The sequence below is a fragment of the Schistocerca nitens genome, chromosome 2 (genome assembly GCF_023898315.1).
Source record: "Schistocerca nitens isolate TAMUIC-IGC-003100 chromosome 2, iqSchNite1.1, whole genome shotgun sequence".
Lineage (NCBI taxonomy): Eukaryota > Metazoa > Arthropoda > Insecta > Orthoptera > Acrididae > Schistocerca > Schistocerca nitens.
Genome location: NC_064615.1, coordinates 540,240,812 through 540,312,900, shown reverse-complemented (window position 1 = coordinate 540,312,900; position 72,089 = coordinate 540,240,812). Strand labels below are relative to the sequence as shown.

The window sequence follows — 72,089 nt, the reverse complement described above, 5'->3', positions numbered from 1 at the left end:
AGTGAATGCATTATTGTGGCCAAGATAGACACGAAGCACACGCCTACTACAGTAGTACAAGTTTATATGCCAACTAGCTCTGCAGATGATGAAGAAATTTATGAAATGTGTGATGAGATAAAAGAAATTATTCAGGTAGTGAAGGGAGACGGAAATTTAACAGTCATGGGTGACTGGAATTCGTCAGTAGGAAAAGGGAGAGAAGGAATCATAGTAGGTGAATATGGATTGGGGGCAAGAAATGAAAGAGGAAGCCGCCTTGTAAAATTTTGCACAGAGCATAATCATAGCTAACACTTGGTTCAAGAATCATAAAAGAAGGTTGTATACCTGGAAGAATCCTGGAGATACTAAAAGGTATCAGATAGATTATATAATGGTAAGACAGAGATTTAGGAACCAGGTTTTAAATTGTAAGACATTACCAGGGGCAGATGTGGATTCTGACCACAATCTATTAGCTATGATCTGCAGATTGAAACTGAAGAAACTGCAAAGAGGTGGGAATTTAAGGAGATGGGACCTGGATACACTGAAAGAACGAGAGGTTGTAGAAAGTTTCAGGGAGAGCATAAGGGAACAATTGACAGGAATGGGGGAAAGAAATACAGTAGAAGAAGAATGGGTAGCTCTAAGGGATGAAGTAGTGAAGGCAGCAGAGGATCAAGTAGGTAAAAAGACGAGGGCTAATAGAAATCCTTGGGTAACAGAAGAAATATTGAATTTAATTGATGAAAGGAGAAAAAGTAAAAATGCAGTAAATGAAGCATGCAAAAAGGAATACAAACGTCTCAAAAATGAAATCGACAGGAAGTGCAAAATGGCTAAGCACGGATGGCTAGAGGACAAATGTAAGGATGTATAGGCTTGTCTCACTAGGGGTAAGATATATACTGCATACAGGAAAATTAAAGAGACCTTTGGAGAAAAGAGAGTCACTTGCATGAATATCAAGAGCTTGGATGGAAACCCAATTCTAAGCAAAGAAGGGAAAGCTGGAAGGAGTATATAGAGGGTCTAAACAGGAACGATGTACTTGAGGACAATATTATGAAAATGGAAGAGGATGTAGATGAACCTGAAATGGGACAAATGATACTGTGTGAAAAGTTTGACAGAGCACTGAAAGACCTGAGTCGAAACAAGGCCCAGGGAGTAGACAAAATTCCATTAGAACTAGTGACGGCCTTGGGAGAGCTAGTCCTGACAAAACTCTACCGTCTGTTGAGGAAGATGTATGAGACAGGCGAAATAACCTCAGACTTCAAGAAGAATATAATAATTCCAATCCCAAAGAAAGCAGGTGTTGACAGATGTGAAAATTACCGAACTATCAGTTTAATAAGTCACGGCTGCAAAATACTAAGACGAATTCTTTGCAGACGAATCGAAAAACTGGTAGAAGCGGACCTCGGGGAAGATCAGTTTGGATTCCGTAGAAATATTGGAACACGTGAGGCAATATTGACCTTACGACGTATCTTAGAAGAAAGATTAAGAAAAGGCAAAGCTACGTTTCTAGCATTTGTAGACTTAGAGAAAGCTTTTGACAATGTTGACTGGAATACTCTCATCCAAATTCTAAAGATGGCAGGGGTAAAATACAGGGAGCGAAAGGCTATTTACAATTTGTACAGAAACCAGATGGCAGTTATAAGAGTCGAGGGACATGAAAGGGAAGCAGTGGTCGGGAAGGGAGTGAGATAGGGTTATAGCCTCTCCCCGATGTTATTCAATCTGTATATTGTGCAAACAGTAAAGGAAACAAAAGAAAAATTCGGAGTAGGTATTAAAATCCATGGAGAAGAAATAAAAACTTTGAGGTTCGCCGATGACATTGTAATTCTGTCAGAGACAGCAAATGACTTGGACAATCAGTTGAACGAGAAGGGATAGTGTCTTGAAAGGAGGTTATAAGATGAACATCAACAAAAGCAAAACGAGGATAATGGAATGTAGTCGAATGAAATCTTGTGATACTGAGGGAATTAGATTAGGAAATGAGACACTTAAAGTAGTAAAGGATATTTGCTATTTGGGGAGCAAAATAACTGATGATGGTCGAAGTAGAGAGGATATAAAATGTAGACTGGCAATGGCAAGGAAAGCATTTCTGAAGAAGAGAAATTTGTTAACATCGAGTATAGATTTAAGTGTCAGGAAGTCGTATCTGAAAGTATTTGTATGGAGTGTAGCCATGTATGGAAGTGAATCATGGACGATAAATAGTTTGGACAAGAAGAGAATGGAAGCTTTTGAAACGTGGTGCTACAGAAGAATGCTGAAGATTAGATTAGTAGATCACATAACTAATGATGAAGTAATGAATAGAATGGGGGAGGAGTTTGTGACACAACTTGAGAAAAAGAAGGGACCGGTTAGTAGGACATGTTCTGAGGCATCAGAGGATCACAAATTTAGCATTGGAGGGCAGCGTGGAGGGCAAAAATCATAGAGGGAGACCAAGAGATGAATACACTAAGCAGATTCAGCAGAATGTAGGTTGCAGTAAGTACTGGGAGATGAAGAAGCTTGCACAGAATAGGGTAACATGGAGAGCTGCATCAAACCAGTCTCAGGACTGAAGACCATAACAACAACATGTTGTTGTTGTTGTGGTCTTCAGCCCTGAGACTGGTTTGATGCAGCTCTCCATGCTACTATATCTATTTTATATTCTCTCTACTTCTGCCATCATGAGTTATTTTACTCCCTAAATAGCAAAACTCCTTTACTACTTTAAGTGTCTCATTTCCTAATCTAATTCCCTCAGCATCACCCGATTTAATTTGACTACATTCCATTATCCTCGTTTTGCTTTTGTTGATGTTCATCTTATATCCTCCTTTCGAAACACTGTCCATTCCGTTCAACTGCTCTTCCAAGTCTTTTTCTTCATCTCCCAGTACCTACTGCAACCTACATCCTTCTGAATCTGCTTAGTGTATTCATCTCTGGGTCTCCCTCTACGATTTTTACCCTCCACGCTGCCCTCCAATGCTAAATTTGTGATCCCTTGATGCCTTAAAACATGTCCTACCAACCGATCCCTTCTTCTAGTCAAATTGTGCCACAAACTTCTCTTCTCCCCAATCCTATTCAATACCTACTCATTAGTTACGTGATCTACCCACTTTATCTTCAGCATTCTTCTGCAGCACCACATTTCGAAAGCTTCTATTCTCGTCTTGTCCACACTAGTTATCGTCCATGTTTCACTTCCATACATGACTACACTCCATACAAATACTTTCAGAAACGACTTCTTGACACTTAAATCTATACTCGATGTTAGGAAATTTCTCTTCTTCAGAAACGATTTCCTTGCCATTGCCAGTCTATATTTTATATTCTCTCTACTTCTGCCATCATGAGTTATTTTACTCCCTAAATAGCAAAACTCCTTTACTACTTTAAGTGTCTCATTTCCTAATCTAATTCCCTCAGCATCACCCGATTTAATTTGACTACATTCCATTATCCTCGTTTTGCTTTTGTTGATGTTCATCTTATATCCTCCTTTCGAAACACTGTCCATTCCGTTCAACTGCTCTTCCAAGTCTTTTTCTTCATCTCCCAGTACCTACTGCAACCTACATCCTTCTGAATCTGCTTAGTGTATTCATCTCTGGGTCTCCCTCTACGATTTTTACCCTCCACGCTGCCCTCCAATGCTAAATTTGTGATCCCTTGATGCCTTAAAACATGTCCTACCAACCGATCCCTTCTTCTAGTCAAATTGTGCCACAAACTTCTCTTCTCCCCAATCCTATTCAATACCTACTCATTAGTTACGTGATCTACCCACTTTATCTTCAGCATTCTTCTGCAGCACCACATTTCGAAAGCTTCTATTCTCGTCTTGTCCACACTAGTTATCGTCCATGTTTCACTTCCATACATGACTACACTCCATACAAATACTTTCAGAAACGACTTCTTGACACTTAAATCTATACTCGATGTTAGGAAATTTCTCTTCTTCAGAAACGATTTCCTTGCCATTGCCAGTCTATATTTTATATTCTCTCTACTTCTGCCATCATGAGTTATTTTACTCCCTAAATAGCAAAACTCCTTTACTACTTTAAGTGTCTCATTTCCTAATCTAATTCCCTCAGCATCACCCGATTTAATTTGACTACATTCCATTATCCTCGTTTTGCTTTTGTTGATGTTCATCTTATATCCTCCTTTCGAAACACTGTCCATTCCGTTCAACTGCTCTTCCAAGTCTTTTGCTGTCTCTGACAGAATTACAATGTCATCGGCGAACCTCAAAGTTTTTACTTCTTCTCCATGAATTTTAATACCTATTCCGAATTTTTCTTTTGTTTCCTTTACTGCTTGCTCAATATACAGATTGAATAACATCGGGGAGAGGCTACAACCCTGTCTCACTCCTTTCCCAACCACTGCTTCCCTTTCATGTCCCTCGACTCTTATAACTGCCATCTTGTTTCTGTACAAATTGTAAATAGCCTTTCGCTCCCTGTATTTTACCCCTGCCACCTTCAGAATTTGAAAGAGAGTATTCCAGTTAACGTTGTCAAAAGCTTTCTCTAAGTCTACAAATGCTAGAAACGTAGGTTTGCCTTTTCTTAATCTTTCTTCTAAGATAAGTCGTAAGGTTAGTATTGCCTCACGTGTTCCAACATTTCTACGGAATCCAAACTGATCTTCCCCGAGGTCCGCTTCTACCAGTCTTTCCATTCGTCTGTAAAGAATTCGTGTTAGTATTTTGCAGCTGTGACTTATTAAACTGATAGTTCGGTAATTTTCACATATGTCAACACCTGCTTTCTTTGGTATTGGAATTATTATATTCTTCTTGAAGTCTGTGGGTATTTCGCCTGTCTCATACATCTTGCTCACCAGATGGTAGAGTTTTGTCATGACTGGCTCTCCCAAGGCCATCAGTAGTTCTAATGGAATCTTGTCTACTCCCGGGGCCTTGTATCGACTCAGGTCTTTCAGTGCTCTGTTAAACTCTTCACGCAGTATCTTATCTCCCATTTCATATTCATCTACATCCTCTTCCATTTCCATAATATTGTCCTCAAGTACATCGCCCTTGTATAAACCCTCTATATACTCCTTCCACCTTTCTGCTTTCCCTTCTTTGCTTGGAACTGGGTTGCCATCTGAGCTCTTGATATTCATACAAGTGGTTCTCTTCTCTCCAAAGGTCTCTTAATTTTCCTGTAGGCAGTATCTATCTTACCCCTAGTGAGACAAGTCTCTACATCCTTACATTTGTCCTCTAGCCATCCCTGCTTAGCCATTTTGCACTTTCTGTCGATCCCTTTTTTGAGACGTTTGTATTCCCTTTTGCCTGCTTCATTTACTGCATTTTTAAATTTTCTCCTTTCATCAATTAAATTCAATATTTCTTCTGTTACCCAAGGATTTCTATTAGCCCTCGTCTTTTTACCTACTTGATCCTCTGCTGCCTTCACTACTTCATCCCTCAGAGCTACCCATTCTTCTTCTACTGTATTTCTTTCCCCCATTCCTGTCAATTGTTCCCTTATGCTCTCCCTGAAACTTTCTACAACCTCTCGTTCTTTCAGTGTATCCAGGTCCCATCTCCTTAAATTCCCACCTCTTTGCAGTTTCTTCAGTTTCAATCTGCAGATCATAGCTAATAGATTGTGGTCAGAATCCACATCTGCCCCTGGTAATGTCTTACAATTTAAAACCTGGTTCCTAAATCTCTGTCTTACCATTATATAATCTATCTGATACCTTTTAGTATCTCCAGGATTCTTCCAGGTATACAACCTTCTTTTATGATTCTTGAACCAAGTGTTAGCTATGATTATGCTCTGTGCAAAATTTTACAAGGCGGCTTCCTCTTTCATTTCTTGCCCCCAATCCATATTCACCTACTATGATTCCTTCTCTCCCTTTTCCTACTGACGAATTCCAGTCACCCATGACTATTAAATTTTCGTCTCCCTGCACTATCTGAATAATTTCTTTTATCTCGTCATACATTTCTTCAATTTCTTCATCATCTGCAGAGCTAGTTGGCATATAAACTTGTACTACTGTAGTAGGCGTGTGCTTCGTGTCTATCTTGGCCACAATAATGCATTCACTATGCTGTTTGTAGTAGCTTACCTGCACCCCTATTTTTTTATTCATTATTAAACCTACTCGTGCATTACCCCTACTTGATTTTGTATTTATAACCCTGTAATCACCTGACCAAAAGTCTTGTTCCTCCTGCCACCGAACTTCACTAATACCCACTATATCTAACTTTAACCTATCCATTTCCCTTTTAAAATTTTCTAACCTACCTGCCCGATTAAGGGATCTGACATTCCACGCTCCTAACCGTAGAACGCCAGTTTTCTTTCTCCTTATACAGCAACATATGTAATTGTAAACAAAACTTGTATACACAACAAAGCGATGTTTTGTTTTCTTTCTTCCCGTAGCTATTGCAGGAAACAGGAAAGCATTTTTATGGCTTACTGACATGTTATTAAAATATTACTACAGAATCTGAATCGTCTGAATCTTTGTAATCCAACCAATACAGAGATAAAAACTATGCAAAATTCTGTTATTGAAACTACTATCCTCACAGATCCAGCTCGGGTCTGTCTCAGATCTGTTATGCAGTGATTCTAACCGATTACCCACTCATTTTATGCGTCTTCACTTTCGTTTCCTGTAAGAATAAATACAGTTCAAAGTGAGAGTGAGGGGAGAAGAGTAGATGGGCAGGGGGGCGGGGGCATTGGGCGTAGAGGAAGGAGGAGATAGACAGAGAGATTGGGAGGAGATGGAGACAGGGGAAGGGGGATGGGAGGAGACGGACAGTTATGGGTGAGGACGTGATGCATAGAGAGGAAAGGGGCAGAAGGAAATGGACCAAGGGAGGCAGGGAAGATATGAGGTGAGGAAAGGGGGAAGGAGGTTATAGGATGTATATCTAATTCCCATACGTATTTAGCGATTGCGAGGCATAGCTGGGCTCACTAGTAGTTTTACGTAATGTGGCATATTCTTTCCTATTCTTTTTATCCTTTTCCTAAAATTCCTCTCATCTCTTTAAAATATACTTTGTTTCACTTTAGATTTTTTTAATACTTTCTTCGTACCTGCTACGCCTCCTACGTTTGGCATCAGTACTTTTGTCAATTGCTGTCTTCTTTCTTTCATGACTGTATGACCTTCATCATCTAACATGCTGAAGTTGGTGCAGTTTATTCCTAGTGAGTTAGACCTTCATTCAACATATTTTCCTCACCTTTGGTCGTTCATGAGTGTCATTAGAAATAGGTACTACTTTGAACGTCCCCTCATCTTTGAATGAGTCACACTGACTGCCTACTCCATGTTTCACGTGAATACCATCGCACATTTTACCAAAACCACTCCAATTTCACTCTTTCCCACCTACATATCCGTATTTACTCCCGCTCCCAACGTACCATCGTAACGTGCATAGCATATGTTTGTCCCAGCCGAGCTCCTATTATTTTACCCCAACTCTAGAAATTCTCAGCTGACAAATTCCCTCCTTAGAGCAACAACATCAAGTCGTCTTTTATATCCACTTTCTTTTTTCTCATATGCTCATAAGCTCATTCCACTCCAACCAACTTACGGAAACACCACACCATCATCAACCATAACATCGATGTCGCACAGTTTTTTCTTACACTGGTTTTAAAGAAACTTTGCGCTTGATGAGTAGTTACACTACGCTGAATCCTCTCCTAACCCGTCGGTTATCAATAATAAAACAGATGTACTGTACTAAAGCTTCTAGTCTTGACAATACACAAACATCCATTATAGCTTTATATAGCGTATAGTATCACAGTATGAAAATATTTGCTCAGATTTAAATACTACATCGGCCACTAAGTTTCGTTAGTGGGTTTCAGTGGGGGTATCATTGAGCACATTAACACTGCACACTCCGACCACGAACCCTGCACACTATTTTTACTCTTTAAGTACCATAAAAAGCGAAGACTGATTGAGAGAAGTTCTATTTTCACGGCCCTCACCGCTGCATCCAGAATCGCTGCTAACTCATACCACTTCTACAGTACCAAATCTTCAGCTACTTCGACTGATAACGATACTGGACATGGCTAAGAAAAGAAGCGCTGTTTCAAAATGTTGTCGCTGTGTTAATCAGCCTAACGTAAATTGTCACAAGTGGTTGAAACGTAATTATTCAATTCCAGTTCACCAATAATAAATAATGTGAGGCCGACGGCGCTGCGTCCAGTCGTGATTATAAAATTATTTTAGATTCTAATACCAGAAGTTTGCTATAACAGAGGGATTTAAAAATGCCTGCTATCTTCATTTAAATATTTCAAGAAGCTTGTGGCTGTTCAAAAGATCACACTTACAGTACTTGGCGACATTTGGTACTGCTCACCATCCAGCCAGCGAGATGGTAAATTCCTTATTCTCGATTAAAGTAAAGGGGAACTTCAAAACATGATCTTCAAAACTTTCATCTCCTTATGTACCGGGGGTTATGACGCAGCGGTAGAGCCGCCGAAAATGTTTTGGAAATTTGTGGTAAGTTCCTATGGGACCAAACTGCAGAGGTCATCGGTCCCTAGGCTTACACACTACTTAATCAAATTCAAACTAACTTACGCTAAGGACAACACACACACCCTTGCCCCTAGGGGGACTCCAACCTATGACGTGGGGAGCCGCGCGAACCGTGGCAAGGCGCCTCACAGCGCGTGGCAAAGCCGTCGACACGGGACGAGTTAGCTAATGACGTGGCGATCTGCGAGTCTTATGACGTTACTTCCTGCTGTTTCGCGTTGAGGATCCATTCATTCACGTGAGGCACAAAATAAGTTCTGCGATGGTTCGATACTGTACCACGTAAAGCAGAACTAGTAGGAAGCAAGAAGGATCCCTCCATCATCAGCACGAAGCAAGACGCTATTTGTCGTTTTCAGTAGAAGCCCATATTCGATAGGATTTTTTTTAGAAATTACACCCTATGAATGTATGCTGTTTCCAAGCACCAGCACATTGAATGTCTCGAGAACGTATCGTTAATAGTATGAGCTGTTGTAATCAGAATGGCGCGAAACATCATATTGGTGTTCAAACAATTTTCATATTTGCTATATCTGCGTTATAACTCATGTGCTATGGAAGTAAGCTGTTTTAAGGCAACGATTCACTGACTATTTCTGAAAAGATATCATTCTCGTAGGGATCTTTTGTAATTAAATGACAAACAATAACTTTTCGTCGAAGAGAGTAACATGAAACACAGTTTCAGCTGAGCATAGTTGATTGAGGCGCCACGTCACGGAACCAGGAGTAGTTCGGTACGAGTTTCGCATACTGCTGTATACAAATGTATTTTTTCACCTTCGCGTTGTCTAAAACGTTGTGGGACTTTTCTGTCACATAAATAGAAATAATTTGTACGATACTTGATATTAAGTAAATATAGGTGCACTCCCTGTAAGGAGTGAGTTTGTTCGATTTGGTAAAATTGTATAAGCTGAAGTCCTTACTGAGTGGACATATATCGGTGATTTTTGTGTACTACACTTACATGGATACCCAAGTTTTTATTTATGTGTACCACAGACAGAACTATATGACTGGCGTATGGTCAAGAGAGAACATATGTGTTTTCGTAGAGGTAATGTAGGAAGTCTGGGAGCGCGCTCGCGAGCACACACACACACACACACACACACACACACACACACACACACACACACACACTCATTTTCGTGAACTAACTACGTGGTTTGCCAAATAAAGCCGACATCTGCTACTGGAGAGCACTGAGAGAGCAAAATTACGTTAACCAGCTCGTGCTCGGGATAGTTTCTTTAAAAGGACGTGACTGCATTCGTCCCCCATTCTACTGGAGTCCCAACAAACGGTCAGTCTGTAACGACCCTATTGTCAATGAGAAATTAAAACCTAAAGTTACTTCGTGGGTAGTCAGATGGCGTACATCAACGCTGATTATGTTTCGTTGATGTCCCTTGCCAATTTATGTCTGAGGTAATTTTCCTAAATAACGAACTTCACTTGGTTGGTTGCTGCAGATCTTCCTAATGGTTCAGTGATTTGATATGGCGTACCATGCCTGTCCTTCTTGTGCTAATCTTTACAACTTGTATAATTATTTTCTCAGTGAAATGGATTAGGTTTGATTATCTGTACAGTACTCTCCTTAGCTACTTGTGTTATGTGTTTTTACTTTTTATAGATACCTCTGCACATATCGTATTAGTCTGCCCCGTCTTTTGGTTAGGATTTTCCATAGGACTCCTACTAGGCTAATGTTTCTCGTAAATGTTTATTTCTGTTAATCGAAACATGTTGCAGGTTTTAACAATGAGGCATTTACTTAATAATGGTACCTGTCTTAACTCTTAGACCAAACTTTTTTTATATATTACATAGGTAGCTTTAGCTTTCCTCTATCGGTGATTATTCATTCAAAAAATTTGTGCTACAATTTAATATTGAATGTAATATTTTATATATACCTGAAACTATTTAAGCTATCGACAGGCATCCACACTAAGACTCATCAGCATCACAAGGCTTTTCGACATACTGCGTCATATATAAGTACATTTCAAATAGGATTTTGTTTCCATATTTCATCTGTGCTGAGAAAACAAATTAGTTAATTATTCATTCATCCATAGTCAAATTACAAACTGGTGTCAGACGCACATAGTTAATTAAGAAAGGAAACCATTAGTAAGACAATCATCTAATTCATATATAAAATGACATATATGATCCCATATAGATTAACATGATTAGTTGTTAACTTGCCAGTGAACGGCTCGAAAAGCACAAAGAATTATCATAAAGTTTATGATGGTCTAAGTACATAACGTGAACTCTGAATATAAAGAAATTTTAGAGCAATGAAAGTGTTTTAAGGATGAAGATTTTGGTATAAGAATAATCAAAATAGCTTTGATATAAACTTTGTTACATAAACATTTATGTCGGTCAGTAATTTAAAATTTATCCTGCCAGTCTAAGTTTGAAGTCTATAGACTCATTAACTTCTTCGCTTGGATGCTTAAAACGTTCTGCACACGTTTATGACGTTGCTATCTAAAACTTAGACTACAAATATATGATTTTACTCAATAGTTTTATACTAGAAACACATAAATCAGACAATCAAAATGAAGGTAATTTTTATAATTAAAATGGTATTTTTTCCTCCTGGTGAGAGTAAGCTGGTGTCTTTAGTCTACTTTTCTCGAAATGGTAGCCTGAAGTATGACAAAAAATTTGAGACCTCTAGCTCAAATAGTTTTTTTGCATAAAATAAACATGTCAGAAAATTTGATTCTTGGGAAATTCAGTTTAAAGGTACACTTCATCTGATACTCACCTCTGTTGTTCTAAAACCCTCCAGATTCATAATGTTCTTGGTTTGTGTGGTCCTCATCTTCTCTCTTCCTTTTCTTGCTTCTATTTGCTATTCTGGCTTCTTCAGTTGCCTCAAGAACGCATTTTTCGCCTTCGGCCACTCTCAAGGAATCAATTGCCATCAGTGCTTGTCTCATATTGAAACCAGGAGTTGGCCCCATCAACTCTAAAACATCACATCTGATAACTGCCCCATCATTAAAACAAATAACTGCATCTAATACACCTAATCTCATGGTATCGAAACCAACAAACACAGTTTTAGGCAGACGTTCCCATATCACATGGCTGAAACTTTGATTAACATTTTGTGTCTTTCCATGTAAGCACCGTAACAATAGTTTAGTGCCACTTAGATCCCTGTATATGGGCTCTGTAACAATAGTTTAGTGCCACTTAGATCCCTGTATATGGGCTTTATTGTTTCTAACACCTCAAATGGCAGGGAGTGATGGTGTGCATAAGTCTCACCGTTTTCTATTGCTTTTTTGTAACTACGCCCTGTGTCTACACCACTGTCGTAGAGAGCATGCTGCGGATAGTCATCCGTAGAAGCTTTACGGAAAAAGGTAGCCCATATGGCTTTCTTCATGGCCTCAATATTGTCTCGATTCCTTCTTATGGCCAAACCATAATAGAGCTGCAGTTTGTCCACCTCTTCCTTAGTAAGACGACCCCGACCACCAATTGGTTTGCCATCACTGAGCTTTTCCTTCTTCATATTTTTTATTAGTTTTCGTAAACGTGTGCCCATCCTCTTTTAGACATGATCAACACACTCTAACTTTTCAATTTTTACAGTTCTTCCGTAAGGCATATTTTCCAACACATTTGCAAACCATTTGGAGGCATTTGACATCCGACTGTAGTGGAAAGACGATCGTTGCCTCATACCGACATATGTTTAAATTTGTTTTTAAATATGTTCGCGACATCCGAATCGATTCATTTAACCCCCATTTTGATCACAAAACTATAAATATTGATTTAAGACGGAAAAAATTCGAAGTTTTGAAGCAGATTCACTAGCAGGTGATCTTATCTGTGATTGGTAATATAGAGTGCTTTTCATACATATTTGTGTCACATCACTGGTCACTGTCTACACTAGACTGCATTACACGCACATACTACACTACACTACACACACACACTCTCACACACATATGTGTGCACATGCACACACTTCCGGCTGGCGTCAGGACCTTGACGATACTTCTGCCGTTACATTTAATCTTTGTGTTGTCACCTTGACCTATGTGAAATAACCGGTGCAGCACCTCAACGCAATGCATGAAACGTTGAGCTCAAAAAATGCACAGAAGTTCGAACTATCCATCACAGATCCTGGTCATACGATTTTACGGCAAAAGTAACTGAACCATGACTATTCATTGTACACTGACAGCTAGCCTGGGTTATCTACGTAATACTTCACATTCAAGTGTGAATTATTTAATATAACTTTTAAAATATTCAGATTCTAGTTGTCTCTTTAATATCCTTGATCAGTTTATCTCAGTTGTAGATCTACATTAATATATAAAGAGAAGTCATGGTTTAACGTTATTATGAAAAATCTCAAAAAGTGCTTCACCGATTTAATTCCAATTTTTACATGATACTCTAATAAACATTCTGACTGACATAGAGGAGGCACTTTTTAAATGTATATAGTGTATAAATACATATAGGCCCTAGATGCTGTATAAAGGAAAAACATTGTTAGAAAAATCTCCATGAGTTTTTCACTTTTAGACAACACTCTAATAAACAACTGGCTGGACATAGGCAACATGTTTTAAAACGTGTAGGTATGTCTATACCACTATATAAGACGACGCGTTGTGTAACACTGTTACCAAAAATTTAGAAAAGTTCCTTAACGATTAGCTTCAAATTTTTGCATGATACTTTACAACGTTTTGGATGGAAAGAGGCTACATATTGTGAAGTGTATATTGTGTATAAATATGTATATAATATATATAAGGAGGAAACTTCAGATTTTCACAAGATGCTGTAATAAAATTTGGAAGCCATAGACTACATACTGTTTAAGTACATGTAGAGTATAGATGTTTGTGTGATAAAACAGGCAAACATAGTTACAAAAATACCGAAAAAGTTTTGCACGGTAATTACATAAACACTCAGACGCACAAAGGCTCTACATTTTTTTCCACAACACTCTACAGGTTTTCTGTTAAAACCGACTGCGAGGAAACAAATTTCTGTGCAATGCTGAGACTTGAAAATGTGTGCTTTAGTTTTCTTTCTCGCAGTGAATTTTAACTACGATATCACGACTTTGTCATTTGACAAACTGTATCTCCTATATTCTTTCTCCATGCAGATAATCTTAAACAGCATTTGAAGACATAACAATGTGCTGTTTCATTTTATTCGTCACAGCCGTTTAACAGTAAACAGAAAAGTTGTATTTATGGCTAATCAGCTTATGATTAGAATACTACTACAGACTCTGAATCTCCAAAATCTTGTAATCCTACACGTTCGCAGAGTAAACCTATGCGAAATAATGTCGTTGTTGTTACTATCTTCACAGATGCAGCAGGTGGAGACATGTCTCTCATACCCTGCAGACCAATGATTCCAATCAATGTAACCATTTATTTTAAAATGTAATTCCAATCAAGGTTTCCTCTGGAGGGGGATAACGACAAACAGGGGGAGGAGGTGGCTATGGATGTAGAAATAGGAGAGGAGAAGAAAATTGAGAAAGAGTGGACATAGGAGGAGATGGATAGAGAGACGAGGGAGATGATTGGGACGTACGTGTAATTCCCATACTTAGCGAAGCGTTTTATTGTACACAAAATCGTGGGTTGTAAGAACTGTGTAAGTACTTCCAAATTATAGACTCCAACTGAGAAGAAGGAATAAATGAATGAAATAAACAAATTAGTCATTGGTGCGACAGGTAAATATTTTTTTTTTTTTGTGCAACTATTTCAGACGTGACGGAGACCTACCAATGGTCACAAGAATGCAGCGAAATGCAGGAAAATCTGTAGCGGATAGGCACTTGGTGCAGGGAGTGGCAACTGACCCTTAACATAGACAAATGTAATGTATTGCGAAAACATAGAAAGAAGGATCCTTTATTGTATGGTTATAAGATAGCGGAACAAACACTGGTAGCAGTTACTTCTGTAAAATATCTGGGAGTATGCGTGCGGAACGATTGGAAGTGGAATGATCATATAAAATTAATTGTTGGTAAGGCGGGTACCAGGTTGAGATGCTTTGGGAGAGTGCTTAGAAAATGTAGTCCATCAACAAAGGAGGTGGCTTACAAAACACTCGTTCGACCTATACTTGAGTATTGCTCATCAGTGTGGGATCCGTACCAGATCGGATTGACGGTGGAGATAGAGAAGATCCAAAGAAGAGCGGTGCGTTTCGTCACAGGGTTATTTGGTAAGCGTGATAGCGTTACGGAGATGTTTAGCAAACTCAAGTGGCAGACTCTGCAAGAGAGGCGCTCTGCATCGCGGTGTAGCTTGCTCGCCAGGTTTCGAGAGGGTGAGTTTCTGGATGAGGTATCGAATATATTGCTTCCCCCTACTTATACCTCCCGAGGAGATCACGAATGTAAAATTAGAGAGATTCGAGCGCGCACGGAGGCTTTCCGGCAGTCGTTCTTCCCTCGAACCATACACGACTGGAACAGAAAAGGGATAATGACTGTGGCACGTAAAGTGCCGTCCGCCACACACCGTTGGGTGGCTTGCGGAGTATAAATGTAGATGTAGATGTGGAAGCGGTGGAATCATTTCCATTCAGAATGCAACCGTCTTTAATTGGCGGTACTCCAAGAGGAGGTCTTGCTACTGGAACTTATTGTTGTGGAACACGGAAAAGGAAGGTGTATCCGGCTTGCTTCGTTCCGTGTCTCCAGCGGCCGTGGCCATACTCTCGGACAATGGTGACCGCGTTGCGGCTGTGGGCGAGTAACGGCTGGCTCAGCGCGTGCGGCGACCTTGCGGCTGCTCGTCAGCCAGCAGCGTCCACTGTGCGCCCCGCCGCCCACAGCTGCGGCGACCGACCGCCGCCGGCGACGCTCCGGCCTTGGGTCCCGTTACGTTGCCGGGACACGCCCAGGGCTGGGCTGGGCCGGGCCGGGCCGCTCACTGGACGGCTCTTCCCAGCCAAGGCCCTGTCACCTGCGCACACGCCCGCTCTCCGCTCCTTGCTGGTGGCGTGCGCTGGCACCCGGTGCTCGCGGGAGAGTGTCTCGTCCATACAGAGGCTGCAGCGGTGCAGCGTACCTTTGCTAACATGTAAATGACCTACAGACCAAAACCTCAGAGAAATAGCGTGTTGTACACAACATCTGATCTCGAAAACATAACCACCACTGCCCACGACGAAGTAGAATGCCGTCTGGTAGCGTTTTGGGTACGTGACGTTATAAGGAAAGCGTATAATCGAAGCACAGACGAATGAGAAATCATGCTGGTGACGACACGCACCACAGATGCACTGACTTAAATATTTCGATAATGGGCAGTTGTTGGGGTCCAGCGACTGAGAACGAGTATCTCGGAAGCAGCGAAGCTTGTCGGCGGTTCAAGTGCTACTGTCGTGAGCATGTATGGAAAGTGGCTGAAGGACGGTGATGTCACCAGCAGCTGACAAGTGTAGGACGTCCGCGCCACGTCACAGAAAGTCGAGGTCAAAGGCTTGCCCACTCTGTAAAGCAGTATAGGTGGTGATCGGTGGCAGATCTCACGACAGAGTACAATGCACGTGCAAGAACAAGTCTTACAAGAATATGGGACTCCGCTGAAGACGACCCCTACATGTTCCCCTCTACAGACCTAAGGATGTCGTAAATGATGATTGCAGTGGGCATGCTATTAACGAGATTGCACCGTGCATCAATGAAAATGTGACACATTGTTGGATAAATCATTTTTTTATAGCAGGTCGGTGGGTATGTCTGGTTCCTATTTGAAGTAGGCCAACAGCTGCTTGATACAAGCATTGTGCCACGGAAGCAGATCAGCGAAGGAGGCCCAGTAATATGCAGTGGGAGACATTCACCAGGGGACCATTGATAATGACCAAAAGCACCGTGACAGCTATGAATTATGAGAACGTCATTGCTGCCCACCCACATTCCTACACGCTAGTTGTTTTCCCCAAACGCGATGGCATCATCTAGCACGATAACAGTCGGTAACGCAGGGACAGAATAGTTCTCCAGTGGTCTGAGGCACGTGACAGGTGAGCGACATTGAGGTCTTGCTCACCAAATTCACCTGATCAGAACCCAGTGGAAGAATTCTGCGACGCTGTAGTGCCCTAGTTCTGCATCTGCAAAACACGCGCCCTTTATTTAGGGTCATTGCGAGACCTGTGCGTAGACACCTGGTGCCACATACCTCCGGAAGCTTATGAAGAACTCGTCCGAAACATGTCACTTGGAATCGCTATTGTACTGAATTCGAAAGGGACACTAACAAGCTAGTAAGGAGGTTATTATAATGTTTCGAAATGGCTCTGAGCACTGTGGGACGTAACATCTGAGGTCATCAGTCCCCTAGAACTTTGAACTACTTAAACCGAACTAACCTAAGGACATCATACACATCCATGCCCGAGGCAGGATTCGAACCTGCGACCATAGCAGCAGCGTGGTTCGGGTGCCTAGGACCGCTCGGCCACACCGGCCGGCTATAATGTTTCGGCTCATGTTGTTTTCTGAACCTGTGACGGCGTCGTAGCGTGAACTATTTCATCGTTCCGGTCACTATAGCAGATGGTCTTCGTGCAGGAACAGATCTGATATCTTGATGAAGGACACAACAGTTCCCGAGATGGTTGAGAATTTCATCCCATGATCCTGCGATCAGGCCCAAACCACTGTCAACCTTATAATACTCCGCCATGTGGCGTCATCTGGCTGTTCTCCTGGCCACTGTCAGCTTTCTGGAGCCTGAAGCCGGTATTTCTCATTCAAATAGCTCCTAAACTGACCTCACGAGGCCTTTAAAAAACAAAAATTAAAAGAGCAGTTAAATCAACGTCTACACACACAAGTAAAACAAGCTGATTGCCTCGTTATGAAGGCGCGCGTGCACACACACACACACACACACACACACACACACACACACACACACACACACACAGACGCTCACATACCGCAAATGATTACATAAAAACCGTCATTTGGCTGGTTAAAATAAATATTATTTACAATAACACCTCAACTTTCGTCATACTGTAAAAGGATGGTCAAATAGTGTTACTCGTCAGAGGTGGATGTACTGTACTGCGAGTGAAGTTTTTGGTTCGAGTGTGCATAACAAATGTATAAGACGAAGAACGGAGTATTTCTAGTTACCTTTGGCGCCTCGTCGACATGGAGTTCTTGCCAAACTCGTCTCTCACTGAATTTTCTGCCAATGCTTATAAACTCATGCTGTGGCTCAGTGCAAGCTACTAACAATTCTGTTACTACTTTTATGGCTAGTTAGAAGAAGCGAGGAGGAGTGATAGCCCAACATCTCGGCAACGTTGACGTTATTACACATGTAACACTAGCTCAGCTAACAAGAAAGATACGTACGCGTCGTTGCCTTGTTGGAGGAACATCCTGGCATTTATACGGAAATTGCGAAAGAAAAACAAAAAGCTGGCAAACGTAAATATACAATAAGGTGACATAAGTCATGGGATGCCTCCTAACATCGTGTCGGACCTCTTCTTGCCCGATGTACTGCAGCAACTCGACATGGCATTGAATCAAGTCATTGGAAGCCCCTGCAGAAATACTGGGTCATGCTGCCTCTACAACTGTCCATAACTGTGAAAAAGTGTCGATAATGCAAATTGTTGTGCACGAACTGATCTCTCGATAACGTCCCATAAATTTCGACGGCATATATTTCGGGCGATCTGGGTGACCAAGTCATTCGCTCGAATTTTCCACTCCTTCAGACCAGTTCCGTACCATTGTGACGCAGTCACAAGACATTGTTGTCGGTGAATGGCTGTAAATGGTCTAGAAGTAGCCGTACGTAACCATATCCAGTCAATGGTTGGTTCAGTTGGACTAGAGCACCCAACCCATTCCATGTAAACACAGTCTACACCACTAAGGAGGCACCACCAGCTTACACAGTGCCTTGTTGACAACTTGGGTCCATGGTTTTGTGGAATCTGCGTCGACTTAAGCCTACCACCTACATCTACACCTACATCTACACTGAAACTCTCAAAATCACGTTCAAGTGCCTGACAGAGGGTTCATCGAACCACCTTCACAATAATTCTCTGCCACTCCACTCTCGAACAGAGCGCTGGAAAAGCTAACACCTATATCGTTCTGTGTGAGCTCTGATTTCTTATATTTTATTATGACCTGTTTCAGTCGGCGTCAAGAAAATATTTTCGGATTCGGAGAAGAAAGTTGGTAACTGAAGTTTCGTGAGAAGATCCCACCGCAACGAATTGTTTTAATGTTGTCCATTCCAAATACTGTGTCATGTCCATGATACTCTCTCGCCTATTTCTCGATAATACAAACCGTGCTACCCTTCTTTGAAATTTCTCGATGTAATCCGTTAATTATATTTGGTAAGAATCCCTTACCACGCTGCAGTACTCCAAACGAAGACGGACAAGTGTAGTATAGTATCTTCTAAGTGTTCTGCCAATAAAACACAGTTTTCGATTCGCCTTACCTACAACATTTTCTATGTGTTCCTTCCAATTTAAGCTGTTCGTAATTGTAATTCCTAGGTATTTATTTGAATTTACGGCCATTAGATTTGACTGATTAATCGTGTAACCGAAGTTTAACGAATTTCTTTTATCACTCATGTGGACGACCTCACACTTTTCATTATTTAGGGTCAATTGCCAATTTTCGCATCATACAGACATCTTATCCAAGTCGTTTCGCAATGACTTTACTAGACGATAAACGACAGAATCATCTGCAAACAACCAAAGATCGCTGCTTAGAATGTCCCCTAAATCGTTTATACAGATTAGGAACAACATAAGGCCTGCAACACTATCTTGGTGAACGCCAGAAATCACTTCTGTTTTACTCTATGAGTCTCCGTTGGTTACTAAGAACTGTGATCTCTCTGACAGGAAATGACGAATCCATTCACAGAACTGAGACGATATTCCATAAGCACGCATTGTGGTTACTAGCCACTTGTGAGGTAAGGTGTCAAAAGTCGTCTGGAAATCTGAAATACGGAATCTAATGGAAATCCTTTGTCAACAGCACTGGACACTTCGTGTGAGTAAAGAGCTAGTAGTGTTTGACAATAGCGATGTTTTCTAAATACATGTTGACTGTGTGTCAGTAGACCGTTCTCTCATTATGTTCAAGGTCAGTATATGTTCCGAAATCCTGCTGCATATCGACGTTAATGGTACGGGCCTGTAATTTAGTGGATTACTCTTGTTGCCCTTCTTGAATATTGGTGTGACCTCTGCAACTTTCCAGTCGTATTTTCTGGCTCTTTTGTCAAGCGAGCTCTTGTAATGATTGTTAAGTATGGAGTTATTGCATCAGCATATATTGAGAGGACCGGAAGAAGTGCTTTCAGTAAGTGATTTAAGTTGCTTTACTACTCCGAGATCTTGTATGTCTATGTTACTCATGTTGGCACCTGTCCTTGATCCGATTCTGAAATATTTACTTCATCTTCTTTTGTGAAGGGGTGAGCAACACTGTCATAGATGGCATTTTCAATTTCTATTGCACAGATAACTCATTGATTGTGGCTTTCCACTAACATACTTTAAATACGACAAGAATCTCTTTGGATTTTCTGCCAGGTTTCGAGACATAGTTTCGTTGTGGAAACGTTTATAAGCTTCTTGCATTGAAATCCACGCTAAATTTCGGGTTTCTGTAAAGGAGCGTAAATCTTGACGGTTTTGCACTGGTTTAAATTTGGCATGCTCTTTTTCATTGTTTCTGTGACAGTGTTCTGCGTCTTTTGTGTGCTATGGGGGATCAGCCCCGTCGTTCTTTAATTTATTTGGTATAAATCTCTCAAATGCTGTCGATCCTATTTATTTGAATTCAAGCCACCTCTGGTCTAGACTTACACTAGTTATTTTGATGGATTGGAGACTGTCTCTCAGGAAGGCCTCGAGTGAATTTTTATCTGTTTTTTCTTTCAATAGGTATCTTTTCCTTTTATTTTCGGCGGATTTGTGATGACGGTATTCAGTCTCGCTACGATACCCTTTCTTCATTAATCCCGTTTTCGTTTTGATGCTCGTTATTAGCTCAGAATTTTTTGTTGCTATGAGATCAAGTGTGTATTCACAACCTTTTACTATTCCAGTGGGCTCATGAATTACCTGCTAGATACAATTTTCGGGGAATGCTTTTAGGACAACTTTAGATTAAGTTTTAAGTGTTCCACGAATCTGAGCATGTATTATCGTAAACATATCGAACATAAGTTACCACCAGCCAGAATTGTATGTGTCAGTTATGTGTGTGAAATTAGACTCAAGTTTTATTTTAACCGTTCAAGAACTGCATCATCTGACTTTGGAGATCTGTGAAAGGATCCTCTTATTATTTTATTCCGGCTGCCAAGACTGCCCGCTATCCATACTACCTCAAGGAACTATCCATGGAAATTTCGCAACAAGATAAAGGACTTCTAACAAACACGCCAACGCCAGCTGTATTTAGCCTATACTTTCATAACACCGTTAGATCTCCCACAGAAATTTCTGCTGCACTTATATCTACCTTTGGCCAGCTTTCAGCAGATATAACGATTTGATCATCATTACTTTCTATAAGCTCCTGAAGCTCTGGTACTCCCTCAACATAAACACACCAATTTACAACTGTTACACCTATGGTTCCTAGATCGACGTTGTTTCTGTGTTCGACCTGCATCCTTTGAGACTGAAGCCCTTTCTATGTTTCCTCGAGGCTGCCTAACCTAAAAAAACCGCCTGGTCTACGCCACACAGCCCCAAGGCCACCTATGCAACTACAGCAGTGATAAATTAATTTCCCCCTCCCCCTGATGGTTTTTTCCCCATTCGGCACATGGGTTTCTCCCCACTCCCTATACCTCCACTCCCATCCCCTCCTCTCTCTCTCTACCCCCACCTCTGAAAATAAAGGAAAATTCAAAAAATGGTGGGAAATTCGATTTTATTGGTATGAAATTGAAATTTATTGGCAGGAAAATCTAAACTTGTGTGTGCACCTCGAGGTCTGGAGACCAACTGAGCTATTTCACACCACCACTGCCAGAGGGCACTATTTTCCAATCTCATCCTCCATCTACCATCACCATCCCTTCTACACTACCCCACCTGCCCTCCTCTCCGCCACTTCTGAGGGAGCTTCACTCTGTTACGAGCCGCCAGACAGGATGATGTTAGTTTTTATTATTTTGTATACAATGCAGAACATTTTTATTTGAACAACTTGAGTTGTCATTGCTCGATCACTAGACAGTAGCTCCATCCAGTTTCGTTAATAACTGCTACACGAGAAGTGGATATTTTCGCTATGAGTCTGGCACTGGAGAGTTGCTCTAGCCAGCCTAGCCAAACACCCTATATGGGAAGGATGGGTTATAATGATAGAACAGCAAACTATTACTGAAGTATTGGGGAGTAGCCTCCAGTTGATCAACAAGTTAATAGCTGCTGCTGACAGTAGCATCAGAATGGGTAATAATATTATTAGAACAGCGACCCACTTTCCAACAGCGCCTGTGTTTTTTCCTTGTTGTTACTTCATACCCCTGTCCCATGTGGGCTGGAGTGGGGTGGCAGCGGCACAGTTCTCTGCTCTTCAGCCAAGAGACTACATAAAACAAAGCAGGATAATGGTATATACATAAAATATGGTGATAAAAGCCGAAGTTTACACATGAGAAGGGGAAACAATGGGAGTTAAAATAGACAAAAAAGATACAGTTTCACGAGGCATGTTTACATAAAATCCACATATAATTAAAATGACACTCAGTGAAGATGCAGCATATAAACAGTGGTGGCATAAAGAGCACAATTAAATATAGTGTTCACAGTAAAGATAGCCACACAGGATGACGACACTGAACACACAGCACTGATGTCACGAAGATGGCGAGCACCAAAACACGACAACATAAGCGGATTAAAATCGGAAGGACCTGCCAAGAGAGGAGGGAAAGAGGAAAAAGAGAAGGAGAGTCAGCAGAGGACACAGTGCAGGAAGGGGCCAAATGGGGGGAGCCGGTAGCATGCCAAGGAGCAGGAGACAGGGAGGGTGGGGAGGGATCAGCCTAGGGGGGAGTGAAAGGAATCAGAAAGGAGAAGTAAGAAGGACACGGAGTTATGAGGGAGGAAAAAGCAGTAGGAAGAGGGAAAGGAGAGAGAGCCCTAGTGAGGAGGGGAGGGAAGAGGAGGTTCAGGGTTGGAAGAAAGGATAAATCTTGGGGTGAAGCATATTATACATGATGGGGAGAGGGGGTGACAAGTTTGGAGATGAAACGAGGGTGGGAAACATCGGTAAAGGATTGGCATCAGGTGTGGAGAGAAAAGTAAAGGAGGGACCAGGGGGTGACGGGTATCGAGGTGGTGGTTAGTGTAGAGGATTCGGATGTGTTCTAGGAGATGTGGGAAGGGGATGAGGTCATAGAGGATCTTCATGGGGGACAGGAGATGGATACGGAAAGTGAGGTGGAGCACACAGCGTTCAAGGATCTGGAGGGTTCAAATGGCTCTGAGCACTATGGGACTTAACTTCTGAGGTCATCAGTCCCCTAGAACGTTGAACTACTTAACCTAAGGACATCACACACATCCATGCCCGAGGCAGGATTCGAACCTGTGACCATAGAGGTCGCGCGGTCCCAGACTGTAGCACCTAGAACTGCTCGGTCACTGTGGCCAGCTGATTTGGAGGGCTTTATAAAATTTGTGAGGCAGTACTGGCGTAGCAAAGAATGGGATATCCTGCCAGAGAGGAGTTTCAGGAGATAGATTCTATTGTGGGCTTTGCATTGACTGGTAAGAAGATGGGGAGTCCAGGTGAAGTGACGCTCACGGGTGAGGCCAAAATATTTCAAGGTGGGGATAAGTTGGAAAGGTTGGTCATAGACGGTGAGGTAGAAATCATGGAGCCAGAAGGAGATGGTATGTCCTGCAATGATTGTCTGGGTTTTGGAAGGACTGATTCGATGGAGTCACAGCTTGCACCAAGTGGTAAACTGGTTTAGGTTGGTGTGGTGGCAGTGGTGGTGGTGGGTATATCAGCAGTGTACAGGAGATAAACGAGAGGAGAATGGATGGAGCCCTGGGCAACACCTGTGGCAGGGTGGAAGGTGCGGGAATTGGTATTATGAATGGTGACATAGGAAGGAAAAAGGAGCCCTGAATGCCATATTCTGTCTTAGGCATTCTAAGAGATGAAGGGAAACAAAAATAGCATAGTGATGGGAGTTAACTTGGAGGGAGAGGTGATGGGTAAAGTTAAGGAGCTGATAATCAACACAGAAGGAGGGCTGTAAATCACACTGGGTATGAGGGAGGAAGTGATGTTGAGTTATGTGGTGATGGATATGTTGGGAGAGGATGGACTGGAAGACCTTACTGAACGTGAGGGTGAGGCATATGGGGCAATAGGAAGAGGTGTCAGAAGGAGGTTTGTTAGGTTTAAGGAAAAGCAGATGCAGAAGTCTTCCACATCTTCCACAGGTCTGCGTAAAAGTCACTGCATAGGACAATGTTTTACAGGGTGGTAAAGGCAGTGAGGAACGAGAGTGGGCATTCTTTGAGGTGGGAGTTCTTTGAGGTGGCAGTAAATGATGCAATTCTGACCAGGGGCAGAGTTGAGTTTTAAATGGAGGATGTGTCTTGTGCAGTGATAGGAGTGTTCAGTTCTGAGGGTAGTGAGTGATCCAAGTACCAGAAGCTGGGAGCAAGTGGCAGGACAGTGCTGTCAGTGCAGTCATGGACATTGGGGAAGAGGGAGTAAACTACGTGAGAGTTGTCAGGTATGGAGAAGACTTCAGAGAGGTGGGAAGCAAAGTGGTTAGCTTTAGCGAGGTTGTCAGTTAAAGGGCAGTTGACATGGAGAAGTGGGTAATGTGTGGAGGGATGGCTACTGGTAAGGTGGTGGAAGGGAGGTGAAGTACATAGGGAGAGGTGCAGCCAATGTGATAAGATTGGGTGAAGGTTGCATTGAGTATGGAGGTGTCAACATGGTGCAGGGACAAGGTATGCATGAAAAGGGACTTGTGGGCAGGGAATGAGTTGAGGAGTTGACAGGGTCGGTGACATTGAGTTGTGTGCATATATGGCACCAGTCCTGGCTTTCGTTTGCTGTCAGAAGGTTTCGAACATGGTGGATTAGTGGAGGTATGTGTCCTGATCAGGAGTGTGGAGGAACGAATGGTAGGCCAGTGGGATTCACAGAGAAGGAGCATGGCCTGTGGAGAAAGGGTCGTATGGTGGGGGTTGATAAGTTTGGTGGGAAGGTGGGCCGCCACAGCATCAGAGCTGGTCTTGTTGAGGAAGGGCAAAGAGTGAGTGATGTCATCAGGATGGTGGAATGGGGAGGGTGTCTTCGAACCTGTGTGTCGATGAATTCCAGTTAGGTATTTCAGTCATTATGGAAGTAGTCATGAACAACCTTAGGAGAGGTGGCAGGGTGAGGAGCTGAGGGGAGGGTGAGGGGCAAAGGAGATGGTGAGAAGGACTGGGAGATGGTCACTGCCAATGGGATCAAGTACTTCCACAGTGATACACCCAAGGAGGTTAGGGCAAGTGAGGGCAACATTGAGGCCTGTGTTACTTTCAGGACAGGTGTCAAAAGGGAAGTGGACAAGATCACCTTGGAGGGCAGAAAGGAACTGAAGCCACTGCCAAAGGGTGACAGGGTCACAGGTATGAATGTTAAGGTCTGCAGCAATCATGTAGGTGGAGATGGTGCAATCAGTATGGGAGAGGCAGTCATAGGGGAAGGGAACAATAGGACAGACACATATGGTAGCACATGTAATGGTGAGGGTGGAGAAAAAGACTGAGTATCAGGTGTTTGCTAGCAGTGGTTGTGGCAGTGTGGGGATATGCTTAAGGTGGCCAAAGTTACCCCATCTTGTGCTAAGGGGAAGGGATTATCAGTACAGTGAATGACATAGGGAAAGGGGCAGACAATGTGATAAGATTGAAGGAAGGTTTCATTGAGGATGAAGGCATCAGCCTGGTGCTAGGACAGGGTATGCATAAATAGGGACATGTTAACAGGGAACGAGCAAATGTTTTGATAAAACAGGTGATACTGTCGTCATGCCAGGACAGAGACAGGGGAATGGGAAGGAGCAAGCATGAGAAAGGCTTATACAAGGGTGCTGAGGTGGGTAAAAACGAAGGGGGCTTAGTTATGAGAGTAGGTGGTGAAGGTGTTCAGATGGAAAATGGAACAGGCATCGAGTCAGATCTGATGGAGAATGTGGACATTGGAATGGGTGGCTATTTTGAACAATGATGCTAATGAACCAGATGATGTCTTTTGCTGTAGGGGTGGATGAAGGGAATTGTTGGAATGGAGGGGTTGATCAATGGGATGTACTGGGATGGTGAGCTCTCATTTGGTTAGGTGGGGGGGGGGGGTTTGTCTTGCATTTAGAGGAATAGGTGGGGGTGGGCTTCATTGCATGTATTGCAGGAAGGAGGGGAGGCAAGGTTGTGACACTGTTTGAGTAAATGAGAGGCTTTGCAGTGGGGCAGGTGGGAAAATTTTTAGAGGTAGATGTAATGTGATTGTTATAGACCAGGAACTTTTGTCACCAGTATGACTGGGGAGAGGACAGAGAAAGGTCAGGAGGGTGGTGGTGCTTATAAATAAGAGCTCTCTGGGTGAGTAGGTGGTCGATGGAGGAGAGGGGATTCTGTGGAGACACTCATAAAGGAAGGTGGGTCCTACGTCATTGTAGATGTGGCAGTTGGAACATACTTTGAGGGCAGGATGGGCGTTCAGTTTCACCAACATCTCGATCTCTGTGACTGTGAGGCTGAGTTTTGTGATCACAATTGTGAAGTTTGGAGGATGGACGGGGGTTCAGGCTGGTGGGGAGAGGATGGGGAAAGGTTGGGTGTAGGGATGGCATGGGAGTGAAAAGTGATACTGGTGATCTTTTTAAGGAGGTCATTGTAGAAGGAGGGATTGGGGGATTTGGTAAGGATTCTTTGTGGGGAATGAGTTGGGAAATGGGGGCACAGGGGAAGTATTTGCAGATTTCCAAGGTGAGAGCACGAGTGTCAAGGAACTTGGAGTCAGGAAGGGAGACGATGAGTGTGTGATTGATGTGGGGTTAGGAAGCAGGAATAAGGGTGTTACCCATAGGGGAATCTGAAGGTTTTTTGGTGGAGGGCAGGATTTAGGTTGACACTATGTCGTTTAGTGTTTTTTGGTGAGGGCGGCCTGGGAACAAGGCTGAGGGATAGGCTGGAGTGGGTGGTGATGGGAGGCGGGCCCTGCTTTGGGTGTAGAGATGACAAAAGGATGAGGTGTCAGCGAATCGTCTGCCGTGGGGACTGTGGTCCAGCAGGCTACCATCTGTACAGGTGAAGGAGGTGCTGGTGATGCAGGGCGACTGGGCAAAGAGGAAACTCATGAGGACCAGTGAAAGGAGTGGGAAAAGGAGCAGGAGCAGGAACAGGAGCAGGAACAGGAGCAGGAGCCAGAATGGACTAATAAACATGGGGATACAAGATGCGGGAGGAGATGGAGGGGGAGGAAACACCAATAAGAGGAGGCTGGGCATAAGGAAGGGGACCAGAGGAGGGACTCCATGAAGTGACAGTCGGGGCTGGGGAGGGGTACGTGTAGTAGATGATGATGGTTGGAGTGTCCATGTTGAAATGGGGATGAGTTTACCAGTGATGGGCGTCGCCGAGGTAGGGAAACGGTGAGCGGGGAATCGACAAGAACAGGTGAAGGAGATAATGAGGACGAAGACGAAGATACAGCACGGCGACGGCAACGGCGGGCAGGCACCTGCAGACCCTGAAGTGGCGGGTGGGAGGCGGTGGACGGTGGACGGCGGTCGGCGGATGGCGGACAGCAGATCCCAAAGTGGCGAGCGGTGGCGGCGGCTGCCGTAGGCGGCGGAAGGCGGCTAGGGCGTGAGAGGGGCAGGCGGCAGGCTGGAGGCTGGCAGCAGGCAGCGACACAGTGCAGAGTTGGGCCACTGAGCTTCCAACCGGAGAACAGGTACTGAAAGTAGCCCAGTCAACAAATTCTTCCATGTGGGGAGAGGGATTCCAACCCTCTGGGTGCTCCCGCCTGTACAGGACTCCTGTGGCAACATCATGTGGGAAGAAACCCACTTATACCTATTTAAGAGTCGCCAGTTGCATCCTATCCAACAGAAACATGGGAAATATATCGTACAATGTTCATTAACTTACCTAAACATGCTGACTCAAGATGAAAAAGAAAACTGACCAGTGTCCTCCAGTCACCTACAGTCTAGTCCAGCGCCATCTACAAAGTGTATTGTGTACCCCAAGAGCCAGCTGGGAAACTGTGGCTCATGACAACCTTTTCAAGCCATTACATCCACCTGCCCATGCCGCTAACCGTGCCACAATGCCGTACAACTCAAACTGAAGCTCCCTACTGACACAGATCATTCAGTTTAAAAATCTGAAACGGCGATTTATTTTGTGAATGCACCTCGAATTTCTCATGTCAAATGTAGATTGCTCCCGTTTTTTCGAAGGTAGGATAAAACAGACCATAACGCGTTTTCACATTGCTGAAGTATCGTTACTTGTGAAAAACCTGTATAACACTGTGGCATAGACTATATTTCCGCTATACATTTTCTCATCAGGTAGAAAAAAATCTTTTCTTATTCGCCATGTCCTGCAATAGAATACTACATTATTTAATTCATTATTTGGCTCATGACAGAGTGTGCTAAATGCATGCTCTACTTCTGTCACAGGATGTCTCCTCACTTTCGATCTCTCTTAAAGTAAATAAATGTCTCATCAAGATAACATCACAGAGAAGTGGGAAATACCAGGTTTATACTATGTATCGCTTTATAAATTCGATAATATAACTGCTTTATTACGATGATCACCTTTCCCTATGTAGGTGGAAGACAGATAATTCGGTAAAATGTCTCACCTTAACGAAAAAACGAATTATTGCCGACCTAACTCTTGAATCATATCTGGGGCACTCTCACACTCGTTTCCACACGTCATTGATATAAAATTGATACGCTAATTAATTAAATTGATCATGAGGGTCAGTTTGCATGGTGAATAACTTTTCTCCTTTGGCCGGACTATACTCGCCAGGTAATCGTTTCAGACGCTCCATTTACGTCTCTGTAGGCTTTTCACAGGCTAGAAAGTCACCTCCTACTACACCACAGCGGATGATAACTGTCGTCAGAGAGCTGAAGACATCCAATGCTAATTGTGTTCTTTCTCTCGGTTGTCATGTCACGCTGGTGGAAGGAAGCCACTTAAAAATCTGGTATACTGCTCCCAAACTAATCCTGCTTAGATCTGTCGGTCTATGGGCGCAGCAGGATGTTTCACTCTCTTCTCCATTCCCACGACCCCTCCGCCACAGGATTGTATGTGAACAGCTGCCACTGCAGCCGCTGCATCACGAACCTCTGCCTATGCATCCAAGCTGTACTGCCCTCTGCCGACAACCCACTGTTCGCCATGCCGGACAGATGTTAACGATTTCAGGCTCACAAAAGTTCTCTTATCCTTCTCCTAAGAGTGAGATGCTGAAATGTCCTGAGTGTTGAACAAAATTCCTTGCTTCATCACTCCTGAAAACCGAAACATTCTCAGATGTGCTTTCGAAATATCTCAGGAAGGCTGACACAATGAGCAATAACAAAATAGCTGTCTTCTGTGCGCCACCTTCCAAACGTGGAGAAATCTGCAGGCCTAGGTTTCCATCAGAATACAGCCCTAACGGAACCTTCCTATTGGCTCCCACCAAATTAGTGGGCGGATGTTTCGAAAACTTGAGGGAAGACGTTCTTTTCCGGGAACAGTACTGAGACTCTCCTGCGCCAACCTCTTCATATCAGAGTAGCACTTGCAACCTATGTCCTCAATTATTTGTTAGATGTATTACAATCTCTGACTTCCTCTACAGTTTTTGCCTTCTACAGCTCCCTCTGGTACTATGGAACTCATTCCCTCATTCCTTAACAGTTGTGCTATCATTGTTACTTCCCCTTATTAGTCTTTTCCACATATTCCTTTCCTTTCCGAATCTCCGAAAAACCTCCCCATACCTTACCTTATCAGTCCACAAAATTTTTAACATTCGTCTGTGGCAACACATTTCAAATGCTTCGATTCTCTTCAGTTCTGGTTTCCCCACAGTCCATGTTTCACTACCATACAATGCTGTACTCCAGAAGTACATTCTTAGATTAAGGCCAATGTTTGATACTAGTACATTTCCCCTAGACAGGAATGCCCCTTTTTCCATTGCTAGTCTGCTTTTGACGTCCTCCTTGCTCCATCTGTCATTGATTGTTTTACTGCCTAGGTAGCTGATTCGTTAACTTCATCTACTTCGTGATCATCGTTCCTGATATTAGCCGGCCGCTGTGGCCGAGCGGTTCTAGGCGCTTCAGTCCGGAACCGCACTGCTGATACGTTCGCAGGTTCGAATCGTGCCTCGGGCATGGCTGTGTGTGATGTCCTTAGGTTAGTTATGTTTAAATAGTTCTAAGTCTAGGGTACTCACGTCCTCAGATATTAAGGCCCATAGTACTTAGAGCCATTTGAACCAATCCCGATTTTAAGTTTCTCGCTGTTCTCGTTTCAGCTACTTCTCATTACTTTCGTCTTCCTTCGATTTACTCTTAGTCCGTATTCTGTACTCATTAGATTGTTCATTCCATTCAGCAGATCATGTAATTCTTCTTGACTTTCACTCAGGATAACAAAGTCATCAGCGAATCGTACCATTGACATCGTTTCACCTTGAATTTTAATTCCACTTCTGAATCCTCCATTAATTCCCATCATTGCTTCTTCAATGTACGGTTCGTTCTTGGTCGACCGCTCTTATTATTCCCTCTTGATTCTTGTAAATATTCTATATTATCCGTCTCCCCCTATAGCTTACTCCTTTTTTTCATAATTTCGAACATCTTGCATCATATTTCGTTGTGGACCGCTTTTCCAGATCGACAAATCCTATGAACGTATCTTGATTTTTCTTTATTCTTGCTACCATTATCAACCGCAGCGTAAGAAATACCTCTCTGGTGCCTTTACCTTTTCTAAAGCCAAACTGATCGTCATCTAGCAAATCCTCAATTTTCTGTTCCTTTCTTCACAGCCAACATACATTTCACACACTGGTCACGAAGATAGGATTCGAGGAATTAGCGCTCATAAGGAGACATATAGGTAACATTTTTCCCTCGGTGTATTTGCTAGGGGAATAGGAAAGGGAATGACGACTAGGTCTTATACGATGCCCTCCATCACACAACGTACGACGGAAGTAAACATATAGATGAAAGTTTAGTTTACGTATTAAAATGTCAGTACATTCATTTATAGGCACTCAAAACTCACCGAAGAACGTTGTCTCTTATGTATCGAGAATACAGAAGATGGAACTCCTGCTCCTTAAATTCTCTTTGTAGAAAAATTTCGTATAAGTCTCTAATTTTCTCATTGCAGTCACTTCATAAGATGTATGTAAGAGGATGTAATATGTCTGCCCCGAATACTTAGAAGAAAGATACAGTGATCATCTCTCAACTCCCCTTTCGTATTCTCAGGAATCTCCCAGTCTTCGATATACGACATTTCTAACCATCTGCTTTCGACGAGTAAGAGACGTCCCCCGCCAAGTTACAAAACCTGATAATTCTATGGAAATTTCATCAAGTTCGGACAGTATTGTGTCATTAGTTAGAAGGCTGACATCTAGAGAGCTATCACAACAAGAAGAATACACACTAACATACATAAGGAAATTCAGAAACTTGAGGAATATAAATGGACTGCACACAGAAATTCAGAAGCATAAGATCTACAGTCCATCGATTTCAAATTACGGGCTATAAATATTACTCGTACATGTCAAAAAATCCTTAATCATGTTCCTATTGATTACATGCTAGGAATACAACAGTGTAATGCTGTGTCTTCATTGACACCACAGTGCCTCTCAGTAGGGGAACACCCTTTATACCACACCACATTGAACTGTTGCTAAATTTATTCAAGATGGCAGATCCAAGGTGGTGGTGATAGGAGTGGCAACGTTGCAATGACGTCATGGCGGGAATTTCAAATTTTGGCGGGAAGATATGTCAGTTGGGCTACCTCCACTAACCTAAAACCCTCCCCTCACCCCTCCCATTCCGCAGAAAATGGTGGGAAGTTCGCATTATATCAGGACAATGCAGCACACCATGGCTACTTCCAATAATCTAAGATAATGGCGGGAAAGAAGGGCACTTGGGTTACCTCCACTAAGCTAACTCATCCGACCGCCACCTCTTCCAAGGAATTGGTGGTAAAAGGACTTACTTTGTGCTGGATAGGATGGAGGTAAGTCTTTATTTTGCATGCAGTGTTTATTTAAACAATTAGAGGCGGTACCTCCATCCAGTGTGTTCACCACGTGGTCCAGAGTTCAACTGACACTGTACACGTTACTGCTACCAGAGGGTGCTGCCACCTGTTCCGTGATGTAACCCAAGATGGGGGTATGGGAAGGAAAAATGGCGGGAAAATGATGCAGCCTATTCTGGGCTGCTGGAGAGAGGAAGGGGTGTACTTTTGTTTATTTTGTAATAATGTACACTCCTGGAAATGGAAAAAAGAACACATTGACACCGGTGTGTCAGACCCACCATACTTGCTCCGGACACTGCGAGAGGGCTGTACAAGCAATGATCACACGCACGGCACAGCGGACACACCAGGAACCGCGGTGTTGGCCGTCGAATGGCGCTAGCTGCGCAGCATTTGTGCACCGCCGCCGTCAGTGTCAGCCAGTTTGCCGTGGCATACGGAGCTCCATCGCAGTCTTTAACACTGGTAGCATGCCGCGACAGCGTGGACGTGAACCGTATGTGCAGTTGACGGACTTTGAGCGAGGGCGTATAGTGGGCATGCGGGAGGCCGGGTGGACGTACGGCCGAATTGCTCAACACGTGGGGCGTGAGGTCTCCACAGTACATCGATGTTGTCGCCAGTGGTCGGCGGAAGGTGCACGTGCCCGTCGACCTGGGACCGGACCGCAGCGACGCACGGATGCACGCCAAGACCGTAGGATCCTACGCAGTGCCGTAGGGGACCGCACCGCCACTTCCCAGCAAATTAGGGACACTGTTGCTCCTGGGGTATCGGCGAGGACCATTCGCAACCGTTTCCATGAAGCTGGGCTACGGTCCCGCACACCGTTAGGCCGTCTTCCGCTCACGCCCCAACATCGTGCAGCCCGGCTCCAGTGGTGTCGCTATAGGCGTGAATGGAGGGACGAATGGAGACGTGTCGTCTTCAGCGATGAGAGTCGCTTCTGCCTTGGTGCCAATGATGGTCGTATGCGTGTTTGGCGCCGTGCAGGTGAGCGCCACAATCAGGACTGCATACGACCGAGGCACACAGGGCCAACACCCGGCATCATGGTGTGGGGAGCGATCTCCTACACTGGCCATACACCACTGGTGATCGTCGAGGGGACACTGAATAGTGCACGGTACATCCAAACCGTCATCGAACCCATCATTCTACCATTCCTAGACCGGCAAGGGAACTTGCTGTTCCTACAGGACAATGCCCGTCCGCATGTCTCCCGTGCCACCCAACGTGTTCTAGAAGGTGTAAGTCAACTACCCTGGCCAGCAAGATCTCCGGATCTGTCCCCCATTGAGCATGTTTGGGACTGGAAGAAGCGTCGTCTCACGCGGTCTGCACGTCCAGCACGAACGCTGGTCCAACTGAGGCGCCAGGTGGAAATGGCATGGCAAGCCGTTCCACAGGACTACATCCAGCATCTCTACGATCGTCTCCATGGGAGAATAGCAGCCTGCATTGCTGCGAAAGGTGGATATACACTGTACTAGTGCCGACATTGTGCATGCTCTGTTGCCTGTGTCTATGTGCCTGTGGTTCTGTCAGTGTGATCATGTGATGTATCTGACCCCAGGAATGTGTCAATAAAGTTTCCCCTTCCTGGGACAATGAATTCACGGTGTTCTTATTTCAATTTCCAGGAGTGTATTTGGGGACGGATTTGACATAGTTCATTTATTATGCTGATACAAGACACTCGCCCTGACGTGTTTGGGGTCACCCTACACAACATACAGACCTACAAACTATCCGTAAATTACCGAAATAAAGAAGTACACTGATGTGTACACACGAAAACAACTCGTAAATTGTCAAAATAACACATGTAAAAGGTTTTGCAAACACGCTTGCTTATCATCAATAGTCAAAATCATGCATTGCACAGCCTGCACACCTGTTCACAAAATAATGCAACAGTCATGAAAGCAACTCGTAAATCAAAAGATAATGCATGTGTAACGCTATGCAAACATGCTCACAGCAGAAACACTCATTGAACACAAAAAAGGTTTTTGAAATATGGTCAACCACAACATATCAGCGAACTGTCTCCCCCCCCCCCCCACAAGAACGCCAAGGGGCGCACACCAGGTGGTGCACTCATGCAGGTCCCATATGCGAGGTGCATACGGGCAGCACATGCACGTGTTTACCATTGCTGGTGCGATACCTGTGGATACTGACGTCACAGGTCGCACTATAGAAATCTGTTCCAATGTTTCCCAGAATAGTACGGGGTGCATTGTTCCAAGCGATCCTAATGGCACATGCAAGCTGCATGGCCACATCGCTACGAAATGTCCACATGGTGACTCACCATCTAAAAGGTTCTCAATGTTATACTGATGTTACATGGCTATGTAAAATAAGAGCCAAGTGGAAAATGTACAGTGTCCCAGATATAGTTCACGGTCGCTTTTGTAGGAGCTTTCGTGATATCTCAACTTGTCTTCATGGAAATCTTGTCCTAACAGAACCTGTTAACGAAATTAATGCAGAATAAGGCCGACTGCATGGTCCTAATGCAGCAGCCCAGCCATCACATATTACCCTTTCTGGAAATCGTTAAATCCCGCTTTCAACAAACATCTCTGTAGAGGCTCCTACGTCTGGGCACAAAGGATGTCTTGTGAATGAATTGAACATTATAATTGGCTGTTATTGAATTTACCTGCATTGCATCTGATAAAGTGTTTTACACTTGAGAAACGGGCGTAGCGAATGCAGTAAATAACAGAGATAGGGCGCTGTGTTACCGTCGGTAGGAAATTCATGGTGTCCCACAAAGTCAAGCCACATTACGACCGTCTTCGACAAGACAGAAGAAATACACTTTCGTCCTCATGCAAGCCATATATTAGAATTCGTGGTGTCTATCATAATAAAATCTTGTTTTCCGTTATTTTTCTATTTCGTGAGATACAAACGCATCACAGGTGTTTGTGGCATTTGATTTGAGACAAAATCATTCCATGAAAATGCAAAATACCATGTGTCGCAGTATATTACTATCGTGCTTTGACCCATTTTGCAGTAGAGAGTAGACTGCAACATGTTACATACTGATTCCTGTTGAAGAACTATTTGGTAGTTGCAATCAAGGGTACTTATTCAGAATGATAGCCATTGGACATCTTCTGCTTGTCATCAATATGCAGTATGGGAATTTTGAAACACTCTGTACATCGGCTGAAAAAGCAGCTAATGTAATTATTAAATGTAGCAAAACAGACTTAACTCACATTTAACAGAATCGAATCCCAAAGCTAAAATATTGCAGTCACAATAATTTTTGATTAGTTATTGAATATATATGTACACATCGTTAATATTACCACGATTTGTTTTCCTGCGTAACATCTCATTAATTTTATTCATGTTTCTGCAGCACAATTATCTTTTAACCCGTTCATTTAATTGGTACTGTGCAAAACAATGCCTCCAAAGTACATGGATACAGTGACTTCCAGATACACTACATATTATTATTAAAGAATGCGGAAAAAGCAATGTGTGAAGTATGAAGTACTGTGATGTAGTGTTAAACGTTCCCCACACTTTATTTATCTGTAATGATAAGTACAAACTCAAGGAAACATCTAACACAAGAGCCGGCCGCGGTGGTCTAGCGGTTCTGGCGCTGCAGTCCGGAACCGCGGGACTGCTACGGTCGCAGGTTCGAATCCTGCCTCGGGCATGGGTGTGTGTGGTGTCCTTAGGTTAGTTAGGTTTAAGTAGTTCTAAGTTCTAGGGGACTTATGACCTGAGATGTTGAGTCCCATAGTGCTCAGAGCCATTTGAACCATCTAACACAAGCCACATAGTTGTTTACCCCTACTTATACCTCCCAAGGAGATCACGAATGTAAAATTAGAGAGATTCGAGCGCGCACGGAGGCTTTCAGACAGTCGTACTTCCCGCGAACCATACGCGACTGGAACAGGAAAGGGAGGTAATGACAATGGCACGTAAAGTGCCCTCCGCCACACACCGTTCGGTGGCTTGCGGAGTATAAATGTAGATGTAGATGTAGATGTAGTTTCATGTGGTATGAGTACTAGTAGCAAATTTAAGAATACACACATATCTTTGTATAATATTATAAAGAATGAAAATTATCATGTAACATGTTATGTAAACGCATTATGAAGAATTTGAATAATGGTTCTTTGCATGCTACACGATACATAGTGTGTAGAATTTTGTCACATCAAATGTTTACACATACAGCATAAAATCGTAACTTAAAAACAACCAAGTCACTGAAACTTCCTGGCAGATTAAAACTGTGTGCCGACCGAGACTCGAACTCGGGACCTTTGCCTTTCGCGGGCAAGTGCTCTACCACTGAGCTACCGAAGCACGACTCACGACCGGTACTCACAGCTCTACTTCTGCCAGTACCTCGTCTCCTACCTTCCAAACTTTACAGAAGCTCTCCTGCGAACCTTGCAGAACTAGCACTCCTGAAAGAAAGGATATTGCGGAGACATGGCTTAGCCACAGCCTGGGGGATGTTCCCAGAATGAGAATTTCACTCTGCAGCGGAGTGTGCGCTGGAAACAAGTCACTGTCAAAAATTATTTACATTTGAGAATTATTTACATTTGTGAAGTTATTTTCATTTAAGTAGTTACCTCAAATTATTCATCATCTCTAACTAACATATTAAACTTTCATTAGTTAATTATTTTAAGAGTCAAAAGTTATTAGTGATAGCCATATATACAAAAAGGTACATATATACAAAATAATAAAATTAGTGCCCAAGAGAGCGCCACAAAAAATGTTTATATCTCACAAAGAGTGTATCAGTCTTTTATTCATGACCCTTATTATAAAATAATTAACAAATTCATATAAAAGGTTTCTAAAAGTTACAGTTTACTATCAGAGAAATAGATCAATTCAGTAGTGTGCTGTTCCCCTGCTCCACAGTTTTAACATTTGCAACTTGTTAGCCATTGCCTCCTGAACATTTTGCAACAGTCATTTATCACTTAGTGGATGCATTCACTACATAATAATTTTGTTTATGTTCTTGATATTTGTATTACTTTCAACTGCAACACATAGCAGAAGTCATCATACAACTTAATTTTCAGTTCACACACATAATTATTTCCCTTAACATTAACAGCTCTCATCACTAATTATTGCAAAATTAAATTTCTTTTGAAACTTCCTGTTAAAAGTCAGGTGTGTCCAGAAATACAACTGACAATTTGGTACAAATTGAGTTTCAAAAAGTACTGCCGCAGTACCGAAACTCCAAGAATAATTTTCAGTACAACTATGACTCTTTCAGAATTTAAATACTGATTTCATCAGGTGGTGTTACCAGTTTCATTATAATGACAAGATACGTGCTTGAAACATAGAGTTGGATATGATAAACCAAACTGTGTGGTCGATGTTATCTACAGTGTGGCCACACAGAGAATCTAGACTTTCCTATTAAGCTTATGTTCAAACTGCTGCCTTCTTTCCCTACTGCGCACTTCCCTCAAATGCTTATTCACCATTCCAGATCCCTCTGATCACACGGTGACCACTTAACCTTGTCTATGCCTTGCTGACATGCACAGCGACTTTGAGTCAAGCTGCATTACTATATGTGGGTGTATGCCTACTGTATACTAGCCCCAAAACACTGTACTCTGCATACTTAACTTTAATAAGATATGTGCACATCATAGTGCCATCAACAATCGTATCTCCCTCCACATACATTAAAAAAAACCATAACTTCAATTGACAGTGTCACGTCTTTACATAAAAGAAAAGAAAACCCCGTGGTCAGGCCCTGAAGACCACGCGATAGCCGTCCGACCGCCGTGTCATCCGCTGCATTCATCATTGGATGGGGCAAGGAGGGACATTGGGTCAGTGCACTGTACTCCCGGCCATTGTCAACGTTCAGACCGTTATCCCTCAGTGATGTAGCTCCTATGCTGGCATCACGACGCTGATTGCAACTGGGTTCAGTCCAGCCCCCCACCCTCCCAGAAAGCTTCCCTGGCAGTAACGGGAACCGAGCCTTCTGAACTGGCCCCCCACTCCCTCTCATGAGCGTCTGTCGCGTTGACCACTCGGCTACGGAAGTCGACACGTTTATTACATGAGCAACATAAACTTGATAGAATTACCCAACATTTACTTATTAAAAATGATGTCAGCAAGGTACCTAAAATTCATAATTACACTCGAAACAGGTGTCACATTAATCCCCAGGAACACTGCAATCAAACCAAACACTTGATAGGCTTTGAAAGAAAAAGCACACGTAAAAAAAATCCACCATAAAAACATTATTTACTAATTTCTCACCACAACTGCCCCCAAAGATCTACATGTTCCTTTGTAAAATGTATCTACGTCACAAAGAAAAAAAAATCCTTCAACCTTCACAGTACTCAGAATATCGCTTTATTTTAGCCAAGTAATGTCAGCACTGTATATCTTCCCTGATTTGACAGATCCTAGTTCCGCCACGAATTATGCAAACACTTGCGTGAAGTGCACATTACTGTAAGAGATTAGCAGAAGCTTAAGCATAGACATGAAACCCTTTCTTCTCAAACAGCTGAAATGTGTGTCGTCGATCACAGCGCTGTGTGGGCTTGCCGTATCTGCATTGAATCTGCGTGATGTTGGAATATGCTATCCTGCCGCAAGCTCTAGAATTGGCTGCCGTAGGGCAGGTGTTGTGGCTGCAGCCGCAGATGCAGTCATCTTCTCTGACATGATCGCGAGAAATTTAAATTTACTTAAGTCCCTTGAACCTCTAAATCAAAGAGGTGAGTTGGCATGATGACAAATTTGCTTATCAAAGTCGCGACAGGGATGAGAGTAGCGTCCAGGCTAAAAACCACCCCTCGCTTTCCTTCCAACTTTCGATTGCTCTTCTCAGCGCACTGTATTCGCTGAATCACTGAAAATACCTAAGTATCCCTCCAATGAGAAGATTGGAATCAAGCCCACTGTCTTTCACCAACAATTCATATACCAGAAAACCGATTACAAACGCACTTCCACACCAGAGAATGGCCAAACATCATATTCTCATGGCAAGGCAAGTATTCTTGAATTTACATAAATTTAGGTATTTTATGACTGCTCTTTGCACGGAAACTGAAGTGGAAATTTTCTCTGGTGCAGCTATGGCAACATATCAGCATTTTGGAGACCTGTCGACCAACAGGATCTAGCAGCACTTTCAGTAAGTGCTCGCTCAGACACACTATAGCAGTCTAGGAACTCGTTTCTACCAATCCATGTTCCGAAGTTATCTGTTCTGTATTGTGTGAACAGGACGCCGATGCCACCCATCTGGTGGAACCCTTTTGTCTTGCCCCGGATTATGTTGTCAAGGCCACTCTCGTTTTTACACCCACCCGTATGAAGAACTCTGTTTCTGAATCACGAGTAGCACGCCTGACCTTTGGGAAGACTATTTCTTTACCCAAAGTTGGATACGGAAAGTCTTGTAAACTCAAGTAATGACAACTTTCCCAGGTATCACAAATAAGTTGAAATAAATGTGTCTTGCTGCCCCTGACCACTTGTACAGTTATGCACGAAAACAGTTTGAACAAGGAAAGCCATAATTTTCTGAATCTAAATACACAATAAATGTTACAACCAATGCGTATGGAAATCAATATTTAAATGTGAATAACAATGCGAGTGAATGTAGTGGCATGGGTGGGCAGCTCACAGTACAATGGAAATTAGACAATATCTTGCCTTTGTATCTAACATTACTTGCATTATAGTAACAAGATAGCTTCTTTTACTGAAATCTTTTTCACAGTCTGTCTTGGTCCAAAGCATTACAAAACGAACTTACTCCTACATACTCATACTGCGCCGACGCGGACTCTCCCAGTATTTGCTGCAATAAATAACTATAAAAATCGTTGTTATTAAGCTATTTTTAAACGTTTACAGGTGTTATAAATATAAGTGATGTTAAATTAGTCAAAGTGTTAGTGAAGTAATAAATAAGATTAAACGGGTTAAGAAGCCTTTTTTCGTCTCACACCTGTAGCACGAATCCTATGCCTAATTTCACGCTCACGAATCGTAAGAAAACAGTGACTTAAACTTAAATGTAATCACCAGATTTTTTATTCAGTACCATTTCAATTTATTTATATCTGCCTGAATAGTTTCTAGGGTCCTTTGTTTACGTTTAAGTCAGTACTTAAATCAGTTTATACGATTACTGTTTTTACCATGAGTGAGAAATGTGTGACATGCCGTAGGATCGTTAGTTCCAGGGTGTGGTGTGATGGGTGAAGTAGTTTTTTTCCTTGGGGCGAATGTAGTGGTGTGGGAAATGGGCCATAAATGAGGCTCACCATTGGTACTGTAGGATCTGCAGTAGACATAGGAAAATACTGGAACAGGAAGGGAAAATAGCAGCTCTTGAAGAAGGGTGAACAGAGGTGGGAAGTGGCAACAGGTAATAGAGGGAACAGGCAAAGGAGATCACAGGACAGCTTTGTCATAAATCTTTAAAATAGATTTGACCTGTTACCTCAGTCAGAATCGGATGAGCCTCATGTAGCTGAAGCTGTAGAATGGGCACAACAAGCTTTCAAGGACTTGAAAAAGGTAGGGAAATTTGTAAAGAGAAAGGAAGTTCTCTTGTTAGGTAGTTCCCATGATAGAGATGGTGGCCAACTACTGCAGGGAAATCTAGGTCCAGAGTAACAGGTCACAAATTTTTTGAAGCCTAGTGCAGATCTGGGTCAGGTAACAGAGGATGTAGGTTCTTTATGCAAGGATTTCACAAAGGAGGGTGCCGTGGTTATAGTGGGTGGTCCGGTAAACAGCATTGACAGAGACACTGAATATTCCATTGAGAGTGACCTGGTGAATATGGCATCAGCAACGAAGCATACAAGTGTGGGATTTGTGTCTGTGTTGAGACGCTATGATCGGCCTCATTTGAACTCTTCCGTCGGGAGGGTGAACTTGGAGTGGCTGCTTAAGACGGATATACGGTCCCATATTGGTTTGATTCCTGTGGATGCTATCGATAGGTGGGACTACACTAGACGTGGCCTTCACGTCAATAGGAAAGGGAAGCGAAAACTGTCTGGGTTGATTACAGAAAACTTAATGGAGGACACTGTCACAAGTGGTAAAATACCAGTGGTTACAGGTGTCACGGGGATGGCTTTTTTAGGATAGGGAAGGGGGAAAGAAAATGAGTTTTAAGAGAGATTGGCAGACACACTCAGTTTCAGAAAACAGATGAACAGAATCAGATTTTAGCATACTGAAAGTAATCAGAAACTGCCAGTTCATCTTCGCCAAAGCAGTTATAATTCGATTACTATGCAGTATCAGCTATCTTCACTACACCAGAACATTCCGGGACTCAGAAATAAAGTTCATGAACTACTCATTTGTATCGATGGAATGAATTCATCTAACCAAATTGACATAATCTGCCTCTCTGAACATCAAGTGACCACTGGTATTGATATGTTAGACATTTCAGGATTTAAGCTAGCTTCCTACTTCTGCAGAGTAGATATGGATGGAGGAGGACTTGCCACATTTATTAAAAACTGCCATAAATTCAACAACATTGACATTAATAAATTCTGTTTAGAGCAGCATCTAGAAGCATGTGCAACAGAGGTAGAGTTCCACAACAGATCCTATATAATAGTAACTATTTACCGAGCACCTGCAGGAAATTATAATCTATTCATTAATCATCTAGGAGCTCTTTTGGGTTATTTAACAGGAAGAAACAAAGAAATTTTGATTGCTGGTGACTTTAATACAGCTTTTCTAATGCAATCTTCCAGTAATCATTTACTGCAGTTAGTAATGTTGTCTTTCAATCTAACACACACTGTAAACTTTTCAACTAGGATCACTAAATCCTCAAGGACAGCCACTGATAACATTTTTATAGACAAATCAAAGGAACAAAATCACATCATAAAACCTGTAATAAATGGACCGTCAGATCATGACATGCAGCTCCTTTGTTTTAGATGTAAATTCTAAGCAGATTATCAAGACTGCTAAATCTGAGTACAGGAGAGGAGTCAATCAACCAAAAATTGAGCGTTTTAGAAAACTGGTCAAAGATATGAACTGGAAATATGTTTAGAGTGGTCATGACATGAATGAAAAATATAACACATTCATGAACAGTATAAGTACCATGTTTGAAAACTGTTTTCCTCTAAAAGTTACTCAGATTAAATAGAAGTCTATAATAAAACCATGGATTACACAAGGACTAAAGATTTCCTGTAAGACAAAAAGGAAAATGTACCTGTCGACAAAGAATAGCTCCAATGCTGATGTTTTAGCTAAATACAAGGAATACTATAAAATATTAAAAAAAGTAATTCAGACATCTAAACAAATGCACTATGAGAAGAAGATAGCAATATCAGGGAACAAAATAAAAACAATATGGGATATAGTGAAAGAGGAGACTGGTATAACCAGAAAGGAACAGGAGCAAATAGCATTAAGGGGAGACGACACTTTAATAACCGTTGGGCATAGTGTGGCAAATCTATTTAACAAGCACTTTATATCCGTTACTGATAGAATAGGATTGTCGGGATCAGTAAATAATGCCCTTGAATATCTGAAACTAGCCTTTACAAACAGCTTCAGGTACATGGATATGGCACTCAATTCACCAAAAGAAATAACTTCCATAATAAAATCTTTAAAAGCAAAGCATTCTAGTGGTTATGATTAAATATCAACAAAGTTAATTAAGGCATGTTCTTGTGAGTTTAGTACAATTCTAAGTTACTTGTGTAGCCAGTCAATTATAACTGGGACATTTCCTGACTGGCTAAAATATGCAGATGTTAAGCCTCTATTCAAGAAAGGGTATGAAGAGATACCATCAAACTACAGATCGATTTCACTTTTGCCAGCATTCTCAAAAATTTTAGAAAAAGTAATGTACAGGCAGCTTCTCAATCATCTGACCACAAATAACATATTATCAAGTACACAGTTTGGATTTCTGAAGGGTTCTGATATCGAAAAGGCTATTTACACCTACAGTGATAATGTACTTAATTCATTAAATAACAAGTTACAAGCAGCAGGTATTTTCTGTGATTTGTCAAAGGCATTTGATTGTGTGAACCACAACATCCTTATAAATGAATTAGAATTCTATGGTGTCATGGACAGTGCTGCAAAATGGTTCAAGTCATACCTCGCTAACAGGAAACAGAGGGTATCAGTGCAAGGGACTAGTGAATTAAGTTATCAGTCATCATCAGAATCGGAATAAATTACATGTGGTGTCCCACAAAGATCCATCTTAGGGCTATTGCTTTTTCATGTGTACGTTAATGATCTCTCATCAGTTACACTGCCACAAGCAGAGTTCGTTTTGTTTGCAAATGACACAAGTATTGCAATAAATAGTATGTCAAGCGTAGTTCTAGAAAGATCTGCTAATTATATTTTCATGGATATTAATAAATGGTTTAAAGCCAACTCACTGACATTAAACTTTGAAAAGACTCACTATATGCAATTCAGAACCTGTAAGAGGTTTCCACCCAGTATATGCATAAAGTATGAAGAAGAGCAGATAGAAGAGGTTGACAGTCTTAAATTCCTGGGATTACAACTTGATAATAAACTCATTTGGGAGGAGCACACCACAGAACTGCAGAAACGCCTTAACAAATCTGCATTTGCAATTCGAGTGTTAGTACACATAGGCGACATAAAAATGAAAAAGCTTGCATACTTTGCCTACTTTCATTCCATAATGTCATATGATATAATATTTTGGGGGATAACTCCTAAAGTCAAACAAAAGTTTTCATAGTCCAAAACCGTGTAATAAGTATTATTTGTGGAGTAAATTCACGAACATCCTGTAGAAACCTCTTTAAAGAATTGGGTATGCTAACTACTGTTTCTCAGTATATTTACTCCTTAATGAAATTTGTCCTAAATAATATAAGTCTTTTTCCAACAAACAGCTCAGTTCATACATACAATACCAGGAACAAAAATGATCTGCACAAGGACTTAAAAGCACTTACTTTAGTTCAAAAAGGGGCCAACTGCTCACGAAAACTCATCTTCAATAATTTGCCAGCAAACATAAAAAAATTTTGTTACAAATAAAGATCAGATTAAAAGGAGTCTGAAAGACTTACTAGTGGCCAACTCCTTATACTCCATTGACGAATTTTTAATAGAAACAAATGATGTATTGTATATATTCATACTATTAGTATTGTTATTTCAGCTTTTAAAAAATTGACACGTTCCACATCCACGAGGATCTCCTGAGCACAGATGTATGGAACAAAAAACTAATCTAATCTAAACACGTGTTAAATACTTTATTCACCTACAGGTAAAAAGACGCAGTATAAATTTTAATCATTTTAGCTTAATTTCTATAATGTTACACACCCCAGTATTATACATAAATGTGAATACATCAGACAGAAAGGTCCAAGATAAATGAATCTGAACTTCGAAATTTTATCTGTTTCACATGTTTTATCATGAATTTTAATGAGTACTTGTTTCAGTGTATTTGGACATTTCCCTCTGAACAATTGTTTCTTCTGAGAAACGCCTAGGCCTGGTTCTTCTACTACACTTTCCAGTTTCATAAAGAATAAAGTCTCATTCAAGGTGAAGTCTGTACTTTTATTTGATGAAGGATGCATGATGTCTTCAATTTCATTTACATATTTACCCCACACTCTGTGACTGTCGTGGCAATTTGTTATGCCTAACCTGTGTATGTAATGCTTGTCTGGATTGTTCAAAGTGTGTAAACAGATATGTGAATCAATTCTTGCCTGTTTTTCTTCACAACATAAATTCAAACTTTGAAAATAAATTGAGGTCTGTTATCAAACAATATTTATTTAGGTTTCCCAGCTTTCTTTAAATAGTCTCCTACAATATTATTGCACACTGGTTTAGCTGTGGCTGTAGGCACAATATTCAGCTTAAATTAGGTGGGAATCGTGTCTAGTACTGCCAGAAAGTATGCAGAGTTATCAGAGGTCTTAGGCAGTGGCCTGTAGAGATCAACTGCTAACATTTATAACACACTGTTTGACTAAATACTTTTCAGTAGCTCAAAGTAGTCCTATTTTTCACTTTTACATTTTTATGTCACACATTCATATATTTTTTGTCACGTTTCGTGTCCTGTTGCTAAAAGTCATACTCTACCGTCTCTCCCATGCTTATTTCGGTCCACAGTGGCCAAAATATAAATGAAAATGTTCTATCAATTCTTTCATGTATTTGACTGGTCGACATACATGCCATCCCTTCCATTTCCCATTATTTCGCAGATACAGTGCACATAATAAAAAACCAAATATTTTCTTAATTTCTCACAATCACCGTCTTTAGTCACAAGCTTCATCGTAACTACTCCAAACATTCGTTTTCACTCTGATAGCAAAAAATATTTTTGCAAATATTCTCTACTTTTCTTCTCCCTTCAGCATCACTGAATACACTATTTTAAATATTTCTGAGATATCAGTTTTGTTGACTGACATTGGTTTTAGACTGCATTCTCGACAATGTTTCAGTGAAGCAATTGTCTACACATCCTATGTAACATACCTCCTAGTCAGTTCACTGCCTAAATAGCGCCCATCTTGTCAGTCTCCTTAGTAACAGATGACAGTTCTGTAAAAACATGTGATTTTTGATCACTATCAACCATAACCTTGTGCCCACAAGAAATCAGTTGAATTCTGTAAAATCCTAGACAACAAGTGTGACTTCCTTCTCAGTAACGGTGTAATTTCTCTCATACTTAGACAATATTCTAATAGTGAAAGGTCCAGTGTGATGCTATTTCTTTTCTCGTTATCATACATCCTTCAAAATATGAACTGCAACAACAGAATCACATGGATCAGTTCCCATATGGAATAGTGAAGTCAAATCATGGTGATGTAAAATTTGGCTGTTCATAAAGTTGTCTTTTAACCTTTCAAAGGCTGCTTGGCACTTGCCTGTCCAGACCATCAAAATTTTGACCCTCCATGAATTTGCGGCAAAAGTTGCACAGTCCTGGATCTCCTATTAATCGTTTTTTAATTTTTGGAGGTGGGAATTTTTGAGTTGTATTGTTTGTGGGTCCTTAGCTATTCCCAATATTTTTACAATGTGGCCCGAAATTGTAACTCTCTTTCCACCACTTCTCAGTGCATGAAAAAATTCACTGACTAATTCAGAGTAAATTGTAGACATAGATCATAGTTCTATCACTGAGTTCTTTTCCCAGTATGTATCAAGAGCTTGGATGAGCGCCAATACTGGCATGTTCAGTTCAGAAGAACAACTTTATACTGATAGCATTTCCCGGTGACTGGATTGACTCCCACTGTCTGCCAAAACTTCATTACTGTTCATAAGGAATTTGCCAGTAATGTGTAGTAAAATCTAAGCCTGTCATTTTCTACATACTGTGAAATGTTTGCAAAGCTCATCTAAACATACTGGATGATTCATCTCAAGTTTAACTATATAGTCGAGAGTACATACATTTACAACCACTCTGTTTTTGGCATCCTTTCTGACTATGACAGTCAGTGGATTCGTACACTGTGTCTAACATCTTTCAGTAATTTCTCACTCTTCCATACCATTTCTTTTTGCGCTGTTTCTTTCTTGAATAATAGTTCTTGATACTAGTGGACATATAATGGTTCATGTAGTATAGCCTCTATTTTATACTAAAAGTTGTGAAATAAATCCATCATGTCAGAAAATACTTCTTTATTTTGAACCAGAGTATTGTATAAATCCTTTCATTGTTCTGACGATACATCTAAAACTTGGTCTACTACATCTTTAAATTCGCCTGCACAATAGGAAATGCTGATCAGGCTTTTTGAATGTGACAGTAGTTTGCTCTGTTACCTGAACTATTACTTGTAGGCAATGTAACAACTTTTCGTCGTCTGTTTCATTAACTTCATCAAACTTCATCTTAACTTTTCCATTTCCAATTGAACAACTTATCCTTCTTTCATTACAGTCAATGATCATCGTGAGTTTCAACAACCGTTCCATTCCTACAATGATTCCTGTCTTTAACTCATGTACTAGTAAAAAGTAATGTTCAAAGGTAACGCATTTGATGGAGGAATGTATAAAAACTTGTATCTTAATGGCTTAATACCTGTAGCATAACAGGCATTTCAACTATATCAGGTTCTGTTTCAATGTGCTGATAAAATTAATTCGACAGAAAACTGTATTGGCTGCTACTGTCTGCCAAAACTTGAGTTTCTAGTCCATAAATCTCAATAGGTATCATGATTTGTTTACATTGCGCTGTTTTACAATCATTATTCTCCTGTAAGAAGTCTTGATCTGCTGAATTAGTCATAAAACTCCATTCTGCTCTAGTTCCTTATCTGAAGGTTATTTTCAGCCTCTCTTTACTTTTGTCTTTTGTTTGCTATATGATGTGCTTCACTATGGATGTATCTAATGTGGCTAAAATTTCAAATTCCATCTCATTCAGGAATAAATACACAATAATACCTTGATTTTATATACACTAAAGTATACTTTTTCTTCTACTATTTTCATTTGATTATCAAAAGTTGAATTTTGTAACCAGTATTAAAGATTCCACCTGTGTCTGAAAGTGGCACTGATTATTTGCAGAGTCATCTGGATCTTTTGTACATCATCCTCTTCCATATATTCGCAGTCTCATCAGGACTGCATAGTACTTTCCTCAGACTGTACATCCCTTTCATTTTTTCAAATTTTGTAAATGTTGAGAGATATCATATTCTGATTGCTCTTCTTACTGAATCTTCTTCTTCTCTCTTTGTCCTGTTGTACTACCTGTCTTATATCTGGGTTCCATTTGCCACACCCAGTTTTTCACCAATTTATGTTTAACTTTGGCAGTTTGTTCTGTCGCTACGGGATACTGTAATATCATGGCGAAATTGTATTATTTGTCAATGTGAGATGGCTTGTTATAGCAACAATGCAAAAACTTCGTTTCGGTATCATATTTAAACTCATTGGTATGTGAGGTTCGTTGGCTCTATGCTGATCTTTCCACACATTTATTTCTTTGTGAAACTGCTCGTGATTAAATCTCTTGATTTCTTTGGTCCTAATTATTCTTCTGTTGTTGTTGAAATACCGTTGTCTTTGACAAACTGCCTATTGGCTTCTGTCTCGGGTTCTTCGGCCGACGTTCATCTAAGAAAAATCATTAGATGAACGTCGGCCGAAGAACCCGAGACAGAAGCCAATAGGCAGTTTGTCAACAAGTGGCCACGAAAGCCTTAACAATTTTGTACCGTTGTCTTTGTTAATCGGGCTGCTCGCTGATACCTGCTCCAGTTCACCCCAATATTCTTAAAGATCTCTCTATACCCCAGAAATTGACTATAATGGTTACCCTTTCTATGTCCTGGGCCCTTTCCTCCTATGCTGCTTCTAACTATTCTTGTAAAACTCTCACCATGTTCGGTGTTACTGTTATTACTATTGTTATCTTAACCAGGCCTGCTTTGGTTCTTATTGTTAGATCGATTGTCACTGGTTCGTTGCTACACACCAAGTTCATCTACTCATCTGAAGAATATGGTTGTATAACATTCTTCTAAGCTGATATAACAATGGACATTCCTAGGTAATTTTCTGTGAAGCACATGCAACAGATGTTCTTTCACGACAATACTTCTTATCTGCTCAGTCTATCCGCACAGTTGCTCACAGTAAGAGTTGATGTTCTTTTCTCCACTTGGTCGGTATGTAAGAGTGTCCAGGACTTCCTAATGTGTTCTACTCTGTTTACATTATGCTTCAAACCATTGTTCTTCTGAGGTTCTGTAAGCTGCTGTTGCATGAACTGCCCATTTGTCCATTTCTCCAATGATTTTAGTTTCCAGAATTAACATGCAGCTCTTTTCAGGAAGTTCTGCTGGAACGTATTTTATACATACATCCATAAGAGTCAATGAGTGAATTTTTTTCTCTTGGTCATACTTCTCTAGTTCAGCACTTATTTGGCTGTGCCACGCCCCTCCTAATGTGGAAGTAGGAATCAGTCTGTTAATGTGTTCTAAAACTTTAGTACATTCAGAGATTTTTGATGCAGAGGATTTCAAAATATCTGCCTCTTTGTTTATGAGTTCATTATCTGTTGATTAACGATAGACTCTAAGATTTGATTTGAATTGTTGGTATTGTTTTGCGCTGTTTGTTATCAAAAACTGTTGTTTTGAAATGTTATAACAATATCTCTGTATTGGTTTGAACTCGCGTAATATGTCCCTTCAGAACACCAGTGCCCAAGAATCCGGGTCACAGGCAGTGACCTGGCATGATTGCCATAGATCTTTGCCTATCTGGACACTACCCTGTACCCGCTTTCATGCGACTATACTGTCTTAGGGTGAAGAGGGGAAAGATAGGGAAACTGCAAATGTGCTTCATTAAAATGGCAGTGCAGTCGCACTGCATACAGCTTGGTCTTTTATTGCACTTTTCGCAAGAATGTTGATAGCAAATGAAACAAATTTTCGGTATTATTTAGGTATTTGTGGCGCACTGAAGATGTAATTGTTGCCTGATACAAGCCGTCGACATGTGAGTGGTAGGACAAGGGCGGCATCAGGACAATTTGTTAGTCCTAGTTGCATACATTAATGGCAAGTATACATTCAGGGACAAACCTATTGTACTCTTTTGATTAGTGGGTCCTTAACCTATTGTTCTGCTAAGTGGATTATGACGCCCTGGGGATAATCGGCAATTCTGACAATCCTCTGCCACCCTTCCCTCACGCCCACCCCGTACCCTTCCTCCTCCTCCTCCCAACGCCTCAGGAAACCTCCAACCCTCAATCCTACCCCTCGCTGATACATGTACACTTTCAGGCCTGAAACACTAGAATAGCCCTCTCCCACTCTATCGATTTGATTGACTACTTAATTAAATTGGTCAACTAACTGGCCGCTCCCCCTCTGGAAAATCCCCCAATGATCCACTCCACCCCCCTCCCCCACCCACTTAGAAATTAGCGGTACTGCAGGGGTTGGATCTTTCTTGCTCGTCTTTCCATGTTGTTTAGGAAGATGCAGGTCTTGTAAAATACATCGAAAATATGTAATTAAATCGATCGCTTTTTTTATTCTGATCACGCAAAGAATACCGCCATGAAACACCCATCACAAGTATTTCCACTGTTAAAAATCTTTCGATTGCGAAGCATGCACCGTCCACCATCAGCTATCCACTGGCCCTCACAGGACGCAAGCTCGAGCCACCACACCCACAGGCTGCTCGGGGTCCCGCAAAACAACACGTCCGTCAGTGACCTCGCCACGCGTCGATGTACAAGAGTGTCCACTCAGGCACCGTCACTGTCAGACCAGATGTCACGCTAATCCCCGAACAAAAGCATCAGGTTGCGGTGACTCTTTGATACTTGATACCCAAGAAATTACTATCGAAACAAGTGCTCTCTCTCTCTCTCTCTCTCTCTCTCTCTCTCTCTCTCCTGTCGTGTGCCACTGGTGGGCCTGCTCGTGCCGTCGGTCGTGGTCGCACCGAACTGCAAACAAAGCAGCGTTTACCTGCTAAACCACTGAGAAATACCAACTCACACGAGATCTCCTCCAAGGCAAATGTCTGACTGAGAATCGATACAGAAATATTGCTGAAGTCAATAAATGATAAATTTCCGGTCATGAGCTCGTGATGTAGGGGATACGAGTCTGGCGCGATAGCTCACTGCGCCCTGTTGCATTGGAAATACCTGCAGCGTCCCATCTAAGTCCTGGCGTGCAGATAGCCTTAGTTGTTAAACACAAACTGCTTCAGGAGTGTTTAAGAAATGTGCGGAATATTGTCACATACATAACTTGAAGACGTCACAGGAACTAAATGTACCACCACACGAAGAGAAGGAGAGAGAGCTTTGCAAATGGCGCAAAAATATTCAAGCAATTCCGACTCTAAGAGAAAAGATCGCGGCACAATTGTTAAATCATCCCTGAGACACTTCACGCGCTTTTGTGGGGAATACCCTTGTCTTTGAACACGAACTGCTTCAGCACTTACCAGATCCAATTGTATATCTTTCTAAATAAGCTTTCAAACAGGTCGCTGCACAGTAGTTTGCTTCAGTTTTGTGATGTACATTTGCATGCTTAAACAAGTTAGGTAAAGTTTTAACGCTTCAGTACATCTGCAAATGTTGCTTTAAACAATTTGTTTCAAATACACTCGCACAAAAAACACTGAACTGTCTTCCCAGATGCACGTGGAACGCAAAAAACATTACGGCAAAATAGAGTCGAGAAATACATCGTGCGGGTATATCATTTGTAAATTGAAACTAAAATAAATTACCACAAATAAGCCGTGTCGAAATTCTGAAGACGACCCTACATCACGTAAATAAAAATATTGTTAAATACGCTATGACAGTAGTTTGCTACACGTGGCACAGTTGTAACTCGGGACTCGCAAAGCGGCTGCGCGTCCGTCAGCGGCTGGAAGCAGATTTTTTCCGGCGGGATCCACGAGCGCACGAAACCGTGGCTGGCAGTAAACCACCAGCTTGTCGCGCGTGCTCAGACCAGCATTCATCTGCAGGTGGGGTACAATACCGCTCTCCTATTGGCTCCCTGGACGAAATGGTGGGTGGAGCACTAGAGGTTATATAGACCCTCGTCATGGTGCAGTCGTCCTCATTCTACTATCGTCCGCGGCAGGGTCATCTCAACTGTGTTGTTGTCATTCCTGTGTGTGTGTCTGTATGTGTGTGTGTGTGTGAGAGAGAGAGAGAGAGAGAGAGAGAGAGAGAGAGAGAGAGCATGCTACAGGTTTATTTGGTGAAAAAAACGAAGCGATCAGTGGCAACAACTGGCAGTGGCAATGCCAGTGGCAGAAAACGTCCGAGGCAAATGGAATTACCAGGTAATATTTAATTTCATAGAATGAGGTCGGATTACACAGTGTATCAGGTTCAGAGTTCGAAGTACATTTTCGTAAAAGACGTTTCGTAATATGAAATCATTATGTGTTCAGATTTCGAAGTTAAAAAAACTCGTAGCGTGTATGTTAAGATTTAGGCGTTAATTTTTTTCTAGTTGTTTCAGGATACATCCACCAAATCGTGAAAAAAACTGGAGGCATAGGTTCAACAGCAGCAATATCATCGTAAGTAGTATATACATATTTTCCAACGAATATGTAATATGCTGATGTTGCTCTAGATCATTTCGAGGGACCAGAATAGATAAATGTTACTGATTCACTAAGGATTTCGCATTTGTTGCATTGTATTTCTAAAAAAAAATCATCGTTTATGCGGTGTGCCGTTCTTGTAGATGATTTCGAGGATAAAAATAGATAAACGTTACTTCTTTTCATTTTACCAAGAATTTCGTATTCTTTGAGTATATATATCCATTAATGTTTCTTTCTACTCTATAGTACATATACATGTATACGTAATTAAATATCATCGTATATGCAATAAGGTGTATTTTCTTTACTATCGATTATTTTCTGGCAGACGAAGGAGGGGGACAGGCAGGGGTATGTGCTGGAGATATTCAGGAGCCGTCACAGATCTCACGTGAGTGCATATTCTAAAAATTTTTTTTGTTTTCTAAAGATTTTGTGTGTATATGTCTTCAGTGTTAGATATTATTTTGTAGATGATATAGGGGAGTAGGACAGATGGATCTTCCCAAATTCAGGCGACGGCGAAATGCGACCGTGGGTGAAGGAGATGGAGGAAGACGTTCGCCGTCGTGAGGAGATACGGGAGATACCAAGGAGCCAGAGCGAAAAAGGTAACACGTACTCACTCTGCTTTCCTTCCTTGCAACGGGCGATGTCTAGAGCGTTGCAGTTAATTCTTTTTGTTTGTTTTTCTACAGCGGTTGCGTTAGGGGAAAAATTCATGCAATCGGTACCGGGGGCGGTGAAGCCTATAATATCGAGACAGGGTACCGTGCGACATGCTTCGCCAGCAAGGGCGCAGCTAGTCGCCAGGCGGGATGCCGCCTCCACCGCCGCCGCCACCCCCGCCCCCTCCACCGTAGCACCACTGTGGCGTCCATGGACCAACCCCGGAAAAATGAATTTATTATAAATAACCAATATATCCTCTGCTACGTAATTGAATTTCCTATCATGAGATCCTCTCTCACCAGCACAGAGCTGCCAATTTCTATGTCCATGTACGTGGGATGTGTGAGGGGTGCGAGGGAATTGTTCGGGAACTACCAAAAGGGGCAGGGCTTAATTAAGTGATGAGGTGTTAATTAACTGAGCAGTCAAATTAAGTAGTCAAAATTGACAGCAACTGCAGTTGGCCTCGAGCAGCCCACCACAGTTTTCGAACTTTGGTGTATCTTCTCCTCCGAGTGTGCATTGCTTGCTGGGATGATTGCCAGCACACTCCACGCAAATGCCAGGCATCGACCAGTGGTGTGCCACATGCCCAGTGACCTGGCATCTGCAGCATTGCGACGCTCCTCACCGCGACTTCAGATTTTTGACCGTGACCGACGTCCGCATTACCTGTATGAGGCTGAACAGATACCAGTTTAAGAAGTTGTCCGTGGCCATAGCTAGCAGAAGCGGCAGTGTTTTCCAATGTTCGCGGCCATTTGCACTACGGTTCGAATCCTCTATCCAAGTTAATCCAGCGTCTTGGAAGACGGAGTTGATCACCTTATCAAAGTCATGGCGTACGTGTAGAACGAAAAAACGATGTCGGCCGCTGTACTCGATACACTTCGGTAGTCTTTGCAAGATCGCAGTGAAACGTCCCCTTAGAAAAATTTATGAATGACTGTTCTGATAAACCTCTTACATTATTTGATTTTCAAACAGCTGAGCAGAACTGAGCGTACTCAGACATTTCGCTCTTTACTTATTCTGATGAACACTAAACTGACACACAATATTTTTAGCGCAACGCAATCTGACTTTCAAAAATCCCTACAAAAGAATGGCCCTGACTAACAATAAGCTATACCTTTCATGAATCACTTACCTCAAAAATCTTCGTTACTCGAACTACTGCAATACAGTGAGCGCCACTACTGCCAGCTAAATAAAAGATTCTAACTACTGAAGGCACTAACTACTGATAGGCATAGTTAGCAAATGAAAGATTTTGATAGAGAACAAACAATGTATTTACCTTAATAGTGTTCAAAAGTCATTATATATATATATATATATATATATATATATATATATATATATATATATATATATATATATATATATATATATATATATATATAAGTTCATGATATCCAGTGTTACAAATTTACTCTTTCTGGCGCACACACGTCCAGATCGTCCGCTCTTAAAATTCTGCCATCTCTCGCCCCACAGCAGGTTTATGCGCCCAAGGTCCTTTCCTGCAGATTTTACACTGAAATCTTGCTTAGTCCACTGTGATTTTTGCTGCAGGAATTTTGTGTAATCACCCTTCACATGAGAGATCATAGGAGATGGCCTCGGCCCTTACCTCGGAGCAGGTCGCTGCGGAGAGGGGACGGGGACAGGACCGTCTTCATTGGTGTTTGATGCATGCCACATCGTCGAAGACGACTCATGGCGACTCTCCGCCTCTGGAGGTCGTGCTATGAGAGTAGAAAAGCCCCTTCTGTTTGCGCCCATTGTTAACTTACGGGATGCTGGCTGCCGGCTTCTTCTCCCTTTCGCGATCGTTAGGTACGGCAGACTGCGGCGAGTCTGCTCGTTCTTTATGACGCTCCGTCTCCCACACAGGCTCGGTGGACGGCCTGTTGGTCTGCCGTTCGTTCTTCTCCTTCCGATCGCCTTCGAACTCCGCAATGACAGTTTTCAGGCTGTCTCGGTGCGACCTCTGGCGCGATGATGTTGACAGCAGCCGGGAGGTGTACGCGCAGAGGCGCAAACTTCCAATTGGTCCATTCATATCGCGGAAGTTATCGGATGAGGCCGCCGTCTCAGCGTGCACAGTCGCCTGTGCCTGCTGAGCTGTATGGCGATGCACCGTATCCGTTCACTTTAATCGTCTTAGATGGATTTAAATACTACTAAGTGCTTATGATAAAAATGTACATAATGGTATGCTATCTACTGTAACAAGAAGGGCTCTAATCTACAGAGATTGCCAAATTAACATGGCCGTCTTCATGAATTTCACAGAAAAAGCAACGAAAATGTGTAGCTTTAAGCGCCATTGTTATATAGAGCGAAATCATGTTAAAATACACTAACGGCCATTACAATTGCTACACCACGAAGATGACGTGCTACAGACGCGAAATTTAACCGATTGGAAGAAGATGCTGTGATACGCAAATTATTAGCTTTTCAGATCATTCATACAAGGTTGACGCCGGTGGTGACACCTACAACATGCTGACATGAGGAGAATTTCCAACAGCTTTATCATACACAAACAGCAGTTGACCGGCGTTGTCTGGTGAAACGTTAATGTGATGCCTCGTGTAAGGAGGAGAAATCGGTATCATCACGTTTCCGACTTTGATAAAGGTCGGATTGTAGCCTATCGCGATTGCGTTGGTCGAGATCCAATGACTGTTAGCAGAATATGGAATCGGTCGGTTCAGGAGGGTAATACGGAACGCCGTGCTGGATCTCAACGGCCTTGTATCAGTAGCAGTCGAGATGATAGGCATCTTATCCGCATGGCTGTAAGAGATCGTGCAGCCACATCTCGATCCCTGAGTCAGCAGATGGAGACGTTTGCAAGACAACCATCTGCACGAACAGTTCGACGACGTTTGCAGCAGCATTGACTATCAGCTCGGAGACCATAGCTGCGGTTGCCCTTGACGCTGCATCACAGACAGGAGCGCCTGCGATGGTGTACTCAACGATGAACCTGGGTGCACGAATGGCAAAACATTTTTTCAGATGAATCCAGGTTCTGTTTACAGCAGCTAAAAACATACGCATCACTAGTGAAACAATCACGCTTTCCTATAGCAGAGACAATGGTGATCGTGGAACCCACATCTTTTCTTCTTGTGCAATTTCCGTATTTGACCGGTTGTGATCTATTAAGGTTCCCATTTTTCTCCTCGCTGTAGGAAGATACCTTTTCACTTTAGGTTTTAAGTTCTTTATCTCATGTGGTAGTCTCTCATTACCAATTTTTTGTAGCTGTTCATTCCATTTTACTTCCATCCACTTTTTCTTTCGCACTCCAAATTTTTTCGTTTAGAAAATCTTCAGTTCGTATTTTACCCGTTATTCTTCATCTCCTCACCGCTCTAAGACATTTCATTTATGTTCCTCGTATTTGTTTTTCTTGTCTTTTATTCTATACCCACGATTCACTAACATGTTTTTGGTTTGGAAATGCGACTATTTTATAAAATTTTAAACGTGTTTATTTCCGTCGTTTATGCCTCAGAGTTGTATTAATTGTTTCACAGATACTTGCAGATCTTTTCAACTTAATTTCTTTTTGTAAATCGTCTTCTTTAGAAAACAGCAGCATATGGGAGTGATTTTTCTCGAATCCTGCCTAGTCGTCGAATATGGGGTGTATGGGAAATGTGTTTTCTTTGGCCGCTAGACAACATTCAAACAAATCGTATTAATGAGTTTTATTACAAATGGAAAAATAAAATACTTAACTTTGTGTTGAACAGTCGTGTCGTAAGCAGAACGCGACACACAAAATAAGAAATCTCTTCAGTATAACGATTGGCCTATGTAGAATGTAAGAGCAAAGTAATGAGCTTGACGGTTCTATTCAGGTCACTGGTCTTGAATCTTCTCTTAGAACAGGGTCGCGGCCTATCAGGCGTGCAGTTGGCTGACGTCTTATCACGGCCTTCTCCTCTGTAGTATTCCCGACTCACGTACCGGCGCTTGACTTTACGTCGTAACAATTTTAGCTTCATCAAATTGTTTACTTAGATACAAGCATTCATGGTAAAATTAAATCTGCGAACTGCATTGTTAGTGTAAATATTGAACAATTTAGGGGATAAACTACAGCCTTGTCTTACCACTTTATTTGTTTGTGTCAGTTCTGCATACGTGTCTTCTCCATTTAAGCTCACTGATGTTCCTGTACGCAGACTTTTGAAAATTGGTGTAAGCGGTAAAGGGTAACTGCTGTGCTCCATTATATTCCATACCTGTTCAGCAACCACATTATCGATAGCCTTCTCAGAATCTATAAAATCAATACACTGAGGCGACAAAACTGGTTAGTTTGTGTGCAGTCGAATGATTCCCAAATATATGCTACACAGACTGAAAAAAAACCCACCCACTGAAATCAACTATAACAGTGAATTACAGAAAATCAGAAAAATAGCTGTAGGGAATGGATATGATACAAACACTATAGATAAACTGAACCACAAAATTAAAAAAGACACACAACGCACAAAAGCCTTCTCACAAACTTACAAACAGACAGAACACACAAACGAGCGCACTGGAACAAGCACCACCCACAACAACAAACAAGTGGTTCACTCTCACCTACAACAACAAAGCAGCTCACAGAATAGGCAACATACTAAAAAACAAGGGCTAAAAATAGCCTAGAAGACAGACAACTCAGCACAGGGGAAACTAAGGACAACCAACACAAGCACAGACAAACACAACACAACCGGTATTTACCAACTAACGTTTCAGGATTGCAAATCAGTTTATATAGGGCAGACAGAAACTTTAATACCAGATACACAGAACACAGAAGAGCATTAAAACGTAACAGCTGTCATTCCCCATTTGCTGAACACCTTATGGACAATAAACGTAGCCCAATAGACATCAACACTGATTTGAAAATTCTAAAATGCAGCAACAACCACCCACAAAAACTAACAATTGAAGGAAATTATCGAATACAAGAGGCCATAGTTGAAGGAAAGCAAGTAATAAATGAATACACAGCTCTCTGCAATGGAACTCTGTTCTCTGCCCTCAAAGAATTATTAGATAACACCATCCTATAGAACTCCCCCCCCCCCCCCCCCCATACACACACAGATACATACATACACCCACATAAAACTAAAAATAAATAAATAAATATAAATAATTATATTGATAAATCCACATACCTACTCTCTCCCTCTCCCTCTTTCTCACTCTCTCTCTCTCTCTCTCTCTCCCTCTCTCTCTCTCCCTCTCTTTTTTCACACACACACACACACACACCACCTCTGAGAGATTTAAAACAACTGCCAGTGACATGTTCAACTGTTCCACAGTCCGCTATCTTGTTTCCACGCCTTCAACTGTTCCACTGTCCGCCATCTCGCTTTTACAGCTGGTAAACAGAGACAGTGACAGTGAGAGTGACAACTCAATACACAGAACTTGACAATGAAGAAGGTGAAGAAAAAAGAAAACATAAGTGAAACATTATGTAGCTAGATACACACAAACACACACACATACACACACACACAAAATCTTTCACATAAATTATTAATTTCAGTCATAGCCATAAGAGTTTAGAAACTGTAATTTTTGCATTAATATTTTGCCTACATTAAGTTGCATATAGTTGTTGATAACAAACTGTAAAGAAAAACAGAAACTGTAAAAACATAATGCAGCAGGAAAACCACACCATGTGCTCTTAAAAAATCTGTAATTACGATTTAGAAACTGATATTTACATGTATTTAAACAGTAAAGAATATTCAATATGTTTAACAGACATAAAAATTAAAAAAAACGACTGATGATGTTAAATAAATAAATATAAATAATTATATTGATAAATCCACAGACCTACTCTCTCTCTCTCCCTCTTTCTCTCTCTCTCTCTCTCTCTCTTCCTCTCTCTCTCTCCCTCTCTTTTTTCACACACACACACACAACCTCTGAGATGACTGCAATGAAATATGCCTGGGACAAAAAATAAAACTATGTTTTGCTAAAGGCGGACTACCCCAGCCCCCCCACCCCCAAAAAAACATATGTTATTGTTAAAGCAAACACAGACAAAAGAGCTTCAACCTCAAGATGATTAATATGTACATATACAGATGGCGATAGTATACGGTACACAAGATTATGCATTGGTATTGGCGGAGTGTCATTTTTAATCAGGTGACCCACATGAAATGGTTTCCGTACCGACTTTTGCCGCACGACGAAGATTAACAAACTTTCAATGAGTAATGACAGTTGGAGCCAGATACGTGGGACATTCCACTTCGGAAGTCACAAGGGAATTCAAAATTCAAAGATCCACAGTGTCACGAGTGTTCCGTGAATACAAAATTTCGGGCATTACCTCTCACAACAAAAGAAGGACTGATCGAAGGCCTTCACTTAACGACCGAGAGCAGTGTTGTTTAAGTATAGAGTAGTTAGTGTTAACAGACAAGAAACACTGCGTGAAATAACCGCAGGGACGTGCGACGAACGTATCCGTTAGGACAGTGCCACGAAATTTGGCGTTAATGGGCTATGGCAGCAGATGGCTGATGCGAGTGCCTTTTTCTAACAGCACGACATCGCCTGCAGCGCCTCTCCCTGGGCTAGCGGACGTACAGTTTGGACCCTACACCACAGGAAAATCGTGGCCTGGTCACATGAGTCCTGATTTCAGTTTCTAACAACTAACTCAGCATACAGAAATGTTAAAACAACCGTCGGTGAAATTAAAAGTAAGGGTTATAACATTAAGAGTGCAATGGTAATTCCGATGTTAAACGCATGGGAGAGAGCAGGTGGGTAGAAAGAGTACATTGAAGGCCTCTGTGAGGGAAAGACTTGTCTGATGACGCAACAGAAGAGGAAATAGGTGCCGGTATAGAAAAGACAGGGGATCGAGTGATAGAACCACAATTTAAAAGAGGTTTGAAAGGCTGAAGATTGAATAAGGCAGAATGGATAGACAACGTTCCATTAGAAATACTAAAATCATTGGGGAAAGTGGCAACAAAACGACTAATCAAGTTGGTGAGTAGATTGTATGAGTCTCACGATATAACATCTGACATTCGGAAACACATGATCTGGTATGTGCAGAATGCGGCGGTCCTCCATTGTGGTGATCAAACGTGGTCATCTGGTATCTTGAGGACGAGTACGCTTGCCCTCGCGTTCCCTTGCAGTCCAACATGGGGCCACTGTCATATCCGAATACCACACCGTTTGAACAGCTGGCCAGATAGTCCCACAATAAGGCCATTTCAAACTCTGTCAGCCGGCCGCGGTGGTCTCGCGGTTCTAGGCGCGCAGTCCGAAACCGTGCGACTGCTACGGTCGCAGGTTCGAATCCTGCCTCGGGCGTGGATGTGTGTGATGTCCTTAGGTTAGTTAGGTTTAATTAGTTCTAAGTTCTAGGGGACTTATGACCACAGCAGTTGAGTCCCATAGTGCTCAGAGCAATTTGAACCATTTGAAACTCTGTCAAGTTCTGATTACACTATCTCACACGACTATGCGGAATCTCTGTGGCTTTTACAAGGATCACTCAACAACTGATACTATCCAAGCCCCTTATACAGGGTGCCGCAGGGAGAATGGTCAGTATTTAAGGATGTGACAGCAACGAACTTTTCAAGGAAAAAATTCCAGTAAATATGGACTCAAAAATGCATATCGTAAGAGCTAGGAGCAATTATTCATCTTTGATGCTGTGAAGCAGATCTCTTCTAGTGGAAGCCCTTTGCAGTCTGTATTTTGAGGGGAGATAGTACGGACAGAAACAAGAAAAAATTGTTAAGTAAAAATGGGCTGAAAAGGCATACCTTAAGAGCTTCGAGTGCTTGTCTTGTTCAGTAGAAGAGATATGTTTAGAGCGAAATTAACATGTGCTTATGTCTCTTAAGGTAAGTATTTTAGAGACTACGTTTACTGGACTTGTTTCTTGTTTTACACCGTACTGCCTCCTCCCAAAGTATGGAAAGCAAGAACGTTCTAGTAGAAGAGATTTGTTTCACACTATCGAAGATGAAGAAGAGCATTTTAGTATAAGTTAAAAAGAAAAGACGAAGTAATCAATTTGTATTGATAGGGAAATAGTGTCAAAAATGTAATTTTCGGTACCAGATGCAAATTTTCTTCGATGATAATAGATATACAAACATTCAAACAAAAATAACGCAGATGAACATTTAAACAAAAGAAGGGATTACCAAAAAAAGGGAATAAATTCAAGGAAAATGAAGAATAGAAATAAACAACGCAATAACATGGACGAAATTACAGGATGATAAAACAGAATGGATTAAGGCGGTGTTAATACATACAGTTAATTCAAATCACATGCTCAAGGACTCCATGTCGAACAGGTATTACAGGAAGAAAAAATAAGAAAAATTGAAAAAATAATATGGTGTTTAAAATGATGTGACAAAGGAATAAAATGAAAAATACATTTCAACCAATTAACTGAATAAAAATAATGATCAAATTCATTTCGATAAAAAATCTGAAGGCACCTGTTTAGAATCGAAAACACAACCTCCTGTATAAGGCCAGTTCTATAGTCATTACGTTAGTCAATCAACCTGTATTACATTACTTTTTTGAAAATATGGAATATCATGTGAAGTTCCGTAAATTTTTTCGTCGAATACTCGCAAACAAGAGGCCACCACGGTGAAAGGTTGCAGTGTGTGGTACCTGAAACCTAACCTACACTACTGGCCATTAAAATTGCTACACCACGAAGATGACGTGCTACAGACGCGAAATTTAACCCAAAGGAAGAAGATGCTGTGATATGCAAATGATTAGCTTTTCAGAGCATTGACACAAGGTTAGCGCTGGTGGCGACACCTACAACGTGCTCACATGAGGAAAGTTTCCAACTGATTTCTGATACACAAACAGCAGTTGACCGATGTTGCCTGGTTAAACGTTGTTGTGATGCCACGTGTAAGGAGGAGAAATGCGTACCATCTGCACGAACAATTCGACGACGTTTGCAGCAGCATGGACTATCAGCTCGGAGACCATAGCTGCGGTTACCCTTGACGCTGCATCACAGACAGGAGCGCCTGCGATGGTGTACTCAACGATGAACCTGGGTGCACGAATGGCGAAACGTCATATTTTCGGATGAATCCAGGTTCTGTTTACAGCATCATGATGGTCGCATCCGTGTTTGGCGACATAGCGGTGAACGCACATTGGAAGCGTGTATTCGTCATCGTCATACTGGCGTATCACCCGGCGTGATGGTATGGGGTGCCATTGGTTACACGTCTCGGTCACCTCTTGTTCGCATTGACGGCACTTTGAACAGTGGACGTTACATTTCAGATGTGTTACGACCCGTGGCTCTACCCTTCATTCGATCCCTGCGAAACCCTACACTTCAGTAGGATAATGCACGACGGCATGTTGCAGGTCCTGTACGGGCCTTTCTGGATACAGAAAATGTTCGACTGCTGCCCTGGCCAGCGCTTTCTCCAGAACTCTCACCAACTGAAAACGTCTGGTCAATGGTGGTCGAGCAACTGGCTCGTCACAATACGCCAGTCACTACTCTGCTCTGCATGGGCAGCTGTACCTGTACACGCCATCCAAGCTCTGTTTGACTCATTGCCCAGGCGTATCAAGGCCGTCATTACGGCCAGAGGTGGTTGTTCTGGGTACTGGTTTCTCAGGATCTATGCACCCAAATTGCGTGAAAATGTAATCGCATGTCAGTTCTAGTATAATATATATGTCCAATGAATACGCCTTTATCATCTGCATTTCTTCTTGGTGTAGCAATCTTAATGGCCAGTAGTGTAAATCACGGTGCAGATGGTTTCAAAATGTCGATCCCGCCGCTGCGAGCCTCTCTATGTTAGATGCGTATTAAAGGTGGGGTAGGACGGACGTAGGAACCGTGTATGGGGCAGGTGTAGCAGTTGCTGCGTTGCGTCTTTCAAGTCTGCTGGGGACAGAGCGAACCGTCTAGTGTCGGCGGTCTGCGACCTCGCGCGGACAGGTAGGAAGAGTGCCGTGGCGATGAGGCGTGCAGATGCGGGGGCGGACCGGGTGTGGCCGTGGCGGTGGCGGCGGCGGTGGAGGCGGTGGCGGCAGCAGGGCACCGTTATACCGCACTGCGCTTCCTAGCCTGTCCCTAGCTGCCGTCGGATAGCAGCAGCTGCTACTGCTGTATTGCTGACCATTCGTTCCGTGCCAAACATGGCAATTTCAAGAATCTCCGAAGTAATAGGGGCTTCACGGCTTGTTTACGGCGTTATTTCAGCTAATAATCAACAATTGACGCTCACCTGTGTTAAGCACCCTAATAAGTATTGTTCCTTTCAGAAGAGCAAGGGTAGAATTACGGACACAGGGTCACTTGTGGAAAGGTTATGAACTGTGACTAACTACTATGCGTGTTGGGAAAATGCTTTATGGCTCAGAGTGGAAAGTAACAGACACCTTTATGAACATTTATACCACTTGTAGAAACATGTACACAATGTCGCAGAATTATAATGTTTCAGGAAATGAGTATTTTTCAGAAGATCGCTATGCAGTGACGTTTAAGTGCGCCTCGTTATTTCATCTTTATGATCATCACCATGAGTGTCTATGAGAGCAATCAAATGAAACGTAACACCGCCACAGTGAGACCATAGAATGGTTTAGTTCAAAAGTAATCACCAGACACGTTAAGACATGTATGCCACTGGAAGGCGAGACGATCGATTCCTGTTTCACAGAACGATGCCGAGCGCTGACAGATCCACATCCAGACCCACTGTGGCGGTTTCTCATCCGACTGAATACGACGTCCACGCATGTGTCTCTTCGTGTCACCAGCGATGTGAAAATCACACAAAGATCCTGGTTGTATTGAGGATGTTGCAGTGTTTCCGAATGGCGTTATGGAGGCGGGTGTTATCGTGCAACAGGATGATTTCATCCCACAGCATTCCGACAGCCTGATGGTAAACGGCAAGTCAACAATCGAAACCTGTCACATCTCCTCCACCAAAGAAATCCAAAGCTGTTCACACATCTTCCATTAAGGTCACAGTGACCTCCTCCATTGACTGCAGCGGCCCTCTGCTCGTCTATTTCCTCGAGCGAGGAACCATAATCAATGCCCAGGGCTATGAAGGCGCTTTGCAGAGACTGCAACGCTTCACGACGTCAAAACGCCAGAGAATGACACTGAACGGAATAATCCTGTAGAACGATAACGTCCGCAGCCACAGTGCCAACCGGTCGAATGCTACGCTTCAGCGAGTTCGATGGGAAACAATGCAACCTTCTCCGTATAGCCCCAATCTTTCATCGTGTTCTTTTCACATCTTTCGTGATCTGAAGAAAGACATACGCGAACATCAGTATGAGTCGGAAGAGGATATGCAAGAGTGGGTGTGGCTGTGGGTCCGTCAGCGGCCGACCGCATACTACGAAAGAGGAATTGTCCGTCTCGTCTAACAGTGGGATTAACGTCTTCATGCGTGTGGCGATAGCTTTTGAATGGGTTCATTCTATGGTCCAGTTGTTGTGGGTGCTCGGTTTTCATTTGACTGTCCCTTGTAGATAGATACCAGTGGTCGAGCGAGATATGCGGTGTCAACAAACTTCCTGCAGTGAAACTACCACTACCAGCTCTCGCCTCTGCTCTAAGCGTAAGCAAGAAACGCATTCTGGAATGGCGTAAACAAATGATATTACTGTAAGGGAGGGGGGGGGGGGGGGGGGGGGACAGGTGGTATCGAATAAATCCACAACTGTGTGACCTCTCGAGTGATTGTTGAGATCCTGCTTGATATAGAGTTCGCCACTCCTGAATCCACTGCTCCATTATTAGCACCAACCTGTGCAGCAATATCGCATAACGGTAAATTGCAATTCTGATACGCTTCAGTCTTGCCCTATCGAATTTCGGCAGGTTCTGTTAGACCTTTCCCCTTTTTACTCATTTACTTCTACACGACACTCACTCACATTTTTAGCGGAGGGTTCAAAGCGCTATTTTCATATCATCTGCCGACCGTACCATTATCGAATAGCTCATCGGAAAAGTGAGACCTGTGATTTACATTATTTTATTACAGTGATCATTTACGCTTTGGAGATGAGAGTCAACAACATATTTTCGCATTCAAAGGAGAAAGCAACGGATCGGAATTTCTTGAAAGGTCTCGCCGCAACGAAGAACATCTTTGTTTTAATGACTGCCGTGACACCACGCTTATCATAACCGTGGCACATTCTCTCTTGTTTGGTGATAATACAAAACGAGCTGCCCTTCTGTAACCGTTTTCAGTGTCCTCTGTAATTCCTAACTGATACTGATCCTATACCACGCAGAAATATTCCAGTAGAGGACATGCAAGCGTAGTATAGGCAGCCTTGTTACTGCATCTTCTAAGTGCCCTGCCAATAAAACACAATCTTTGGTTCTCCTTCCCGACAACATTCATTTGTGATAGCTGAAAAATTAAGTTGTTCGTAATTGTAATCGCTATGAATTTAGCTGAATCGACAACCTCTAAATATGAGTGATTTTTCGTGTAACATAAATGTAACGGTCCTTTTGTACTATTCATGTGAAGGACCTTACACGTTTTATTGTTTTGAGTCAAATGATACATTTTGCACCATGCTGATATCTCGTATAAATTGTTTAGAAATTCGTTTTATCTTCTGATGACGTTAATGGACAGTAGATGGTAGCATCATCTCCAAACAATCTAATAGCGCTGCTCAGACTGTCTGTTAAATCTCTTATATAGACTGGAGTCTCAGAGGGACTGTAAAAGTTCCTGGAGGTACTCCAAATAACACTTCTGTTCCACTAGATCATTCCCCGTGAGTCATTAAAAACCGTGACCTTTCTAATAGGAAATAACGAATCCAGTTGCACAACTGAGACGATACCTCCTCAGAGTCATGCATTCTGATTAGAAGATGCTTGTCGTGTGGAACGTCTCCTGCAAATGTGAAATCACCTTGAAATCTCCTGAGCACTCAGTCCTTCATATGAATAAAGAGTTACCTATGTTCCAGAGGACTGACATTTTTCTCATCTGTGCTGGTTATGTGCCAGTAGAACAATTTCTTCGATGTACTGAGCGAGCCGTCAGCTGTCGACACAGACGCAGCAGGCAATATCGTATGAACCAAATTTATTTGATCAGAAATTTTTGTCCATATTTACCAGAATCATCGCTTTATTGTGTAATGTGTAACGTTACAATGGAGCGTCTTCTTCATTGAGATGTTACCAAATATGTTCATGACTAAGTGACAGTTCACTACATAGAGAATCAAAATGATCTATGTATGTGGACGATCTGAAGATGGCAATTTAACTTGCTGAAACTAGTTGTCTACACGTATATATATTTATTTCGATCTTACCTAGTAAGAAGATTGCATTATTCAAATTCAGACATCGCTCTCCTGCTGAAAATGTCAGATAACCATATTTCCTAAATGTTGCAACACACAATATCTTATAAACATACTACAAACCAGTGTCAATGATATGAATCTATAAATGAGTGAGTAACTTCTAGTCCCTTTCTCGTGTGTTGGTGTGACCTGTGCAGTTTTCTAGGCTTTGAGCATGGTTATTTCCTCGAGTGACCGGTTGTATATGATTGCTAGAAACTAGAGCTGTTTCAATAGCATACTCCGAAAGGAAACTCGCTGGTACACTATCTAGACCGGAAGACTTTCCTTTATTCAGTTAATTACAAATTTCTGTTGTAGGAAACTGCTGTGATTCGAATTCTAGAATATTTGCAGCACCTTCATTGGCAAATAAATTTCGGAAAATTGTGTTCACTAACTCCTCTTTAGTGGCTGTGTTGTCGGTAATACCACCGTCGCTATCACACAGTGAAGATGCTGATGATGTTTTCCAGCTAGTATCCATATACTAAACGATTAATCCGGTGCTCGGTCACCTATTTCCAGTCGCATGTTGCCTTTTTGCTTTCAGTGGCACCAGAGATTTAATTATCAATATTTCATGTAATTACTGACAGAATTTAAAAATTTAAGATGCTTTCATAATCTTCTCTTTGAGAGGTGCAGTCTTGTTTTAAATGCAAGTAAGGGAAGTATTACCGTTGGAAAATGTGTGTAAGTCTGTCGGCAGTGATCCTGACAGTGCGCAAATTACCCAGTAGCACATTTGTAAAGTAATCAGACGTCTGAAGTTGTTTGACACAGGGGAGATGGAGTCTTCATAGAATCAGCGGTGGGGGGTTTTACCGATACTTTACATTCGAGCAGAACATTTTTCGATTTTCTGTCATATTTTGAGACAGAGCTTCGTTCTGGGAAGTTATAACAGCATATCGCACTGAAGTCGGCGCTAAGTTTCCAGCTTCTGTAACATTGGCAAATTTTGTATTCTTTTAAATCTGGTTTTCGTTTTTTAGTTGCTTTTGCAACAGTGCCCCTTTCTGTTTTGTGTATACCATGAGGGCATAATACGACCTCCTCACAAAGAGCCAACACTTGAACATTAATTTCTTATTGAGAAACCCAACACGTAATCTTTCCTTACATGCGAATTGTAGGTGTCCCTACTGCTATCTACTTTTATGCGATTGCGCTTAAATTCTAATCATCTGCATGAAGACGCTTATAGTACAGTTTGCAATAATTTGACGTTTTTCGCGTGCCTCCTTAACGGTGTAATTTTAATGGCCACCACTGGTATTCTATTCCAAAAGAAATAAGTTTTGAATCTGTACTGAATTTTTTCATATCGATGCAGACTGAAGTGACGAATGAAAATTTGTACCAAGGCAGGGACTGGGAAGCTAGGAAATTGGAAAATTGTGGTGAGGTTTTATGGCACCAAACTGTTGAGGTCATCGGTCCCTAAGCTTACGCACTACTTACTCTAACTTAAACTAACTTACGCTAAGGACGACACGTACACACCCATGCCCGAGGGAGGACTCGAACGTACGACGAGGGAAGCAGCGCGGACCGTGACAAGACGCCCTAGGCCGCTCGGCTAACACGCGCGGCTGGGAAGCTAGTTCATAGGTAGATGCACTAGCCACTACGCCACCCTGGCATAGTGGTTTTGCACAACTGCACGGACTACCCTAGCATCAACTCTCGTCAGTCCCCATTCCCGTTGACACCTCAGCCCACCTGGCACTCCCTCAGCTCAGACAGCATTTCGGAGGCTCCCCTACTGTATTGGAATAGCACCCCAGCATCGTATGAAGCAGGGGATCGTGCCTGGAACAGAGGCAAGGAATTATTCATCAAGTGAAAGTAGGCGCCTCACGGTGACGTAGTGCTTAGTGCATGTGCCTAGTAAGCAGGAGACCCGGGTTCGAATCCCGGTACTAGTCCGAATTGTCATTCGGCAGTTCAGTTTGCATATGTACACTACAGACGTTTGAGACTTGAAAAGGTGTGTGGAACGACATAGTTTCATTTAATTAATTACGCCATTTTCAGTATAATTTTAGTAACTTATAGTAGGCAAGGTAGAGAGAGGGAGAGAGAAAGGGAGACTGGTGGAACCCCAGTGAGGACAGTTGAGACGAACACAGTCTATGTAACCAGCAGGCAGCGCCTCGGGTCGGCCGGTGGCCGAGCCGAGCTGTGGCGAGGCGAGGCGCTGCATGCCAGGGTGATGGTATCGGGTCGGCTGCCGCCGCGGCCTCGCCCTTTGCCGGTGCGCCAGGTGGCATCGGGCGGCCCTAGCGACAACGCCCACAGCTCAGCACCTTCTGGCGCCGGTCGCAGACACTTTGCTCTACAAAAGCCACGGCGATCTCCTGCGAACAAAAGCGAAGCGAGCTTACACAATCCTACCGAGCGAGGTGGCACAGTCGGAAGTCGTACCGTGTGGCTGGCTGGCAGACCCAAAGGGGCAGGTTTATCAGCCTAATTGGATAGGTTTTTCCTCTCCCTTGCGCTGACTGGCACCTTTCCTTTGGGTAGCGTGACAGTTGTGTGTTGGAGTGTATCTCATACTTGTACAAGGCTCGTTCATATAGTAAGTGTACTAATTATTTATATTTTTTAGAGGAAGTGTTTTTGAAAAAAAAAACTATACAGGATATTCTTCATACACTTGTTGACTATTTTTCCACATAATCTCCATCCAGTTCAATGCATGTTGTGAGCCGGACCACAAGCTTCTTTATACCCTCCTCGAAGAACTCTCCCATTAGTTCCTTCCTCCACTACAGAACCTTAAATTCTTCATTTGTATGGCCATCTTGTTCGTAGTTGCTTCACAATTCTTGAGGGTAATTTTGTTCTGTCGTTGCAACTATAAAAATGTGTGTTTTTTTTCCACCAGATGCATTTCGCTTTATTGAGGTAAAGCATCATCAGTGGTCTGGAATTCAGTTATCTACACTGATTTGCTTTAACATCGACATTGTTTTCCGATCTTAAAGCAAATAAAAATCTAAATAATTTAATTACAGACCACTTATGATGCCTGATCGTAGATTGAAAATTTATTTCCAATCATATGTGGCTTCAGATAGGTGAAAAGCTGATAATCTGAAATTATGGGAATACAGGGGGTGGTTCGAAACATACCAACGAAGCGAGTCCATGAGCAGCTTGATGGCTAAGGCTGTTTGAGAACGGGCATTGTCGTGCAACAAGCACACTCCTCTCATCACCGGTCCCTTCCTTTTGTTTTGAATGCTCATTATGAGTTTTTTTTAGGGTCTCACAATATCGTTGTGCGTTGGTGATCTCCGCCCCCTCCCCTTTACCATTCCGGTACCAAAATACCATGAATATTAAGCCCGAAATTGTGGTTTTGAATAGTTCGGCAGATGCGGCATTGATGTGACACCACTCTGACGACTCTCAGCCATCTAATGAGCCATCCATGTTTCATATCATCATAGCGGAGCTCATAAAATCGTCACCTTCCAATTAAAATCACTCAAGAAACTTGTAGGCTCTACTGGCCCTTTTTTTATTGTGCTGTTTTGTCAGCTATTTTGAGACCAATCTTATGCACAGTTTCCCATATCGCAGTATTTCTGCGAGTGTATCGTATAAGAGTGTTCTGGAAACGTCACACAGATTTCATCCACTGTCAATTGGTGGTATTAATGAACGATTTCCTCGATTTTTTGCACCAATTCATCAATCAAAATTGAAAGTCTTCCACTCCACGATTCATCAGGAATATTTGTTCTGCCTTCACTAAACTTCTTACACTACTTGAACACACTAATTCTCCTCGTAACGCCTTAACGGTAAACTGTTTTCATCCGAAAAAAAAATCGGTATGTGTTATCACTGCAACAAATAGGAAGTGGATCACACCACGTGGCTCAAACTTAGACGGATTTCTTGCCGACATCTTTCAAGCAAATTGGCACTGCAGCGTGAGTTTATGGACTACCGTGTTCCTGCGTGGTCGCTGCGGTCAGGGGTGCCCAGCCTCTTCCACTTAGTCGTATCAACCCTCAAGAAACAAGAAACCACAGTCCTTCATGGTCACAGTACACTTACTTTCGGAACATCCCTCGTAAATCACTCTAATGTAGTGGTACCGAAACTTCCTGCCAGCTTTAGTGGTGAATGCAATCAGATACTATCTAGTGACCCCCTCCCCCCACTAAAAAAAACACATTTTTACACTTGACTCTTCATAAACCTCTAACTCAGGCAAAAGGCGGTGGAAACAAATTTCCTGATCCTTCATAGGAGGGCATAGCCCAGTTAGATTCCACTTCACCCACCATCATCAACATTAGCGCCTATCTAAACCTTAAGATGAAAAATAATTTACTTTGAACACGTTCATTTTTAGAATAACGAAAGATAATTTATATTTAGTTTTTCGGCTATTTTATTAACCCTCGAACTAATGAGCCAATGAAACAATTAGTAGGCTATTTCTTATTTATAACAACCTTTCTTGTATAGAATAATGAAGCAACTCTCAGTGCATCGCGTGTGGTGCCTACAACTCCTTCTCAGAAATAGCTCACCGCCAGCGGGAGTGGCCGAGCGCGTCTAGGCGCTTCAGTCCGGAACCGCGTGACCGCTACGGTCGCAGGTTCGAATCCTGCCTCGGGCATGGATGTGTGTGATGTCCTTAGGTTAGTTAGCTTTAAGTAGTTCTGTTCTAGGGGACTGATGACCTCAGATGCTAAGTCCCATAGTGCTCAGAGCCATTTGATCCATTTTGAAAAGCTAACTGTCCGTACTGAGGGGGTAGCCAATTGTTACAAAACGAGCTTTCTCTGTACCACTCCCCTCCCAAGTGACACTTGGCTCATTTAAAAGCAACCAACTTGAAGTGTGTGCCTAGGCCAAATCTTTGTAAATCACTTCACTGCTACACTCACCACTTCTGAAGTGGCTGTAATTGAAAGACTTAAGTTGCCAATTCCTTGTGTCGAACCACTAACAATCTGATAATAATACTAATAATAACATTTATTCTCTACAGTAGTGTAGCAGCCATTAAATAGTTACTACTGTGGTGTGCTGTCAGCTACCTCTTTTGCTGTAGTGAGGTGAATAATGAAGCGATGTCTGGTCTATTGTGGGAGCCACCTAAAACTAGGAGTAGACAATTTTATGATATAGTTAAGCGTATCTGAAGTTTACATCTCAATATTATTGTGGCAGGTGCATGTCAACGTTCGTTTCACAAGCATTTCGCTTCACAAGCTCGTTCGTTTCACAAGCAGTCACCACATTGCGTCACTCGTTAATGCTAGTATTTGAAAAAAAAAATAGTTATTTACGTAATCAATATTACATTCTTACGAAATAGTGAGAATAGTAATAACCTTTTAAAAGTAATTCAGTTTTATGACTCAAGCACGATTGAATCTTTTTGTCTTTAACCCCTCAGAACATTATGTTTTACCACTAAGAGGGTTATTTTCCTTAGGCTGGAAACCACTGCTGTAATGTGTGTGTGTGAATGAAAACCGATGACAGCACGTAGTCTACTCCTCTCGAACAGCAGCAAGACGGCCGCAGAGCTTAACGGCTCCACC

The 72,089-nt window shown here is 42.1% G+C and overlaps 1 non-coding gene across 1 annotated transcript; it reads right to left on the bottom strand.

The window, feature by feature from the left end:
- Nucleotides 1-36,377: 36,377 nt before the first annotated feature.
- On the bottom strand, nucleotides 36,378-36,452 carry Trnas-cga (transfer RNA serine (anticodon CGA)). Its single transcript has one exon. It is a non-coding gene; the product is annotated as a tRNA-Ser (tRNA).
- Between the last annotated feature and the right edge of the window lie 35,637 nt (nucleotides 36,453-72,089).